Here is a 72,089-nt window from a genome sequence, read left to right as displayed (position 1 = left end):
TACCCAGTCACATTACCCCCCCACCAAGCCACGCCCACAGAACCGATAGTAACAAATTTTAGATTTCACCACTGGGTTGTCAATGTGTTTCTAAGTGCAATTTAAAGGTGCTTGTTGTTACTTTTAAAGCTTTTCATGTCATGGGATGGGATTACTGAGGGATCATCTTTTCCTAGTTGTTTCGATCTACCCAATGGCTTCCAACAGGATGGATATGCTCTGAGTCACATTGGACAGAGAATGCTAACTGGTGGGACATAGAAGACATGCCTTTTCTGCCATAGTACCACCCTGTGGAACATTCTCATTCCGGAAATCAAGAGAGCCCCAACCCCTTGGTCTTTCATGAAAGAGACCTGGTTCTGTGCTGAAATCTGGGGCCCTGAGGGTATAAATGGTCCCACCTCATGGTTGCGTTAACAACCAGTAATAGTGATAACTTCCTTGGTTGTGTATGTTAATTTTTGATGATAATTTGTTTTTAATTTATTTTAAGATTATTCAGACCCACTTGCTAATATGGACAGCCATACAAATTGAGAAAACAAACAAACAAATACTGAGTGTGTGTAGGCTTAGGTTTACCTAGTCTTCTGCTTGGGCCTACCAATTCTTGAACAAAAACATTGATCTTTTTGGGACCCCATTTTCAGCCAGCCAGCCAGCCAGCCAGCCAGCCAGTGTCAGTCTCTCTCTCTCTCTCTCTCTCTCTCTCTCTCTCTCTCTCTCCCTATCCCTATCCCTATCCCTATCCCTATCCCTATCCATCTATCCATTATCTATCTATCTATCTATCTATCTATCTATCTATCTATCTCTATTTCTATCCATCCATCATCTATCTATCTATCTATCTATCTCTCTATCTCTCTATCTCTCTATCTCTCTATCTCTCTATCTCTCTATCTCTATTTCTATCTCTATCTCTCTATCTATATCCATCCATCCATCCATCTATTATCTATCTATCTATCTATCTATCTATCTATCTATCTATCTATCTATCTATCTCCATCTCCATCTCCATCTCCATCTCCATCTCCATCTCCATCTCCATCTCCATCCATCCATCTATCATCTATCATCTATCTATCTATCTATCTTGTGTGTGATGCATAGTCTATACCAGTGATGGCTACAACCATAATTCTATGTGCCCCGCCCCCGCACATGCGCCTGCAACCCTCCTATCCCCCTCCGCTCCTGGCTGGGGACAGCAAAAAATATCAATTCCTGTCTAACCGGAAGTTGGCAAATGGGCAGTTTCTGGCCTCCGGAGGGCCTCCGGGGGGTGGTGGTGGGAAAGGCTATTTTTGCCCTCCTAGACAGGCTCTGGAGCCAGGTGAGGAAAAAAAACGGGCCTTCCCCACTACCCCCAGGCCCTCTGGAGGCAGGAAACAGCCTGTTTCCCTACTTCTAGTGGACCCAGAAGGCCCGAAAATCAGGCCGGAGCTGAGTTCACGTGTCCACTGATATGGCTATGCGTGCCACCTGTGGCACGCGTGCCATAGGTTCACCATCACGGCTCTGGGGGAAAGTCATTTCAAATTATCAAACTATTGAACTATTGTTCAAACTATCAGAAAATTTAAATGTTAATGCTTCACGTGATCTTGATACTATCCCTCTGTTGATGAAGCCTGGGACTGCATTGGCTTTTTTGGCAGCTGCAGCACCCTGCTGGCTCGTATTTAAGTGGCTGTCCACTAGGACTCCGAAATCCCTCTCACAGCTGAGCCAGGTTCCACCTATTCTGCACTTGTGCAAAAAGTAAAGTGATTGGTGGAATTTTGCCTCCTCTCCTGCCTGCTTTGAATCTAGAACAGCCCAGGACAATTGGGAAGAGGGAAAAATGGGAGAATAGGTTTCCTTCCCCTTCCCCTATCCTTTTTTTTCTAAGAGACTCCATTCCATTCTCTCTCTCTCACTCATTCTCTCTATCTCCCTCCCTCCCTCCCTCCCTCCCTCCCTCTCTCTCTCTCTCTCTCTCTCTCTCTCTCTCTCTCCCTCCCTCCCTCCCAAGGGAATTACTGAATGTGAATGTCCAAAAGCTAACTCATGACACTTGGCCTGAGTTCAGCTCTTGACACATAACTCAGAGTTCACATATGGAACAACACCCTCCCAACACTGGAGGAGGGGAGTGAGGAAGGAATGAAGTGAAGCACAACTGCAGATCATCAGTCTGGCTTAACCTTGTCAAGGAGCAATGAAACAGGAAATGCCTTGTGACACTGACTGGCAGATACACAAATGGATGAAGGAAACATGCTGCAGAGAGAAGATCCCAGACAATCAGCTGGAACACAGGAAGAAGGTTCAGGCAATAACCTGTCATAACAGAGATTAGAGGAAACGGAGAAATGTTGGTAGACATCTCTGAAGAAGGAGCTGTTCCAGATACATTAAAAAAAAAAAAACTGCAAGAGTATTTGTACAAAGGGTATGGCAAAGATCAAATAATATCACAGAGAGGTAACATAAAAAGGGTTCCATTGATGTCATAATCGAAACATGAATAGAGCTGTAGGACAAAAACAGATGCAGAGCAGACAGCAAAGGAGAAAGCAGCTTCATTCTGTTTCTTATGCAGAAGTTCAGCCAGGATAAGGTTTACACATACTTGTAGTTTTATGTTTTTGTTGGCATAATTCTGGCACCTTGGCTAAAACAGCCACTTCGCCCTAAGAAAAACAGCAGTAGGAAAAAGATGCTGGAAGTGCCATTGGAAGCTAAAACATATGAAGAGCAGGTACATCTAGTTTAATGATAAGAAGGATTAGGGGTGACACGATAGCAGTATTTCAATATCTCAAGGGCTGCCACAAAGAAGAAGTGGGGTCAACCTATTCTCCAAACCACCTGAGGGTAGGACAAGAAGCAATGGATGGAAACTAATCAAGAAGAGAACCAACCTAGAACTAAGGAGAAATTTCCTGGCAATTAGAACAATTAATCAATGGAACGACTTGCCTCCAGAAATTGTGGATGCTCCATACACTGGAGGTTTTTTAAAAAGAGACTGGACGGCCATTTGTCTGAAATGGTTTCCTGCCTGAGCAGGAGGTTGGATTAGAAGATTTCCAAGGTCCACATTATTCTGTTATTTATTTTGTTGATCTGTTTTCAATAGAACACTGTCACGACCTTCGCTTATTACGCTGGTCTGTAAGTCTTAAAAGTGCTGCAGATATGAACGAGCCTCTGCAAAGCTGGCCAGCAGGCAAGACATTTTTATGGTGCAATACTCTTCTTCCATTTATCCTGACTAGGTGGCTCAGTGGCTAAGACACTGAGCTAATCGACAAAGGTTGGCAGTTCGGCGGTTCAAATCCCTAGTACAGGTCTCCTGCGTGAGCAGGGGGTTGGACAAGATTACCTCCAAGGTCCTTTCCAACTCTGTTATTCTATTCTATTCTATTCTATTCTATTCTATTCTATTCTATTCTATTCTATTCTATTCTATTCTATTCTATATAAATAAGGGATGGATGGGCAGGTGAGTTGAGTGGAGAGAAAAAGAAGAAGAGAAACAGGGGTTGGTACTTAAATTAAATGGAGCAAATCATACCCCAGCCAATTTGTATTATGGTTATGCTGTTCAGCAGTGTACAATACTAGGATAAAGGAAGTCAGAGGAGCATTCCGATTTTAATGCTCTTCTTCCCTCTCTAAGAACAAATCAAACGAACAGTCCTAAAGCCCCAGGAACACAGCTAAAGCTATGACTGAAAGAAAATGCACGTGAAGGGAAATAAAACTCAGGAAGTTAGGTGTGGTGGAATGTGTTCTAATGAACAAAAGACCTATTGTTCTTGCAAAACAAGCCTACCTTGGTATAGGAGAGAATTTTTTTTTTTTAAAAGTGACAGTTTTTAACCTAATCAAGGTCAAGCATGTTGAGGAAAAATAAATACATGAAGTAAGGCAAGAAAGCTCTTCTTAACAGGACACAAAGCTTGGGAACACTTTGTCAGGATGTGTTTTATGCTTCTGATTTGCAGATGTGACAGGAAATCTGGTACAAGGCAGCCCTCAGCCATTGAGGGTCTATGACAATTCGCCGCAGTTAGCTTGCCATGACCAACCTGCCACAGTAGGGGTGAAATTCACTTACCTTCCCTACCAATTTGCAAATGGGCGCGTGCCACATGCACGCTCACTTTGCTTGTGCACGCCGTCGTCCACTCATGTGCAAAGCCTTCTGCACATTTGCATAGGCTTAAAATGTTGCAAAACGTTTTTTGCAAAATATTGCTTAACGCATTGTAAGCCGCCCTGAGTCTCCGGAGAAGGGCGGCATATAAATCAAATTTAAAAAAAAAAAAAAGCAACGTCATGACATCCGCGTGGCTGGGCAGAGCCTCCCACAACCGCCGCTACCAATTCGCCCGAGCCGGATAGAACCAGCTGAATTTCACCCCTGGGCCACAGCCAATTCGCCATGGCCAACTCGCCACAGCCAACTCGCTGCAGGATAACTCACCACAGCCAACTCGCTGAGGGACAAGAGTCACAAGTAATATCAAAGAAATGGTGGAATAGAATCATTTTAAAAAGGATGCAAAAGGAGGGACAGAATGAAATGTAAATGGCAAAAATTAAAATATTTTGTATTTGTTTTCAGTAATTCAATAGAATTTTTAAATTGTCCTGCAACGAGTTGTCTTGCAGCGAGTTGGCCATGGCGAGTTTATTCACTGCAAGTTGGCTATGGCGAGTTGGCTGTGGAAAGTAGGCCACAGTGAGATTGCTGCAGCAAGTTTGCTGTGGCAAGTTGTCCCATTCCTGTCATTGAAGCACATTGGGTGACTTTGGGCCAATTCCTTTCTCTCTACCCAATTTCACCCAAATCACAAGGTTAAACATGCCATCTAGACTAGCACCGGGCTGCAGCATGCCAGAAATCGAACAAGCGAAGACCCATCTGTGGGATGCAGGCAGCACACAAAATCACACACCCCCTATAGTCTGTGGAAAAACCTCTCTCCACAGAACTGGTCCCTATTGCCCAAAAAGTTGGGGACCGCTGACCTAGATCTCCTGTTGCCCTAGAGATAAGCTAGCCATACCCTTACTCGGATTCGAACTTGGGCTGCCTGCATATTAGGTAGTTGTATTAACCTCTGAGCCTCAAGTTCTCCTCCCTTTATCAGCTTGAGCCAGGGGAGAGATTAAGTGTTAACCCTCAAGCAGTCGCATTCACGACAAACCATTTTGTCCACTGCCTAATATGCAGGCAGCCAAAATTCGAATCCAAGTAAGGGTATGGCTAGCTGATGAGAGCTAAATAGCTTGAAATAGATCTATACTAGTCTCCCTTTATTTCTTTATCAGCAAATATAAATTTGATATAAAATGGTTTGTCATGAATGTGATTGCTTGAGGGCTCCTGGATTGGAGCTGAAAGACGAAAGGGAAGCAGTATGCTCCCTCCCATATTGGGGTAGACCAGGTGCTTCAACAGAAAAACACTTTATGTATGTATGTATCTATGTATCTATGTATGTGTACATCTATATATCTATATGTATATGTATATGTATTATAATTGTATTGCATTGTATTATCAATACACCCCTCAGCCAGTGGCCTTCCGTCCATCTGTCCATCCAGTGGTGGGATTCAAATAATTTAACAACCGGTTCTCTGCCCTAATGATTTCTTCCAACAACCAGTTCACCAAACTGCTCAGAAAGTTAACAACCGGTTCTCCCGAAGTGGTGTGAACTGGCTGAATCCCACCACTGCGTCTATCCGTGTGTGTGTGTTTGTGTGTAAGCTCCATGGAGTATCTTTGGACCACTCACTCTTTCTCAGGCCCTCTTTCCTCAAATCATTATTGCTGTAGAGAGAGAAAAAAAATGAGGGAAGTGTTATGTATACTTCCTTGAGTTCTTACACATAAGGAAAATAATGGATAATAATATAAAAACATGTAGATTAACCCATGTTGTTCTTTATTCAGATGACTCTCAGGGTCCTTAATATAGATATGGCTTATGGTAGTGTTTCCCAACTTTGGGCCTTCAGAGGCTGAGGTGTTTAATTGCCTGAATTGAAATCCCAAAGACTTCTAAAGCATCACCTTGTCAGAGAGTTTTTCCTCATTGTACCTAAGCTCAGCGAAACATGTCCTGGCATTATCTATTTTCTGTCATATCTCCATAACATTCACTTCATCTCTTCACCTACCTAAGAGATAGATGTAAGAAGTCCTTAGCAATACCTCTACCAGCTGTTAAGGGGTGTTCTTAATATGGAAAATAATTGGAAAATGGGATAGTGGATAAAGGTGCATGTGTCCATTTTTTTAAAAAAAAAAAGAGAGAAAATGGGGCCATGAAAAAATGTAGAAAGAAGCAATTTAGCTCCAGAAGGTCAGGATGGGATCTAGTAGAGATCAACGTGGAACAGAAATTAGACTGTCAAGAATGTTTTTTTTATGCTGAAGTTCCAGTTGTGCACAATCTCTCCTCTTGTAAATTATTACCGACCACCGTCAGGAAACAAAAAAGAGTGTTGCAACACATGCAGTTCATGTGTTCAACCTCAGAGAGGTTGGGAAAACACAAAAGACACAGGACAAGTTCGACATACTTTTCCGGAGAATGAAACTTTTCTTTGAAGTATTCCAAATCATTTCTCATTTATGAACAGTGCAAATGAAGATTTACGAGCCGGGCAATTTACAGCCTCGGATTGAACAGAGTAATTATACCCTGTTAGCAATCGGGCCTTGGGGGTGGGGGGAACGAGGCAGTGGGAGGCACGCTACAATTCCTTTCTGCAGGACTGGGCAGGCGTAGTCAATTGAAAATCTGGCCACTGTCCATGTTTGCCTTCAAATGTATTTTGCCAGCAGCCATGCTATCCTTCCACCTAACTTTTGTCTAGAAATTAGACATTATTACAATTGGATGGTAGGAGGGGCCACTCCTTGTTACTCCTTGAAAGAGGCCCTCAAGCATTTGGTTTTATAATCTTTGGCGGAGTCTGTCAAAATCTCCCCTTCCCATTTTTTTCAGATATATAACTTACAGAAAGCTGGAAGTTGGTACAGTGAGCAGTTAGCATATTTTTGTTGTTATTGCCATAAACCAAGGTGACCAGAAGATGGCATCAAAGAGTTGTTATTTTTTTAAAAAAAATCCTTTGACTCCCTGCTGCCATCTAGAGACTTGTTCCTAATTTTGCAGCTCAGATCTGGTAACCCTATTTATATATTTGGTTTTTATTATTGATTACTAGCCGGCCAGTTGAAGATTCTGAATAAACTGTATTTCAGCTGCATGATAAATTTATATTCACTGGGTTTTTATTGCCAGCTGCCTCCTCTGAATGATTTCTGAGTGAAATCATTAAAAAAAATGATTTGGGAAAATCATTTGGGGAAATTCCTTCTAGTCCATGGAAAAATATTATTAGCTTTGTTCAACTTTGCTCAGAATTCCTCAGATATTTCAGCGGTAGAGAAAAATCCAGTATGTTAAAGAGCTGTGATAACAACTATTGGAGATAACAGCTTGGCTCTGAATTATAAACTTGATTTAGATGAACTTGATTCTTAGTAAGTGCTTCCATTCAGGTTTTTTTGGCAGACTGATGGAAATAGCTTTGCCACTGCTTGTTCTGTTTTTGCTTTTGTTTTAGCTTAACTTCCCCTTCTTTAATTTAAGAAAGTTAAGAGACGGAAAGCTTTTTTTTTTTTTCTCCCAACCACTCTTTTACAGCTTCTTCTGTCCTGGCAATGCTTATCTGGATCCTCCTGAGAAATGTCACGATGCGAACTGGTAGTAAAGGTAAGTAGAACCCACCCCTGCCTTCCATCCATCCGAGGAAGGTAAAATGAGGACCCAGATTGTTGGGGGCAATATGCTGACTCTGTAAACCACTTAGAGAGGGCTGTAAAAGTACTAGGAAGTGCTATATAAGTCTAGTTGCTATTGCTATTAAACTATTATTGTGGCCCGTTTTGGCTGGCAGAGTGCTGCAGGAGGCAGTCCAGGCTGAAAACGGGCCACGTCCCCTGTGCCCCATTTTGGCCGGCAAAGTGCTGCAGGAGGTGTCCATTCCATCTCCCCACCTGACCCATGGAGGAGAACTACAGTGCTGATCTGGCCTTCAAAGAAATCCAGTTTGACACCCTTGTTATAGGGCGTCTGGATGTATCCTTCAGATACATGTCCAAGCTGGTTCATCTTACAGGTTTCCATCTTTTCCCTACTTTGGAATTGTTCATACATGCTTATGAACCTGTGTGGTTAAAAACGTATTTCGGAAACGTTGACAGCTTGCAAACAACTAAGACAGCTGTACTTTGTAATTACTATTAGGTTGTTGATATTAATTTAGTACCCGCACTAGTGCTACCATCTCTAGCATGATATAATTGCTCTTATGTTAGAATAGCAGTCTTTATGTCATGAAGCAGCTCTTTGTGGCCTTTTATTGGCACAATTTCATCCTAAAGGTAATGAAATGTTGTTCCTAATGAACGTGAAAGAGTTTTGTTCTGGCAGGTTGAGGTTTCTATTCTGCCAGCTTAAAATTGCAGGTTGAAGGGAAGCTTCGTTTGTTGAAATCAAGCTTTCAGAGAACTTGATAAGAACAATAATTCACCGCTGGATCGGGCAATTTGTGGTTGTGAACCCAGAGATACAGCCAAAAAAATAAATAAATTAACAAGGAATGTTCAAGACCAAAAAAGAAATATCTAAGTATCAGTGGAGTTCAAAATAAATTTATTTAGGGTTGTTTTACAAAGGGTGCCAGCCTCTCTCAGATCTCAAGATATCCTTAGATCTCAATCAAAGGTGAGGTTAACAGAAAACCAGGAAGCACTGGGAACTGCAGATGGTACAGTTCTTTAGAACTGCAGGGAAATCTGCTGCATTTCAACTTTTGGAAAATCCCCCGTGTGCTTGTGTTGCAACTTGTGTGCGCTTAAAGCATGTTTCTAGGTGTTATGCATGTAAATGTGACAGAAAAATATAGGTAGCAAACATAAAATACCAACTGATTGAAATATGACTTCCTTCAAAGAAAGCATGAAAGTAAGATTGGATCTAATTGATTTTAGAGGGATGTGGTCCTCAGTGGCTAAGACGCTGAGCTTGTTGATCAAAAGGTCGGCAATTCAGCGGTTCGAATCCCTAGTGCCACATAACGGGGTGAGCTCCCGTTATTTGTCCCAGCTTCTGCCAACCTAGCAGTTCGAAAGCATGTAAAAAATGCAAGTAGAAAAATAGGGACCACCTTTGGTGGGAAGGTAACAGCGTTCCATGCACTTTTGGCATTTAGTCGTGCCGGCCACATGACCACAGAGACGTCTTCGGACAGCGCTGGCTCTTCGGCTTTAAAACGGAGATGAGCACCGCCCTTTAGAGTCGGGAACGACTAGCACATATGTGCGAGGGGAACCTTTACCTTTACCTTTTAGTCCTCATTATTGTTATACCCCAGTGCAAATTTGCTGTAGAATAAGGCAGTGTTTTTGAACCTTGTCAAGTTGAAAATGGGTGGACTTTAATTCCCAGAATTCTAGAAGTTGAAGTCCATCCACCTTAAACTTGATGAGGTTCAGAAATACTGGGATAAGCTACATTGAACTTATCAGAAGTTATTTCTGAATATATATATTCAGAATACACACACACACACACACACACACACACACATCTATCTATCTATCTATCTATCTATCTATCTATCTATCTATCTATCTATCTATCTATCTATCCTTAAAAGACTTCCATACAGAGAATAGGGAACCATATAGCTGCTTTTTCTTTCTCAGGACTTGCAGAAACAGATCAAAATGTGTGTGTGTTTTATGCATAGTCTATACGGATTGTAGAATTCAACTTATTTTGGCAAGTATTTAGCAAGGTCAGAAACTATAAAATTCTATTTGTCATACCTCAGGAAATATGGAAATAGAGAATGTTAAAAGTCAGGTTGCGTTGGGTGGAATTTCCCCTGCTTGCATTAATGGATGATTTATTCCCAGTGCAAATAGCAGCATGAAAGGAATGAGTTTCTCCAGGACTCTAGTAAAGAACACAAGATTAAACTTTAGTTCCTTCCATGCTGCAGCAGTCCTCATAATTATTAACTCATTCTCAAGCTTTTATTTATATGGTTAAAACTGTGTGTATTAAATTTGGTTAACGCCATGTTTGATTTGGTTGACAGTGGCACCAAGGTAAGAGATGGAGCATAAGAAGAGCTACAAGCAGAACTGAGAGTTTCTTTCTAAATGTTGTCAATTCACCTCATTCTTGATCTGTAACTCTGCTGCCATTAGTATCGGTGGCCTGGTTATGTGGTGGTTTTGAGATAAATAAATAGACACAAATAAATCACAACTTCAGTAGATTTCCTCTGGCAAGGTTGAAATTAATGCTTCAGACAATATATCAGGGAAGAAAGTTTTCATTTAAAGAAAGGATAAGTCTGTTGCCAAAACTTCCTTGCAATGTAGGAATTGGAGAAATAAGACAGAATTATAATTGATAAAATATTATTTCATTAAGGTTGCAAGCCCAAAAGGATTTGCCTTCTTTAATGTTCTTTGTTTAGAAATAATCAGCATTTATATTACTTTTACTTGATAAAATATTCTTAAATTTGCAAACCCAAAGTTAAGTGATTTGTCTTCTGCAATTACATTTGCTGTTTCCTTGTTTAGAAATAACCAATGTTTATATTACACTTTTCTGAAGAGCTCAAGTAATCTGAGGTTGCATCAACAGTGAAATGGGCGGCATATAGATTTAATAAATATTACAGGAATCCACTCCACAATATGCCATCTTGCTGCAGGAGCAAGTAACCAACAATTTCATGGTTAATTTTCAGAAAAACCTTCACAGGTGGGTACAGATTTTGAGATACTGAACTTCAAGCATTTGCTGTCACTGGGTGTTTGGGTGTTCACTCAACATACATAACAGATAAGAAAAGCCTTTTAGATTGCATAGAAATCATTCAAGCCTCATCCTGGAGCTAGTTCTCGTAGTGGTTTGACACACCGAGATAATAACATTGTATTACTCATGATCCTGATTAGTCACCAACAATTAGAGTTCAAGGAATGTTGCTTCATAAACCCTATCCTTGAGCCAAACCCTTTTCTGCTTCAATTTGCCCAGTTCCGTTTTAGAAGCATTTGAATTGAAAGAAACATGGAATATAAAGCTTATTTTCATTGTTTAATAAAGGACTAGGGGTGACATGATAGCAGTGTTCTGATATCTCAGGGGTTGCCACAAAGAAGAGAGAGTCAAGCTATTCTCCAAAGCACCTGAGGGTGGATGGATGGATGGATGGATGGATTCATAGATGGGTTGATGGATGGATGGATATCCATGCTATTTCTCATATTGTTTTTTTCTCATACTAACACCTTGCTTCTCCACTGTTATTATCTACCCAGAGACATTAATAGCATCATGAACCGTGGTTAGAATGCAGTACTGCAGGCTAACTCACTGCTCACTCCAGGAGTTCGATTCTGACTGCTCACGGTTGACTCAGCCTTCCATCCTTCTGAGGTTGGTAAAATGAGGACCCAGATTGTTGGGGGCAAGAGGCTGATTCAGCGAACCGCTTAGAGAGGGCTGTAAAGCACTATGAAGCAGTGCATAAGTCTAAGTGCTATTGCTATTGCTTTGCATTAGTCTGAATGTTCTTCAAGGCTTCTTTTCATTTTATCATCTCCAAAGAATGACAATAGGGACCGCTTTTCTACGGAGCTTTGCCAAATCATCTCTTTGCCAGCCGCTGAGGAAACTGAAGGATTTCACCACTGAAAACGATAAATCACATGTTTGCATGCTGATGATGCAGCTAATTCTGTCTCTCGCTCAGATCAACATTGAAGGCAGATTAATAATAGACCGACTTTTATATTTTAAATATCTCAGCCCAATATAGTAGTGGTTTGTTGAATGATTAGTCTATGATAGTGTTTTTAATGCAGTCACAATAGAAGTTAGAAATCGAATCTGCTTAATTTGTGAGTTTTCAATTCCATTCAGTTTTGTTTCCATTCTACTCGATCCAATCATGGTGAGATTTTTAAGGTACATAATGCACAGTCATGTCCTGATTTTTCTTAGTAAATAGGCTTTTTGGAACAGAATGTTTGTTTGTTTGCATATTTGCCTCTAGAAAGGTGTAGAAATACAAACAGTTCAATTAAACTCCTTTTGCATCAAGCACATTTCTGCCTGTGACAGGTTGTGACACAGCATGGATGTGAGCATGGATGATAAGATCTGGATCGTAATAAATGGGAAATGGAAGATGATTCTTTTTCTTTTAAAAAAATGTTGCTTCCTTCTTATGCTCCAATACAGTATTTTTTGGGGGGAGATAGGAACAAGTGCAGTCAAAAGTTATTTCCATCAGTGTAGCGTGCATGATAAAAACTAAAATCACCTTCACCCTATGTTAAAGTCCTAATCAAACCCAGACAGCTTTGAGACACAATAATACGGTTAATATAACTGTGTGGTTTATCCCAGAATGTAGTTAAATTAAATGCACATATGGAACTGGTATGAACAGAAGGGGAAAATGTTATTTTCACCATTAAATGGTTGCAAATGACACCCACTCAACCACATGCCGCATTACGCTAATTAATATAACTGAAGCAACGGCTGACATATTGGAATAGAAATGTGGATTTTTGAGGCATCTGTTTTGACATTCATATACTTTTTGAGGGCTGAGAATACATCATTGACACACACATTAACGGTTGCTTGAGGAAATATATCTCACTCTCCTACTGCATCCAGTTAAAAATTACTGCAGAAAATCAATGAGAAGCAAATAAGTAAATATAATCTGGTTTTTCTGTGGGCAGAGAACAAAATATAGCTTGTTTAAAGTTCAAAATTGGGAGAGAGCAAGTTGTTAAAATTAAATATTCTTCTGGCTCACAGCTTAGAAAGTCAATAAGTTCCCAAGAGGTTACTTGGGCCTAGCTTGCCGAGATAGGGTTTAGACCGTTAAACAGTTATTAAGCACAGATATATAATATTGAAATCAGGAGTTTGCTTTAATACTAAATCCAAAAGTTTCCTTCCTTCCTTCCTTCCTTCCTTCCTTCCTTCCTTCCTTCCTTCCTTCCTTCCTTCCTCCCTCCCTCCCTCCCTCCCTTCCTTCCGGTTGTGGGTGCTATAACACTGGAGGTTTTCAAAAAGAGATTGGACCATTTGTTTGAAATGGTATAGAATTTCTTGCTTGAGCTGCAGTTGGAATAAAAGACTTCCAATGTTCCTTCCAACTCTGTTATTCTGTTTTCCTTCCTTCCTTCCTTCCTTCCTTCCTTCCTTCCTTCCTTCCTTCCTTCCTTCCTTCTTGCAATATTAATAGCAATAGCACTTAGCACTTATATACCGCATCACAGTGCTTTTATTGCCCTCTCTAAGCGGTTTACATAGTCAGCCTATTGCCCACAACAATCTGGGTCCTCATTTTACCCACCTCTGAAGGATGGAAGGCTGAGTCAACCTTGAGCCAGTGAGATTTAAACTGCCGAACTGCAGCTAGCAGTCAGCTGAAGTAGCCTGAAGTGCTGCACTCTAACCACTGCACCGCCTCGCCTCCATTGCCCAGTATTAACCAGTGTTAAGACTATGCTATTTCTGCCTTAGTCATGTTCCTTCCATCCAGAGACATAGAAGTAGATATATTATAAAAGGGAAATAAAAGTTCATATTTACAGTTACCAATTAGGACGGCTATTTCACTAATAGGTCATTCATTAAACGCTTAGATAGCTTAGATATGAAGACTTGCTCTTTATAGATAAGTTGACTAAAACTCATTATCCAATAGATTGTTACCTGGAACAAGAAACAGAAAACAATTGGTCATTGTTTGGATTGTGTAAATAAATCTGTGTGTCCCCCCCCACCCCAAATATCTCGTAACACCACCACCACTACCCTTGCCTGGGCTTTTCAGATAGGGGTAGCTAGATCAGGCAAGACACACCCTGATCGACAACCAGGAAATAATTAGAAACAGAAATAAATCACTTCCAACCGAGCATTGAGGCACATTCGGGTTCTTTTGGAATACACAGAAGCCCAATGAATTTAAAGTTATCAGCAAAACTTTACTGGTTACAAGTTACATTTGCTCTTTCTCATACACAAGCACAAACTTTTCATCTACCTTCCCAAAGAGAATCTTTTTTGACAAGATTCCCGACTTTCGTCCTCTCTACTTATGTCCCTGCATCATCTTTTATCTCCCTTCACCGTCTTCACTGTTTGAAACGTAGGTGGACCTGGAAACTGAAGATACCTGGTAGAGAGAGTGCTCTTATATATGGCAAGGGATGGGCAACAACTATGGCTGGCTGGCCCAGGAATTCTGGAAATTTATTTATTTATTTATTTATTTATTTATTTATTTATTTATTTATTTATTTATTTATTATATTTCTATACCGCCTTTCTCCCGTAGGACTCAAGGCGGTGTACAGTCAAGAAAAATATAGATACACAAACATCATAAAATTGCTAATTAAAATTATTATTATAACATAGTTTGGCCCAAGTTGAAGTCCAGAGGTCTTAAAAGGTAGGAAAGGAGCCATGATTGCTCATCCGTGCTATACAGCGATTCTCTGGATAAACTCTGAAGTTATTTTTCTGATCATCATCCCCATTATCATTTCTACAAAGAAGTGTGAATGAATTGTTTTGGACTGACTGGAAGAAGACAAAGTATGAAAGTCTCCAACGTGACTTCCTAGGGACTTCGCCATTCCAATAACGGCCCGGTTATTAATGAAACAGTCATCTTAGTGGAGGAAGAATTTATTAGGAAATTCGATTTATTGCTTTTGACTTATCCTGCTTATGTGGCTTTTAAGTTATGGCTCATTTTTTCTGCAGCTTGATTAGAATTGAACCAATTGTGATTTATGAAAACCACAGTGAAGCTATTGTTAAAGAGTAAAAGAACCCAAGTGACATTTTCGTCTTTGTTCTGTAAGTATTTGCTTGCCCATTCTTGTGAAGGGACACCGCCAGGGGATAATGATTTTCAAACCTATTGCAACCTATGTTTTGCCAGCTGATCTAGGTTGGAAGACTGAAATTTTACAGCCAAACTTTTAGCAGTGGTAAGCAAATATAGAGGAGCATGCAGACATGCTCTTTGAAAGATTTCAATGATGCTTGAAGCAAATGACTGCTTAGCCTGGCTAGAGTGAGAAATTTAAGATTGTGCTGCCTGGATTTCCTTTAGTATAAAAGGAGAGTGAGTGAATCTCTGGGAAGCTTTCAAGATTGCTGTTACAGTGACTGATCTCCAGTAGATCAAGCAGTATCTGTTTTCTGACCTGGTCTACTTAAAAGATTGAACATGAAGGAGATGATAAAAACAAACTTCTGGAAAATATTTTTCTAACTAACCTAATCTCAGACAGACAAAGAAGGAGCTGCTGGTGGAGAAGCAGGGAAGAAAGGGAGCAACAGAATATATGATTGCTTACACAAAAACATCAAGATTTGCCACCTTTACCTTCTCTGTATAGAGAAGAGGGACCAATCTTACATGGAAAATGGAACCTATATTTGCAGTTATCACTAATAGGTACAAAAATGATATAGACATGTTCACACTGATAAGATTAAAATTACAACTTGTTCCACTTCACAGCAACATACTGGGAGTGGAAAATCTACTCATTTCCTCTTCTTTGCAGTTTTACTTGTTGTCATCGAGAAAAGACCCAGACTTCTCAGAAAAAGCTTGCCTCTGGAGCCAAAATACATAGATAGACCTAAGCACTGAACGTAAATTAGCGTGAGGCTACTGAAAGTTGTTTTAGATTTTCCTTAGCTGTTTATTTTCACTAATTTTTCAAGATTGTTATAGTCTAAACTTCATTACAAAGCTGTACCTCCTGACATGAATGGCACATTAGGATTTATATTTTTTTGTAGTTAGGGACGTGGTGGCTCAGTGGCCAAGACGCTGAGCTTGTCGATTGAAAGGTTGGCAGTTCAGCGGTTCGAATCCCTAGTGCCGCATAATGGGGTGAGCTCTCATTACTTGTACAGCTTCTGCCAACCTAGCAGTTCGAAAGCACGTAAAAAATGCAAGTAGAAAAATAGGGACCATCTTTGGTGGGAAGGTAACAGCGTTCCGTGTGCCTTTGGCGTTTTGTCATGCCGACCACATGACCATGGAGACGTCTTCAGACAAGGCTGGCTCTTTGGCTTTGAAACAGAGATGAGCACCACCCCCTAGCGTCGGGAACGACTAGCACATATGTGCGAGGGGAACCTTTACCTTTACCTATTTTGTAGCTATACATTTTATACCTGAAAGTAGTCATGTGCCCTTAATTCTACTTATTCCATCAATATTCTGCTCTAAAAGCCACTTTTAAATTTTTTCCTTTAGTAATAATCATTATTACATTTCATTTCTACCACTGCGTGCTCCAGACCCAGAAGGAAAATAAAGAGAAACAAATGAAGCAGCCTGAAGAGAAGAGGAAAAAATGCACTTCAAAAATCAAGAAACTGAAAATTCTGTGTCATTTCTGGGAAACTGTGATTGTTATTTTTTAAAGTTTTCAGAAACATACAAAAAAGCACAAATATGTAGAAATTATAATTTATATGTAGTTACATGTCCACAATCCTCAATTTAAGTAAGATCAATACAAAGGTGAAGACAGAATTAAATGTTTATTGTAACAGCATAATCTGTAAGTAAAAACATAACTTTTTGCATTATGGCCAGAACAATTTTATATAGCCAGAAGTCTTCAAAAGTTTGTAATGTCTGATGTCAACATGGTTAACTTTCTTCCCCAACTGTTTGCAAGTTAACTATGGTACCAATTTGGTTTTTCCATTTGACTGGACTGAACTGAAACAAAACTCAATTTTAATTTGCAAACAACAATTTTACAAGTGGGCTATTTAAAATGGGTGTTGCTTCAAACTCCAATACAGATGAGAAGTTTGAATGAAGAACTCAGGTTTATGCATCAAGCCTGCAGTTATGATAAAGCATCTAAAAGGCATTTTGGTCCATCCAAATGGATGAAAGTCATGAAAACTAAAGAAAGATCAGGTTTAAATATTTGTGTATTGTCACTATCCTATAAAATGCATTTTAAATTTAATCCAGTTTGTAGAATTTAGTTTAAATAAGTATGTTAAAATCTATCCTTAAAATATCCTAAAACCAAGTCCATTGCCTTTTATTAACATTCATGAGACATAATGGCTGGAAATAATATCCAATCATTATAAATTTGACATATATCATGCATTCTTGTGACAAATTATTTATATGTTTTTTCTTGCAAAGAAAACATACAGCTTTAGCCTTACCAATTTATGTTTTCTTAATAGTTTTCTTTGCTTTCTGAGGAATTGAATATATTTCTCTTAAAATAAATTCATTCCCAGACTGTGGGTCCAGAAATCCAACATTATTACAGTACTGCATGATTCATAAACTTTTTTTAAAAAAAGTAGCTAAAGCTATTTTACAAAAAAAAAAAAATCCATCTCAGGGATGCAAAGTTGATATGAATGTAAATTTGCATTTTTAATTGCCTAAAGGAAGGCACAAAATTGCCTCTTCTCACTGTTCACATTCCAGTTGTGGTTTTTCTTACTCCTTTTTCTCCTGCTGTACATGTAAATCTAAAAGTTTAACACAAAATTATGTATTTTTCTCTGCATCTAGGCAATGATTGTACTCTTCTTTCATATAATACCTGCATCTTTTGCTAACTAGGGTGTATACATAATTTAATTTGAAATCATAGTATGGAAGATAACATTAATTATTCTTTGCCAATGCATTGCTCCAATAACTGCTTCAAACTGAAGCAAAATTATACATATGAAATTACAAAAAAAAAAAAAAAAAGAAGTCCAAAAGAGAAAGTGTTCAGCTAATTCATCATTTTGTTTACAAAAGAGGTGTAGAAAGGTTTTTTAATGTAAAAACTGGAAGCCTTTATTTAAAAAATCCAAATCAAATAAAATAAAAATTAGAAAACAAATTATGCAGAGGAGGGAATGGGAAGGAAGAACAAATACCAAAGAATTCAAGGAAAAATACACAGGAACTCTTTAAAAAAAAAGAAAAAAAATTGTATTCATTCAAACCAGGAATGGGCATTTGTTCTCCAAGTCTTAGCATTTTTTAAAAAAGAAATAATGCTTAAATAATAAAGACTATAAATCGCCAACCTTATGCACACAATGGATACAAGTTGATACACAACTCAGGGAGGCAACATGTATTTCCCCTAAATGTTATATGAAAATGTAAGAGTGCAAGAATTCAAATTAAGAAATAAAGGCATTTTCCCATTCTCAAAAATACAGAGTGATTGGCAGGAAACAGAGATGAGGCTTATTACAACCATATGAGAATATAACAGAGTATTCAGTCCCAGAGATGCTTAAGGAAGGCATAAATACATTTATTCCTGCTGCCTAGATATATATATCTGTTAACTCAAGATAAACATCACTGTTGTATATGAATATCGCAAGCACTAAATTGCTTACGCTTCTGCAATCAGAAAAAGAAAAGGAAAAAAGGAAAAGCACCTATTGAGAATTAACCTAAACTCGGCTTTGTTGGCATGAAAAACATATTTTAAAAAGCCTGGCTTATTATTGAAATCCCTTGTGTGAAGGTCTTCTCTTAGCCTAACAACGTAAAAAGTGATGTTCCACATTGAAAAACCACACCGTCTTTTCAACTGGGTAGTGTTTCTTTGCAGATCTTCTTTATTGTGAATCTTCCCTTTGCCAAAAGAAGACGGGCTGGAATGCAGAGAGAACATACATTCCTAGTCTTCAATTGCACATTATGACCGTAGGCAGAGGGGAAGGAATAGTGAGGCAAGAGATACGCTTAACAAGAAAAAGGCAGAATCAGGTTAGCAACTTCCTTATGCTAAACCTTAATGAGATGATAAATGCAGGAATGAATTTATATTTTCTTTCTCCCCGCTCCTCCTCCCCCCCCCGCCCCCCACGGAAATGGGATCCAAATTCATCCTCCAGTCATGCACTTAGAACATGCCCTTGTTCAGATCCATATTCATTCTTTCGGTATTATAGATGTATGCTTAAAGCTTTCTTGTGGGGGGCTTATGCTAATCAAATCATCCGGCTGAATTAGCCATGTGCAGTTCAATTGATGAGATTTTAATTTGCATACTTCTTCTCTCCCCACCCCCCACCCCAAATATCTGTAACCTGAACAGCTACTAGTCCGGTGAGGCTAAAAGCCCATGTTTCTCTGTCAAAACAAAATTGCATAAATAATGTGGGAAGAGCTGAAGAACAGAACTCCTTCTCAAATTGACAACTAATCAGATACACTCTCCTCTTGTGATTCTATTTGTATTTCTTCTCTGGCTTCCTGCAATTATGTAAGATGGTAGCAGGATAGCAGCAATCTCTCTTATTCCCTTAAGCTAAGAATCAAACCGAATGTATGAAGCTGCACGATATCTGCAGCTTAACACTTTCTTCATGAAATCAGCTCCCACCGGATTTCAAAATGGCAGTGATTTAAAAACTCCATTATACTTTACGCCATTATATTGCCAACATCTATGAAGAGGCTAATTTTACACAATTAAACCACGATAAAAAAAAAAAAAAGTTGTACTGGGACAACCTGGTTCAGCCCTCAATAAAAAGCTTTTCAACACATATTTATAGAGCTACAAATTGTATGATTAAAAATGTTCTAATGTGCATAATCGGATGAATGTCATATACATCCCAGCAGAGTCCCGAGCAGTTGGTACAAGTTGCCTGCATCTCCCCCACCCCCCCAAAAAAAACATTAGACCAACAAATGGATAGTACATAATACTGTGAAGAACGTTACCCCTTAAAAATATTCCAGATTCAAACATGATTTAGTTAAGTCTTACTGTATTCAGCTGCTTAGCAGACTATATGCATGGATTTTATTTTTTTTTTAAAGTTCTTGCTGATTAGCACATATATATATTGTATATGTATATATGTGCAAGACAAAAGGCAATGCTTAATATAAATATTGACTAGAATGAACAGAACTGGCACTTAAGCATGAACCATTCCGTCATTCACTAAGCGGCAAAAAGAATCCTGCTTCAGATACAGTAGTCATCGTTCCCTATTCGTCGGAAGGTAACTGTTGGGTTGGAAGTTCACATTGATAAAGAGGAATGCCTGGTTGCTGCAATCTGTGAATGAAAAAAGCAAGAGTTACATTTCAGTTTACGCGAACTGCACTCCATTCATCTTGCCATCCTTTGCAATGGAAGATGCTACTTCATTACTCAAACGGTCAAGTACGTACAAAGAAATCAAGACCACTTCACTAAGTCTACAAGCCATGTGTTTTTCATCCTTTACTTCTGTGAGTGTCAAAATATATATTTTTTTAAAAAAAAATCTCTTTTGGAAATATCAACCCTGTTAAATGCTTGATTAGTTAGTACCATGGTAAGAGTTTTCAACAGCAGTTCAGCTGGAATATCCATCTATCAGGCATACCGAATTTTGCAGACTTTTCCACAAGTGCCACAAATGCTAAGTGTTCTCTCTTTAGGCATTTAGAATTATATGCGTGCTTTTAAAGTGTTGCAGTATATTTTAAATAAATGCAATACATTTATATTGCAATTTACATTTTGCTTTATACCATGAAGTACTTCGAAGGCTGTTGTCACAGGGCTGGCTATTACAATAATTTTTTTAAAAAAGTTCACTAGAGTTAATTAATGTGAAGCCATAATAAATGCGCAGGCTACAACTTTTATCACCAGTCTTCTTAGCTAATAACTGATAGGAAAATAAATTAATTTTAAATATTGTTAACTGTTACACATGGGAAATGTGTCCATGGTTGTTCTCTGTCCCATCTCATATTAATAATTGCAGCCATTTGAAGATTTTCTGTGACCTTAACTAACTGCTCCTTATATCGTTACAACTTCCAGCTGAATTATAATCTTTGAGCATGTCTGTGGTATGCCTACCTCAGCCTTTCATTCATTCCCTCTTATAATCAAAGTTTTCCATAAAATCTTTAGTTTAATCTTCTCAATCTCCAATTGTAACTAAAGCTTAAGGATGCGTAGAAGCATTTGTAGCTTTCTTTTCTCACCTTCATTTCGCCTCTCACTCCTTCTATTATAGGATTTAAACTCCTTGGGGGAATTCATTTAAGTTGCTTATTTAATTTGTTAAGACAGCATACATTTAAATGTCACCTAAGTTATGATCACATCTGGGCAGAAACAAAAGAATTCAGGATAATGACTATTTTGATGTGAAATAAAAAACAGTGAGCCACAGTCACTGTGAGAACTAATAACAAACTGAGAATAATGGCTTCAAATCTCACTTTGATACACAATTTTTAGTTGACATTTATTAAACCTGCCTTCAACTTACAATGCACATATCACAGATTTGAAATAAGTGAATAATAATACTGGATTTCTATTACTGTATATGTGACCTTGAATGTCAAGTGTTCTGAAATCTGTAAGAATATGTACAGATTTATAATGAATATATTCAACTCTTAAAATTATCCATCAATTAAAACTCATCATCTTCTTTGAGATTTGATAGTAAGAAATATACTTTAAACTTTTCAGATATGAAAAGGGTGTTTTAAGAGTCTGTTCTTAACCTCACTATGAAAATATGAAAGAGATTGTATGCAGGAGGATAAATTTGTCAGTGAATCCAACAGAAAAACCACAAATTATACATAATACCAACTTGATTGTCCACTATAACTTTTGCCATAATAAAACATTAAACTGATATAACAGTTGATCAGAACATGCCAAAGAAATCAAAACTTAGCACTACTTGTGATGAATATTTGTAGAGGAATTCTGGGGGAAGGATGGGGAAGTTAGGAGCCCTGGTAGCGCAGCCCTGGTAACGCAGTCTAAAGCACTGTTATTAACATCAGCTGCCTGCAATTACTGCAAGTTCAAATCTTACCAGGCTCAAGGTTGACTCAGCCTTCCATCCTTTCTAAGGTAGGTAGAATGAGGACCCAGTTTGTGGGGGCAATAAGATGACTATTTATAAATATACAAAAGTATGAAGGCTATTGCTTAACACATTGTAAGCCGCCCTGAGTCTTCGGAGAAGGGCGGCATATAAATCAAATTAAAAAAAAAAAGTTATTGACAAATTAGGCTTGAAAATCAAGCATAAGATTTTTTTTAAAGTTTAAGGATTCCCAATCTTTATAAGACAATGTTCATATTTTCTGTTGTTCAGCAGGAAAACATTTCTTTCCATCTACTGTTAGGTAATGGTTTTCCTTCACATGCAATTTAAGTACCGTATTTTTCAGAGTATAAGATGCACCTGAGTATAAGACACACCTACCTTTTTTGGTGAGGAAGAAAAAGAAATCTGGCTTCTGCACAATTTTGCCTCATTGCAGCAAACAAGAAACAGCCTGCTTTACTTTCATTTTCGTTTTCAGCATAGCTTGATTAGCACAAGGAAAAAAAATCTGCTCCCAGCAATTAACCTCTTTGCAGCAAGCAGCAGAGCCCTGCGCAAAACAGCCGAGAGCAAATCAGCTGAGAGTCGGGAGGCCGATCCAATCAACTTGTGCTAATTAGGCTGTGCTGAAGCTGAAAGGAGCTGTTTTTTCTTGCTGTTTGCTTGCAAGGAGGTAAATTGCTGGGAGGCAGAGGCCAAAGAGTGGGGGTCAGTGGGTGGGCGGGGCTACATTAGGTGTATACGACGCACCTAAATTTTCATCCCCTTTTAGGGTGAAAAAGGTGCGTCTTAAATTCCGAAAAATACGGTATTTACTTATAAAGGGAATAACATGGCTTACCTCTAATACAAGAAGAAAAATCTTGTTCTATGAGCTGCCGCCATACTCTCAGACATATTTCTAACTTTCAGGTAATTAACAAAACCTCGGAAAAATAGAAGGAGGCCTAAAAACAGAAACAGAATATGACATATTTAAAAACATTAAATATCCTGGCACCTGCAACGCACTACTGGCTTATATTTAAGTGTGATCTACTACAGGGGTGTCAAACTCAATTTCATTGAGGGCCACATCAGCATTGTGGATGACTTCAGGGAGCCAGGGTGGGCGTGGCCATGGTGGGTGTGGGCGTGGCAACTCCCACTGCTGCTGTGCTCGCTCTCCTTGGCCAGGTTGCTCATGGTGTGCGCGGGAGGGCAAAGTGTGTGGGTCAGAGGGAGGCCTACTCCATCTCCTTATGAGGAGACCCAGCTTTGTAACCAAAGCATCCTCAGCGATAGGATGGGAGACTACCAGGAGAGGTCAGGAGGAGGGGACCAAAGGCAGCAGGGCTGCTGGTGGCCAAGTGCTAAGGCAGGATTTAACTCAGACCCTCACTCTCTCTTATTATAATCTCCTTCCTTCCTTCCTTCCTTCCTTCCTTCCTTCCTTCCTTCCTTCCTTCCTCCCTCCCTCCCTTTTTCTTCTTTTTCCTTCCCTCTTCATTCTCCTTTCTTACTTCTTACTTCCCCTCTTTCCTTCTTTTTCCTTCCTTGCTCTCTTCCCCTCTTTCCTTCTTTTTCTTTGTCTTTCCTGTCCCTTCTTGGATGGTCAAATGCAAAAGGAGAAACATTCCTCGCCTTGTGATCAAATGCCACTTTTGCTAGTAGTTTGTAGCTACTTATAAGACAGAACAGCGAGGCTTTGCGCTGGCTGGCCAGGCAGGAAACAGGTCAGGCGGTGCTGGCTGGCTGGTTGGGGAGGGGGCAATCATGGCTGCTTAGGTGGCTGCCGCCATCAGCAGCTTGAATGCCCCGACTGAAGCTGGAGTTTGCCGCACTGGGGGAGAAATGAGAGGCCCTGCTGTTCCGCAAAGCCCACCGCTGCTTGAGTGGGGAGGATGGGGAGAAAAATGGCTGCTCAGGTGGCTCCTGCCAGCAGCTTGAATGCCCCAACTGAAGCAGGGATCGCGTGCTCTCTCTCTCTCATACACACACACACACACAGAGTTTGGAGAGCCCCCCTCCTCTCTTTCTCTCTCCCTATCTTCAGTGCCTTCAGTGCCTGGCTGGTGGGGCACTCAGGTAAGCCGGTGCAGGGTGTGGGGGGCAGCTCTGCACTCCCCGTTTTGCTTTGTACTTCACCACCCCCCACCGCCTCGCTTTGTGGCCATCGCACCAGTGCGTTGCTCAGTCTCCTGCTAGGTTACGGTGGCGAGCAAGGAGAAGTGGTGAAGAACAAAGCAAGGCTGGGGGGTAGAGTACGAAGCAAGGCAGGGTGTGCAGAGCTGCCCTCCCCCGCCCCGGATTACCTGAGGGCCCTTCAGCCAGGCCAAACTCTCACCCCCGCCACCCAGGGCAGCCACATCCTTCACTAACATTTCCAGCTCCTTTCGCCACCGCCATGTGACATGCAGAGCAACTAAAGTAGTCTGTGGGACTTCAGTAAAAAAAATAGTTCAGACCTTCCAACTTCTCATAAAAAAAAAAAAAGATCTTGCGAGGTTGGAAGGTCTGAACTTTTTTTTTTTATTGTAGTCCCACAGACTATTTTAGTTGCTCTGCACGTGGTGACAGAGAACTGGGCCTGTGCGCACATGCACATGCCGGGATGGTGTGGGCCGGGCCGAAGTGACGCGCCCTTACAGTTTCCAGGATGGCCACGCAGACTGGATTCAGCCTCATCGCGGGCCGGATCTGGCCTGCGGGCCTTGAGTTTAACGTCCCTGATCTACTACAACATCTAGATCCCTCTTGCAGTTGCTAATATTGAATACCACCTATTCTATACCTTTGCGTTTGGTGTATTTTTTGTTTGTTTATTTGTTTTTTGCCTATGTGTATTACCTTTTCTCACTGTATTTTATTTTACAATGAAAGATTTAATTTCAGTAGCAATTGCAGTATGGAAATCAAGTCACTAAAAAGTCATAACTTTAGAATACTCAAGTATCTTACTACGCTACGAAAATTCTGCTTATGGCATTGGTCTGTAACAGACCAGTTAGATCCATTCTTGATCTATGCACACCAGATAAATGCACACTCAAGGACGCATGCACCCATTCATGATATATTCACTCTCTCTTAAATTTGCCTTTGGATCTTATAGAGAGTTAAAACCAGGAAATTGAGCCTTTCGATCAGCACTTACCAAGTACAAGAAATATCCACCAAAGCCAGTACTGTCCATTGAAATAGCCAGTGAAGTAATCTGAGAACTGATAAGAAAAAAAAAAAAGCAAGATATAAATTATCACTGTTATATATGAAAGATTACTGATGCAACAAAGATGTATTTTGGATATACAGAAATGCTAAAAGGAAGTACAGTTAATGAATTTAGGAAAATAAACAAATGTTCTAATACTATTATTAGAACAGTAAAGAAAACACTAGACATTTTGCTATGTGTAGTTGCAAACAAAGAAATCTAAGCAATTTGTGTAGAAAATATTAAACATGAGTCTCTTTACCACTATAAGTTCACCACTATTGTTCTACTGGTACATTAGTACCTGTCATCCAAAACAATATAATAATCTTTTAATATTAAAACCAAAAATCCCCAAGATGCTCATTTGAGTACAATGTAAGGCAAGTATTAGAAGTATGTTGAAAACCCTGTAACAATTTTTAACTGCTCTCCAGATGTACTTTAAATGGTTGTTTTAAACTTTGAAAGTCATAAATAGCTTGGAATTTGGCTATCCAGATGTCTACCTATTTGGATATGATTCTGTTTAGAGATTAAGGGCCACAGATATGGCTTCATAAAAGTGTCCTTCCTTTCTGTGGTCTGCTTCCTTCACAACATAAGAGAGGGCAATCTCTTATGTTGTGAACAGTTAAGGAAAGCTTTGGTTCACTTTCTTTTTGAGTATAAGCAAGGAGTAATGATATTCTTCAGCCAAGCTTTTTTTAAAAGTCGAATTAATTAAAGACTTTTTTTGCAAAAGGAATTTAAAAATCAGATAAAAATTGTTACTTCTGTACTTTTGAGGTGGTATTGTGAGTTGGAAACAAATGTATTTTGTATTTTCTAGCAAGGCCCAATTAGTCTGGCATTTTTAGTCAAAGATTAGGAAAATAGGGGGAAAAAATCATAGAACAGTCTTCAACAATGGAGTCTGTGGTTGAGTCACTGTTTATTTTCCTAACGCTTATAAATCAATTCAGGGTAAGGAACTGATTAATTTCCTCTTATTAGCCAATAACGCTGTTATTCCAAAATGCTGGAAAACAGAAGTATTTCTTTCTTTAAATCAATTAATGTTAACATTTTTTTCAGTAAATGGAAAACACTTTCGGATGAATGTCAATGCAATAAAGAACTTTGAGATTCATTCAAATATACTTACAATGCCTTAGCTAAATGAAAAAATTGTAATATATTTGCATTTGCATTTTTCCTTAAAATGTATACAAGTACAAATATGTACCCACATTTTCAAGTTTCTTTTCCTTTTTATTTGCTTAAAAATTATGGGTTTATCTTTTGTTTACACTCCCATCTTTTTTGTTGTTTGCTTAGTAAACAACCATAAGTATGGTTTTTAACCAATGCCTTTGTGTTAACAAATGCAGTTAGATTTTAGGAAAACTGACAAATATTCATGTTTAAAGGACTAGCCAGAATCACTAACTAATATAAAATATTTCAAATGGAAGTGGCATTCTCTAAACCCTGGTTTTAGATTGTCTTTATTGACTTATGGTACAGTATATGCAAAACCAACTTAAAACATGCTCCAATAAAAAGAACTCTGCACTTATTTTAATAGACCAAAGGCCATGTGCTATTCTGACTTTTACTTATTTATTTATAAAATTTATTGGCCATCCATCTTAGCATAGGGTTCTGGGCAGCTTACAGTTACCCCTTCTTCTTTGTGGCAGCCCCTCAAATATTGGAACACCATTATCATGTAACCCCTGGTCCTTCTTTTTACTAGACTAGACATACTCAATTCCTGCAAATATTCTTCATGTGTTTTAGTCTCCTGGCCCCTATTCATCTTTGTTGCTCTTCTCTGAACTCTGGGAGACCAGCAGATATGAACTCTGGCAGAAAAATCAATGAATTTCTTGGATCAATGGAAATAAGCCTACATATATTTATTTATTTGTATCCCAACTTTATTGGTTTTGCAAATTACTCAAGGCAGCAAACATATTTACCTTCCTCCTTCTATTTCCCCCACAACAACCCTGTTAGGTAAGTTGAGCTAAGAGTGAGTGACTTGCCCAAAGTCACCCAGCTGGCGTTCATGGCTAAGGCAGGACTAGAATTCACGATCTCCCAGATTCTAGCCTGATGCCTTAACCACTACACCAAACTGGCTCTCATTTAAAATATAACTCAAACTAAATAATGCATAACAAGCCAAATCATATTCATATTTCAGTAAGGAAAAAAAGGCTTTCAGTGGTAAATAAACGTAAAAGCAGGAATTCTAAAAGCAAAAGTCCCAATAACTTTAAATTTAAAGTTTAAATTTCATTGCAATATACAATAGAATTTAAAGTTTCTATATGTTGACTTTTTACTAGCAGAGAATAATTAATCAACCTTATAACAGACTAAGGAATATATAATTAATTGCATTTAATTTAATATGGTTCCATACTGAAACCAAAAAGCAGAATCCCCAAATAAAAAAAAACCTCACCCGGACAATAAGAATCCATTTGATCAAAGACAATCCAAATCCACAGATTGCACCATATCTTCCTGCTATGGTGTTAGTTATACAGAATGATAAGCAAAATCCAATCCAGTTGAAAATGAATGCCACTAAAAAAAAACAGAGAGAGACAAAATTTTGTTAAAACTTGAATTAAACGGGAAAGCATTTGAGAATTTAAATATTTTTCAAATGGAAGGCAATTATTAACAGTTAAACTGTTTGGGATTGATATCAAGTGATGGAAAGACAAATTATTAACCCCTCTAGATCTTGCCAGCGGAAAGCCAGCGTGAAATCACAAAAATGATTTTTAAAAATGGTCCTTTGGTGATTCGTGTATGAGATATTATATTTCAGATATGAAATTCGTAAGAAAGATCTAGGTGAGAACTGCAAGACTGAAGCTTCTTAATGAAGTGTATCCTGGTGAGAGAGTGGAATCCATGGATTAGGCCATGGAAACCTGGCCAAGAAGCCATGATTTGATTGCAATCAGATTTCTGGCTTCAATGGCTGGTGAAATATCACGAGAGGATGAGTTATGTTTGGATCCTGCCTGATGCCACAGTATCATAGAAATATACTGTGGAAATCAGTGGAAAATATTGGTTTCTATCAACCTCCTCCCATGTGAAAGATGGAGGTTAAAAGATGCACTTTTTCCTTTTTGAGGTGAATGGCATCTCTGTTCAGCCTTTCTGAGTTTTACTACTGCTGAGAAGAAAAAATCAGATCTCTATTGCTTACACCAACATTGGAACATCTGTCGCTATGGCTTAACAATCACATTGTCTTCTAATGTATTAGTGTTTACCAAAATCTACAGAATTGAAAAACGTATCTCAAGGATTGTCTATATCACGTTTACTTTTGTGTTAAGAAAAATGTTTGATATCCTCCTTTTGGTATTAGGCAGGTAGTGGCTGGAGAACTCTATAATGTAGGCAGTTCTCTTGGTTAGGAGAACCATCTACTGCCTTAATATCAGCATTTCAATCTGTACTTTTAGGCCTGTCTTGAGAGACTTTGTAGTTGCCATGTTTTATAATTGGTGTTAATTTTTAAAATATGCTTTTAGCATGTCACTATGGGAATTTGCATTAAAATAAGAACATCTTTTTAAAAAAAACAAAACAAAACATGTCCCTCATTGTTTTGTATGCATAAATTATGGGGAACAATTCAATTGCTGTATCTTCATTCCCGGTAGAACATTGTTCAAAAACAATTTAAGAAAAAGACTCAAAAAGGTTATCTTAAATATTTCAGAGAGCATATTTTATGCATTGCATTATGCAAATTTTATATAAACCAGACCTTTTAAGAGTTCATTTTTATCTTGTTAATCTATTTATAAGGTTTACTATTTGTCCAGGATACGTATCCAGTCAATTGCCATTTATAGGAATATTAATCATCAAGAATATAATTTTCTTCCCATATTACTTTATCTTACCTATGATAAAAATGCTACAAGTCTTAGAACTTTAAAGTTGTAATGAACACATTTGTCACAAGGTGGCAGTCGCATATCACAAATGGATTGCAACCAGTTTCATTACACATTATATTTTCAAAGGCATGCATATAGAAATAAATGTTTTCTCTCCATCACCAAGAGATAACGTACTCTTAAAAGGAACTTAAGTGACAAACATATACAGTTATTCAGTACATTGTATTCAATTATTCTGCAATGAGGAAAAACTTAATTGAAATTATTAACTGCAAATATACATTTTCAGCATTTGCAGGAAAGACAATCCCATTTTCTCCAACCCATTGCTACATCCTACCAGCACTTCTGCCTTCCTCTCAGTAGTGCATATACATCAGGGATGTCAATCTCAAGATCCGTGGGCCAGATTCAGCCCACGGGGTGCTTAGATCTGGCCCGCGGGGCCACCCTGGAAACTGTGAAGGATCGGCCCGTGTTGCCTCTGCTAGCGAAACGGGTGCTCGGGAGGGTCGCACGCTCCATTTTAGCTGGCAGAAGGTTGCAGGAGGCTGTCCCAGCCAAAAACAGAGCTAGGGAGCTTGTTTGCACTGGCAGAATGCTTGGGCCACCACAGGCGCCCCCAACATGAATGATGTCAAGCTGTCCATGCCCACCCAGGTCCCCCTGAGGTCAAACATAACCCTGATGCGGCCCTCAAGGAAATTGAGTTTGACACCCCTGATATACATGTATGAGAGAAATATTCTCCTTTAAACGAAAGTAACTTAAAACAATAATAGAAAAATTACTGACTGAAAAAAGCCAACATAAAAATGCCATCATTCCCCACACGGAGTTGGTCTGCATCACTGAAGTCATCTCTCGGGGGATATTCTTCTTCCTTTAAGAGGACAAGAAACACATTTTAACACAATGATAATAAGTAAGATTTTGTAAATCACAACTTTTTGTAGGAATCTATGTATAAAATCAAGGATACATTACCGAAGGGAAGTACTTCAGTTATCCGGTTACATCAGACATAAATTGCCATGACCCTTCATTAAAATCAGATCAACAATACATCTTCAAAATGTATCTTATGTTGCATTTATTACTAGCAGCCATACGCCCTAGTTTTTAAGTTAGATTTTAAAGTAAAAATGGTAGATAGAAACAGACGGCAGAAAGAGACTGAGTAGTCCATCGAGTCTGCCTTTTGAGGTTTTTTTCTTTCTAATTTATGTATTTTTAATTATTTATTTGTATTTATTTGTATTTTCTTTTTATAATGAGATGGCCTTTAGATGGCCTTTTTCTACCTCTCTGTGACTAATCTAAAATTAGCTAGCAGGTGGAATTCACTTGCTTGCCTGTTAGAACATTTTACTTTATTTTGGCAGAACCTGGCTATAATACAGGATCAGGCCTGAGTACTGTAGTCATTGAATTGGAGGCTGGTAAAAATACCAGTTTTCCAGGTTTTAAAAAACTTCGGAAAAAGGCATTTACAAACTATTTTTGTGCTGTTGCCATGACCAGAAGTCTCCAGGAGTGGAACTCAAAGGAATTTTATTTTATTAGATTATCTATCTATCTATCTATCTATCTATCTATCTATCTATCTATCTCAGGCTTAGCTAAAGATCATTTCTATGGCACACAGCACTTATTACCAATTATTGTGCTAGCCACAGTTGTAATAGACAACAGCCCTTGAAGCACTGCAAAATAAGAAATATGGAGGGTAAATGCATGTTATTTTATTATTCGATTCTAATCCCAGCTTTGACACAGAAAAACTCTTCAAGTGACCTCAATGATCCTCATAAGGAGTGCTAATGACCAGATGACTGCAAGGAATATAAATCCTTCCATTCTCCACCATTCAGTCAGAACTGAAGAAGCTTCCTGGACGAGAAGCGAAACCTCTGCAAGGAAAAACAAAGTCCAGTTGCCTTTTGAAAAAAAAGCACTTTTGGGACTATGTGTTTGATAGAGTCTCTTAGTAGCTAAGAAACATTCTATAACATTTTAACATTCTATTTCCAGAATGTTGTGTGATTCGCTGCAAGTGAGTATCTTTCATTAAGTATATAGTTTGTTTTCTTGGGATACTCTGCTCAGAAACATTATGTTGTAGGAAATAAAAGATTCTCAAGATTTCCTCTTCCAATGGTAAGCCAGCCACTAGACTTTTAAAAACAACACTCTCTAACTGTTCTCATTTTGTGTCTTGAAACCTTTTCTTTTTTTATATGTGAAAGCAAGAAGGAATGACTAATCCATAGTATAATCATGAGTTTCATGTACTCCATTCAAAAAAGGCAAGTATATTTTTATACGGTGCAACATCTGGCTATTTTTTTATTTTATTTTGCCCTAATGTATGTCCATTGGCAGAGTATTTCACTAGACACATTCAATTAACATTTTCTCATAATGTCTAATGGAAAGCAAGTAAGAATGTAAGAATATCTATGCTTTCTATTCAGAAGGAAAGTTTTTATTTCTTAATACTTGATGTGTATATATTGGCCAAACAATGCATCCAAAGGGAGAAGGATACAAAGGAAAAGACACTAGGCTGACAAGATTATTGATTACTGAAAATATATTTATAAGGCAAACCAATAATGAACTAATCATGAAACCCAAATGTTTTTATCCACATGTTGACCACAGTGGGGCCATGCAAATGATCCATATGGGAAGGATGTGACACTTCAGAATTTCATAACTTTGATAAATTACAAAATACAGTAAGTATACAACTGATACTTCACTAACATTTTACATCCCCCAGTTTTGAGACATGCAATGCACGACCATCCAAACATGCAACAACAATAGTAAAAACTATCACAACATTCAATCCACAAAGAACTGAAAGCATTCTAAAATTAATGCTTTGCTGATATTCAAACACCAGAGGGTGCTAACGTCCTAAAAAATGTTACATGAAGTTGTCTAGGCAGGCAGGCCCCCCCCACCCGCTGTTATAAATTGTCTAAAGCAGTTTATTTGCATGCAATTTCAAAGAACTAAATTTGCAGCACAACACGTTGCAAGTCTTCCCAAAATAATCTCTGTTTTTCATACAAATATGCAGATGAATGCTCAGCAGAATTATGCAAGCTAATTTAGAAAGCATGCACTTTATCCTTTGAAACAAGGTAAGCTGCTATGCTATTTTAAGTGTTTGTTTTTTTAAAAAATCCACTCAGTATATGTCTCTTTTTAAACTGGGAATTATTCTTAAACACTAGGTTTATTTCTTTAAAAAGACTTTCCAGAAACTGAAGTAGTATCCTTTAAAGCATATTAAATTCATGCATCACTTTCTACACTCCAAAAATATTTGAAATAAACAAAATCTTTATTTAGAGATTTCAACTTGCTACTTCATCATTAAAACTTATTTGCCAAAATAAGCAAATAAACAGGCTATTTCCCTTTTAAATTGCTATAACCTTAGAATCCCTGAAATTATATTTGAATAGGGTAAACATAAAGAGGATCACAAAATCTGGATTAGAGTACTATAACTCTAAATCGAGATAGTCAAAATTATATGCCAACAAATGTTAATTCTTTTATAGAAATAGAATGATTTTGCTAGTTTTTAATTAATTATTTTTAACAGTAGTCTAGAAGGAGTTAAAGCACTGAATTCTCTAATTATTGAAAATCGTATCAAGTCACATCTTGATACATAACCCTTTAAATCTGCTGATCCTAATTACATGAGAAATGTATGAAGAGTGCAAGATATTATTATAACCACATGAGAGAATGAGAAACACATATCTGAACTTTACATTCAGATATCCTAGGGTATATTCCAGTGGTGAAATCTGAACCAGTTTACTACCGGTTCGCTGGCTGTGCATGCGCCAAACCCGAATAGGTGGTAAAAAAATGCTAAAAAAGTAAAAAAAAAAGAAAGTTCTGACAATTACGCGTCGCTCATTGGAATTATTATTATTATTTTTACATTTTTTACTACCAGTTCGGCGAACCAGTAGCCTTTTTTACTACCTGTTTGGCGAACCACTAGCCTTTTTTACTACCGGTTTGACCGAACCGGTAGCATTTCACCCCTGATATATTCATTTATGACGGTGATTAAATAACCAGTCATCAACATGAAACCTATCAATAGTTTAACTATTTTAACTATGTTAAATTTACACAGTCGCAGAACCTGAGGGAAAATTTTTATAAAATGTTTTATAGATGGCATTTAGATCCCAAAAAGTTGTCATGTATGTACCCTAATGTTCAGCCAAAATGTTGGAGATGCGAATGTTTGGATGCTACGTATTATCATGTTTGGTGGACCTGTAGGAAAGTTAAGGCTTTTTGGATAAAAATTTGGTGGGTCATGCAGAATGTTTTGAAGAAAAAAATTCAATTTTCTCCACAATTGTTTTTATTGGGTATAGTTAAGGGTTTTACACGGGGTGAAATAAAACTAATATTGTATATGATAACAGCAGCAAGATTGCTGATAGGTAAATATTGGAAGAATGAAGCTTTGCCTACTATCGAGGAATGGACTTTGAAGATGGCTAGTTTTGCAGAGATGGCGAAGATTTCAGTGTATTTAAAAGATGGTTCACAAGAGACTTATGAATGGGAATGGAAAAGGTGGATAGAATATGTTCAGAACAAATACCAAACTAGAAAGTATCAAATAGCTTTTATTTGAAAATAATGTATTAGAAATATTTTAATGTAAAGAGATAAAGAGGAAAAATTATATAGGGGGAGGGATGGGTTCAGGTTTATATATTAGTGTTATTAGTTATGAGTATGTAATAGGGAAGTCTGGGGGGGGAGGGTTAGGGAGGGTTAGGGAGGATGGGAAGTTTGGGGAGGGAGGTGGGGGGATGAAAAAAGGGGTGAAAATGTAATTGTAAAACTTTTGCAATAAAAAAAAAATAGTTTAACTATTTTATTATGTAATTTAATAATAATTTTATCCTTGAATATTCCAGTGAGCAGACACACAAATATTAAATACATTAAGCGAACATATTTCAGAATAGTAGAATCTGATCCCTTATTCTGGTAAACAACTAAGTTAGTCACACAAACAACAACAACAAAATAGATTTAAGATTTAAGGAGTGTAATTCATTCTTGAACTTGTCTCCCACTAGAAAATTAATTGCATTGGAAACCTTGTTTGCTTTTAGAAATAGCCTCCTCCCCCCCCAATTTCATCCAAATCTCAGTTGCTCCCTGTACTGGAAACAGCATCTAAACTCTAAAACTTAAAAGCTCTCTAATCTGTATTAGGAGCTACATAAATGAATACTAGGACTATTTAGTTCTTTCAATTATATCTCCAAGAGGCAGCTCAAGCATCATGCAACATCTGTGGGAAACTTCTTAAAAGCACCTGGGTCCTTTCCAAGAATCACTGAGTACAGGTAACTGACCTACAACAGTTTGTTTAGTGAACTGTTCAAAGTTACAACAGTGATTTATTATCGTTTTTCACACTTAGAACCGTTGCAGCATCCCCGTGGTCACCCACATCAAACTACAAGTGTTTGGCAATTGGCATATATTTATGACGGTTGCGGTGTGCCCAGGTCACCTCATCACTTTTTCTGACAAGCAAAGTCAAGGGGGAAGCCCAAGTCACTTAAGAACTGTGGCACTAACTTAATGACTGCAGAGATTCACTTAACAAGGGTAGCCAGAAAAATTGTACAAATGGGGCAAAACTCACTTAACAACTGTCTCGCTTAGCGACAGACTGCTCAACTGTAGTCGTAAGCCAAGGACTACCTATAATTACTGAGGGCAACTCTGTAATTCTGAAAGAAGGTATATAGCTGCTTTACAATGTTGGCGCATGAGTGCTCCGAAGTATTTTTGGGAGGATCAAATTCAAAGCAAAGTGTATATCATAAATACATGAGTGCCCTGGAGCAGTCTGGAGTGTGGATGACCTCCACTCCCTCATTCATGGTGTCTGGCCTTTTAAGCAAAATGCCTCTATAATTATTCTCCGTAATTATAAGAACTAAATATCCTTACAGAAAATTCTAAAAATGGAGATGGACATTCTGAAGCCAGAGACTTTTCTTCTGGGTTTAATGAAAAAAGACTTAGAAAAAAAAAATGGAACTTTGGTCTTATATATGTTGACGCCAACAAGACTACTGTATGCCCAAAAGTGGAAGGACACTTCAATTCCTACCATGGACAATGGGCTACAGAAGTTAATGGAACTGGCAGAGATGGCTAAATTGAATGTTTTGATTAAAGAAAAAAATATATCAGTAAGTTCTTTTGTGATTCTGGCCTTTTGTGCTTGAGGATTCTGGCCTTTTGTGCTTGACATGGGGGGAAAAAGGAAACTTTGATTTTGGGTTTTATGAATTAAGACTGATTTGTTGTTACAGAAATGTCTAGTTTATATTATTATGGAAAAGTAAAAAATTCAGGTTCGATGTTTTATTCTACTGCAACAGAGGGAGTCGGAAGTCAACGCCTTTTCTTCTTTTTTTCTTTTCTTCCTCCCCTCCTCACTTCTATTTCCCTTTTGCCTTCCCATTGTATCCTCTTATTTGCTTTCATATTTTTGTATTTTATTCTATAATCTAATAAAAATGTTTTTTTTTAAAAAAAGAGTTAAATATCCTTATGAACAAAAATCAACCCATGCATAATGTGTTGAAATATGCCCTACCCTGCTCTGTGCAGCCCACCTCTAAATAAATCCATGTAGGACTGCCCTTTGATATTTATTTATTTTCCATTTTATTGATTTATTCAATTTGTACAGCCGCCCATCTCAAACCAGCGAGTCTGGGTGGCGAACAATCATAAAAACAATTAAAACAGTCAAAAAACACAATACAAAAAAAGAAACCAAATGCAAATAGCAGCCAAGAGATATTATAATCCATTAGTGCCTTGTATTCATTTTACTGGGACTATAATCTTACTGCATGCAAGAGGACACTTCCAAACAGAAATGAACAGAACTGCAACATAAATCACTTTCTTTTATGAAAGTATTCATTTTATGAAAAGTATTTATTTGAGAGGGTAATTTTATTTAGAAAAGGAAAAGATTTTTTTTTTTAAAAAAAAATGACTGTTTGCCATAAATAAACTTCACTGCAAAATCTAAACTTCACAGAATGGAACCATACCTCTGGTGGACTCAGGAATATTTCATCAAACAGACTCCTAGACTCCCTAAAATGGCCGTGCTAAGCATGTAAAGAAAATAAGACAGAAGAACTAAACGTGTGTTAAATCATTCTGTACAAGTCAAAATGTTAAAACTCTTATCTCTGCAAATTAATTTTTAAATAAAATTTAAGATACAATGAAGTTAAACCGAGGACACCGAAACCCAGTAATTCAAAGTTTGGGGGGGGAAATTAACGGTAAATTATTCCTATTAAACACATAAAGTGAATTTTGCTCAACCATTTGTCGCTGATTCATTGCAATTTTTTTATATATATAAGAGGATTACATGAAATATAATCTAATAACATTACATGAAGTATATTTAAAAAACTGCTTACTGCTCTCCATACAAGATTATACTGTATTATTACATGCTTTCTGGGATTGCGTGAACAGTATACAATATACAATATCATAAAAATATTACTGTTAACATAATATGCACAGTATTTACAAATTAGAACCTGCAACTTGCATCACAGATTAAATAAAGGGGGCTACCCTGTGTAAATTCTATTACTTGTCTAGGAAGCTGAGCCCCGATGTAGCATAACTATGTGGCACTTTAACTTGTGACATTGTCAGATTAAATACAACCCATTAGTATCTACAGAAATCTATCAGGAATTGGGGAAAAGAAGCTGCCGTTGCTGCTTGTCAAAGTCTGAAAAAAGCCACTGCACCGACTGAGTTTCTAAATACAGGTAGTCCCCGATTTACAACAGTCCATTTAGTGACCGTTCAAAGTTACAACAGCACTGAAAAAAAGGGACTTATGATTGTTTTTGACACTTCGGACCATTGAAACAGCCTCTCAGTCACGTGATCAAAATTCAGATGCTTGGCAACTGGCTTGTACTTATGACAGTTGCAGTTTCCTGGGGTCATGCGATCCTCTTTTGAGACCTTCTGACAAGCAAAATGAATAGGGAAGCCCAGACTCACTTAACAACTGTGTTCCTGACCTAACAACTTCAGTGATTCACTTAACCACTGTGGTGAGAAAGGTCGTAAAAAGGGGCAAAACTCACTGAGTAACAGTCTCGCTTAGCAACAGTTTTTGGGCTCAATTGGGGGACGTAAACCGAGGACTACCTGTAGGCTGCACTTGCTTGGGTAGTTACCGTTACAGGCAAGTGCCCCTTGTGCCCCTTTCAGCGATTAAGTTTTGAAGTGATTAAAAAGACCTCCATGCTTAAATAAGAAATATGTATCCTTTAAAAAAAAAACTCTAAGCAAACGTACAGTAGAACTAGGAAAAACACTTAATACGGTGCATACAAAACACAGACTTATGCGGTGTAGGTTCCAAAGTACGCGATTACATAGCACAAACTGCCTACTCACTCTTTGCGCTGCTGCTTCTGCTGCCACAGCTGCCATTGCTGCAGCTTTGGCCTTCTCCGCCTCATCGTAAGTGGGAAGAGAGGTAGCTACGCTGTAGGGAGGCGGCACTGGGTAAAAGTCGTTGGGCGATTCCACTTCTGTAAAAGAACAAGAGACTCTTCTGGGTGGGGAAATAAACAAGCAGGGGCTAAATCCAGATAAGAGAAAGCTGCTGTTAGTTCAACACGGAACTCTGCCAGTGTCAGGGTTGCAAGTAACACATCCAACGGAATCGAAACTCCAAGGCAGGCAGGTATAGGTTTATTAGGCATGTCATATTGGCACATCTGGGGAAATCCGACTCTAAAATCCGCTCGGGTTTCCCCCTAGTTAAAAGTAAAGTTTTCTTTCCCCTGCCCATGTAAGTCATATCACATGATCCAATTAGGTCACAGTCCAAGGGTCACTTGGTCTCAGATCCCACCTCCTCGCACCTGGTGGGAAAGTCCTTGGTTCTCAGAAGAAAGAATTTTATATTGGCTACAATCCCCCAGCTATCTTTTCCTCCCACATCCCGTTCCCACAGCTCAACTCATCTCCGCTATGGCAATCCTGTACTGTGATCCGCCTGTGCCCTGCGGAGCTGGCAACGGAATCGGACAGTGAAGAGGTTGGGGAGGAACATGAGCCAGTCCTAGAGTCTAGGGAAGGCTCGGACGAGGGCTCTGCGCCACAGGCAGAGAAAGGGCCATCTGGGAGTTATGTGCAGACTCTGGAGCCTCCAGAGTCGGACCTCAGCAAGGCAGAGGAACAGGGGGAGCCTGTTCCCAGTGCGCGCATGTGCAGAGCTGCCAGAAGGCAAGAACAATTAAAACAAAAGGGATGACTCGGGAGTAGGGCTTGGAGATGATTGGCCCCTCCCATAAGACTTAAAAGAGAAGCAAAGGCACGTGGGCCTTTGCAAGAAGCAACGTTGTTAATTCAGTTCAGTTTAAAGCCTGAAGCTCTGTTTGATTCTGGACTCAGTATGGCTTTGCCAATTAGATCTTTGGCAGCGTGTCAAGGGAGATAAAGGTGGGTGATTATCAGCCTTATCCCGAAGGACTCTTTACAACTATTTGGGACTCATCTGCGAATGAGCAGAATTCACAGCTGTTGCAATAAAAGAGGTTTTTGGGACTACTCGTGTGTTTTACTGATTCAGGAAGCCTAGGTCAGAACAACCTGAAGGTGCCAGGGTGAAAATGGCTCTAGGCCTAACAGCCAGTCCTTGTCTCTAGAGGAAGCTTGGGTGGGTGGACAGGGTGTTGTTGTGGTGAGGGGTGTTTGGAGTGAGTACCATGCTTGATTTGTTTTGTAGCTGTTGGCATATAACTGCACCTGCTTCTCTTTCTCAATCCTGGTTGTGTTTCCTGTTTTGTTAATCGCTCCTTTTGTTGTTTGATGTTGCTGGTCATTGACCGAATAAATAAATAAATTTCAAATTCAAATTTCAATTACTTAAGAGGAAGCAGGCCTACGACCTGGGGTTGTCCTGGATTAACAACTAGCTCTCGGTGTACAATTAGAGGCTATGCCTAAAGGAATATTACAGTCCTACCTGGGAAGGCCAGGAAGATTTTGTGACAGTAACTCATACTTTCCTCATAACCAGCTGTAGTACTGTAAGGTGCTTCACATTCCCTTTATAGGCCAGTTTGAAACAAATGTTGATTTAAAGTAGAGTGGCCCACATGTTACCTGGCACTAAATGCTATAGGCACAATACATCTATGCCACGGGTGTGAAACTCACCGCATCACGTTGATGTCACATGACGAATCACAATGTTTTTTTGCCTTTGTGGAACTGTGCATGGTAAGTGTGGCCTGTGCATGACGCATCCAGCCCGTGGGCTGCCAGTTTGATATCCCTGATCTATGCTGCATGCCTTGCAGTGGGAGACAATAGATTTCTGTGTGCAGTTTGAAGTCCTATGTAGCAGAGTGTGGAGATACCTTCAGAATTATCTCCTTCAGCTAGAATCAACCAATCCAATATGACTATCTGGAAAACATTGTATGTAATTCTCCAGTGCTATAAAACTTTAAATGGGGGAGGGGGACAGAGAGAGGAGACATTATCATGCTGCCCATATTATGGAACAACTGAGTTTGCTCCGGTGCTGTTGGGTTTTCTGGATGCAGGTCAAAATGGGTTTCACCTGGAGAGTTTAACTACATTCACAGGAATGTTTCATATTGTTGCATTAGATTTTCCTACCCTACAAGAAACTCATGTCCTTTTTAAAAATGGTATGTACATATACACACCACTGAAAAGCAAGAAAACATACTTCCTTTCTATGCAATTATTCTTATATAAAATTAAATAGCAATAGCACTTAGACTTATATACTGCTTCACAGTGCTTTATAGCCCTCTCTAAGCGGTTTACAAAGTCAGCCTATTGCCCTCAACAATCTGGGTCCTCATTTTACCGACCCCGGAAAGATGGAAGGCGAAGTCAACCTTGAGTCAGTGAGATTCGAACTGCCAATTTGCAGGCAGCCGGCAGTCAACAGAAGTAGCCTGCAGTACTGCATTCTAACCACTGCACCACCGCGGCTCTATTGATTTAAACCAATTAAATCCAAGATGCTTTTTTAAAAAAATTGTATGGTTATCCTATTGGGAGTATAATCCACATTTAATCAACATCAATTAAACAAAACACGCTAATCTCATCATGCATAGAGAGGAAGCACGTTCAGACAAATTAATTGCATGGACATCCAATTTAGCCTGTTTGCGGTGATATGTGAAACAAAATCACTTGACTTCTGCATGAAAGAACTGAGCAAAGCATCTTTAAGCAGGTCAGCAGAAGCAGGCACAGGAGTGCTGGTGGCACTATTTCAGCATTGCTAAAAATACCTGGGGTGGTTATATAATCATGAAAAAGGCAGTACCTGTTGGTGCAGCTGCTTCTGTAGCGATGCTACAATAAGGTGGAGGGGAAGTATCCACTTCAGGTAAAGGTGCCTCTGTTTGACAAGCTGGTGCAGTTTCCGTAGAGGTGGACGGTTGTTCAATTGTAGATTCGGCAGGGTCATCTTCATTGTGAAGCTTTAAAGAAAAATAAACAGATTTAAATATTATGCATTCCAATATGACATTTGACTAGTAGATAATGTCTACTTAAATTATTGTGCTATACGTAAACAAGAGAGTAATACTTGAAGCATTCAGACACTTATGGTTGAACAAGGGTTATGGGGTGTTTCTTCCTCTTGACTTCTGTGGTGCTTTCATCTTGACTATGATGGACATCAAAAGCATTATGAGTGACAGGTTTTTTTCCCCAGCTCTTCTATATACATCTATATCAGGGGTGAAATGCTCCCTGATCAGACCAGATCACCTGATCCGGTAGCGATTTTACCCTGTGGTTCGGCGATCCGGTAGCAATCGCCACTCGGGTGTCATTACTTCCTGGTTTTAACCAGGTGCGTGTGCTTCCGAACCGGTAAAGAAGGTAAATAGATTTCACCCCTGATCTATATACTATATATGTTGTATGTTTTCTCCCTGATATTAATAGAGGTTTCAGCAATTGTATACTGGGATATTCCACAATGAAATGAAGAAAGTATTTCAAAAATGATTTCTCTATTTAGCATCTAACTCTCTTCTTGCAACTGAGTTTTGAATCTGATTACAGCACACTGGTAAAACATGATTCCCCTTGAAAATACTACTGCTCAAATACTCCCTTCCGGTAATTATGGCAGCAGTGCTATGAAAAAGAACAGCAGGGTAAAATTGCCTGAAAAACAACTCCTGGTGCTATCAAAGCAGTGCAAAATAATAATAATAATGTCACACCAACCTGATGATTTTAACCATCAATTTTAACTTGGTAGCACAAGGAAACAACAGCCAATGACTTAATAGCTAACCATCAATGCCCCAATCAACCCCATAAGAAACCACACCCAACCAGGCACCACATAAATACGATGCATAGAACAACCCAAAGTATACGTTCGGTAGAGAAAAGTTCTCTGAAGATGGGTTCCAACACGAGTCCGAAACAGGGGTGGGTTTCACTTACCTTTGCTACTGGTTCGCTCGTGCCACTTCTGCACATGCGCAGAAGTTTCTGCACATGCGCAGAGCGTATTTGATGATGTCTGGGCGAGTGGGCAGAGCCTCCCGCCGCCACTGCTACCAGTTCGCCTGAACCGGGGCGAACCAATAGCAACCCACCACTAGTCCGAAAGCTCAAAAGACTAAACCTCTGTTTCCAGTGAGTGACCCAGACTGGATCCTTTAACCATTCTTTTACTTCAGAGTTGCCTAAGATATCAGTCAGAAAGATTCAAAGTAAAAAGAGATGAGAAAATTTAAAAAAAAAAAAAAAAAACCACCTACTTCATTATCTGTACCCTAACATCTCACCTGTGCCCTAACAACCATAAGTAATCTAGAATAGATAACAGTCTAAGTTGTCAGAGGTTTTTTTTAAAAAAAGAACTTCATCGTCTGATCTAGAGCCCCAAGATGCAATTACTACATAAAGACATAACACAAAGTAGGCAATATAGAATTTCAACACGTAAACAAGATTTTTGTTTGTCTGAATGCTCCCTCATCGCTCACACACAAGTGTGTGTTCATGAAAAGAATGGTATTGCAATCAACACTATGATAGTATCTAGAATAATGAGAAACTCGGTATTTTTAAAAACAGCAATTACACTTGCCATCTGGAGAACTCTGCAGTCTTGTAGCTTAAATGTCCTTTATCCCTAGAACAGTAAAATAGAATTTTCTTTTCTGTGTTCCACTTTTCAGCTAGACATAAAATCCAACTTTATCTCTATTTGGTTTTCTACCCTCAAGGCTAAATATAACTGGATATCTTAATCTCTCTTCATAGGATTTAATGTCTAGTCTCATTTCACTGGTCAGCAATAATTTTGTATCAGGGATTACAATAGGTGTTCTAAGTAGGTTTTTTTCATGTGAAATTTAAGAATGAAAACAGATCTATTTCTATCAGAATTAGTTTTTCTTATGACTCCACCTTTGTTATTCTGTTCAATTAGTGATATTATAGTTGTATATTTAATGTTAGTACCGTAATTGTAACAATCGCTGAGCTAAATCTAGTTTATTATTGCTCTCTGGCATAGATAATATCAAGACAAAGATAAAAGGCATGACAGCAAGAACAGAATAGCCCCTCTACACGTTGAGTCATGTTTGAACACGTCTACACATGAGCCCAGTCTCTTCTGGACAGCAGTTGTTGGTCAGTCTGGTGTCAGAGCTCACAACTGATTATAAAAGTATCATGCATACCATGGCCATAAAATTCTGGAAATAATCCTGACACGTTCTGTTACTCGCATGGTGAGTTGACATTTAAAATCTCAGAAACAATATTTCATCCCAATTGTCAAAAAACACTATGACATTTTCCTGGGTTGTGAAGTGAATGAACAAGGCAAGAAAATGAGGACCTCATATTTGCTGTATGACATTGTGCTGGACTTCCAACAGGATGCTTACAGGGTTTGCACCAGGGTGGATTTGATTTAAATCGAGTTGATTTAAATCACAATTTAAATCATGATTTAAATCACTAGTAAAAAGGCTTGATTTAAATCAACTCGATTTAAATCATAATTTTTGAAGAGCAACTGTCATCTCTGCTACTCCTTTGACCCACTGTTGACTCACCGATAGTCCCAGTGTTGCAGAATATACAGCCTCATGCTACATAACTAAGCTCCATTTCATGCTGAATAAATTAAATTATTTATGTATCTCCAATAGAAAACTATCTAACGATAGATTTTTACCCCAAAAGCTTTTTATTAAAATAAATTCGATAAAAATAAAAAAAAATCCGATTTAAATAAAAAAAAATCCTATTTAAATTAAAAAAATCTGATTTTTTTGATTTTTTTAAAAAAATCATTGATTTTTATCCACCCTGGTTTACACGCACTCTTTGGTGTTTGCCATCCTTGTTGTTTGGAGGGAGCCAAAAGACCATTCATCAGATGGTTATTGTTCCTGCCTAACAAGCACAATGATCATGAGTTTAACGATTTTTTTCTTCCAAGATGATGAAGTGGTGTTTTGTAAAGATGTTAGCTCGATGAAGCATTAAATGAAGCTGAAAAGCATTAAATGACGCTGGATGGAAATCATTCAAAAACGTCTGCAAAAATTCTTTCCAGAAAATCAGAAAGAAGAAAAGTATTGCAAAATAACGAGTGATCTCCTAAAGCTTTACCGACCTACATGTTACTCTTGTGCCCTCACTGGGATTTTCACCCTGAAAGCTTGGTGCAGTCAGACAGTGAGCAATTTCACCAGGACATTGCATTGCAGGTGGAGTCCTAGGATATTGGCTGGCTACTGCTGGGCCCTTAGGAAAGATGTTCCTGAAATCAAGCAATGCTTCTATTTAGGTAACACTGGTGCGCTTTAATTAACTTGAAAATATAGGCTATTGTCAAGTCAAGCTGTGTGTCATGGAATAATCTTGTTTGATGAATAAGTTACGGGAATATATTTAAATTCTGCCTAAAAAATTATAAGTAATTTTGTTTATCTGACTTTTTTTTGGGGGGGGGGGGAGGGGAGATTCCTCATGTTTCCATTCTTGCTAAATTTTACATAACCAGTAGAATAGAATAGAGCTGAAAGGGACATCGCAGGTCTTCTAGTCCATCTCCCTATACCATTTCAGACAAGTAGCTGTCCAGTCTCTTCTTAACCCCCCCCCCCATGATGGAGCACCCACGATTTCTGAAGGCAATTATCATGCTTCTTCCTAGCACAATGAGCTGAAATTATGCAAGCACACAAGAATCCAGGAACTTCTTGCAAGCAATTCATTGCAGAGAAAAGGCCACAATTAAAATATATATATCAGCAACTGCTGAGAACTATTTATTTATAACATTTCTTTGTTTATTTTACATATTTGCATTTCTTGCATAATGCTGGCCCCATCTACTCTATGCAAAGGACTAAAAGTTATTTTCCTTTGGATAGAGACACATTTTCTCTACCTTCCTGGTTTTGGTAACAGCCACGAAACTTTAACCCAATATTGCTGCTAGTTCTACTTTATCAAGTGAGACTTTCCTAATGGTACATATTAATTTAAGACCGGACGTCGCTCTTGCTTCTGCTTTAATTCTGTGGGGAAAAAAAGCTGACAGCCAGATAAGAATTTATGGAAGAGATCAGATTTGGCAGATTTTGGATAATTAAAACATCACAACACTACCATTTATTATCCATTTGAACCATATGCAAGCTTGTTTTAGAAAGCTTAATTTTTATCTTTTCAAAGTTGGGTGACTGATGGTAGAACTATGGAAAGGATTCAAAAGAGGTACTTTATGCTGCATTGCTTAGAACAGGGATGTCAAACTCAAGGCCTTGATAGTACAGAGCCTTGATAGTACAGGGGTTTAATGCACCCTGTTATTAACACAGCTGCCTGAAATTTCTGCTGGTTCGAATCTCTCCAAGGCTCAAGGTTGACTCAGCCTTCCATCCTTTCTAAGGTAAGTGAAATGAGGACCCAGTTTGTGGGGGCAATAAGCTGACTTTGTATAAAATATACAAAAGAATGAAGGCTATTGCTTAACGCATTGTAAGCCGCCCTGAGTCTCCGGAGAAGGGCGGCATATAAATCAAATTAAAAAAAAAAAAAAGGCATGCAGGCCAAATCCAGCCCACAAGGTGATTAGATTCGGTCCACGGGGCCATCCTGGAAACAGAGAAGGATTGGTCCACAGTGACTCGTCCCAGCCCAGGCCGACCGGGCGCTAATCTGCAACCTGGTGGCGGCCATCCAGCCAGACCACAGCCAAGCTTAGATCCACAGCGTTGCCTTGGCCCTGCTCCCTGGGCATGCGCCAAGCACCCTCACCCTGTCCCGTGTCACCTTACTCACCTCATCCTGTGGGACAAGCCTCCTGCCCACTGCCCCACTCACCAGAAACCCCTGGATTTCCTCCCCAACACTGACCAGCCCACATGAGCAACGTCAAGTTGGCCACGTCCAGTTGGCCATGACCACCCTGGCCACCCACACCGCCCCCCCCCCCCGAGGACAACCACAATGCTGATGCGGCCCGCAATGATATCAAGTTTGACACCCCTGGCTTAAAAGGTTCCGCTGTTTCCAAAAATATGCCTAATTTTGCTTTGTACTTTATATTTTATATAAAATGTTCAAATCACAGATCACTGATTCTGCACATTTGCCTATATAAATTAGGATAATCTGCAGTGTACTATTTCTACAGTCACATCCAGGCATCCTGAAACTCAGTCTGAAGGGGAATGAGGGTGAAGATCCTAGAGAGAGGTTTTAGTAGACTGGTTATATGTCAGTGATGGATATCCAATGAATATGAATTTTAAGCCAATTTTCTTTATGATTTTTCATCAAATGCTTTGCTACGCATAGCTACATCTACTCTCAAAAAATGTTCTTTTAGTGTAAACATCTGAGGACCTTACTACTGACCTTTCAACAGAATAACAGAGTTGGAAGGGACCTTGGAGGTCTTCTAGTCCAACCCCTCCTGCTCAAGCGGGAGACCCTATACCATTCCAGATAAAAAGATTGAATGTAAAGCTTTTAGGTACTATAAAATAAATGCTGAACAAAAATGATTCCCTCAAAAGCAAGCTGGCAATCAGTGCAGCTCATGAAGCAGAGGTTTTACATGGGCATTTTGAAGAATGCTCATGACTTCTCATGCCGCTGCATTTTGATCCAGCTGAAGCTTCCAGGTGGCATTCAAGGGCAACCCCTTGTAGCATGCACTGCGATAATCAAGCCATGAGGTGACCAGGGCATGAGGGATTGCCTGAAGGGACAGTGGATCTAGAAAAGTAAACAGATAACTCTAGTGAAACTTTAATTTTTATTTACCATATTGTTTATCTACCCGGGTTTCCCCGAAAATAAGACCCTGTCTTATATTTTTTTTCCATCAAAAAGAGGCACCAGGTCTTACTTTCAGGGGGGTGTCTTCCACTGACTCACCTCACTTGCATGTGTCGCCTCCTTTTCACTGTCAGAGGCCTTCAGCAACTTCTTCTGCGGCTGGCAAGTCTTTCCTGAAGGCCTCTGCAGCTGATAACAGAGCTCTGGATCGATCTGGAGCTCTGTTATCGGCTGCAGAGGCCTTCAGGAAAGACTTGCCGGCTGCAGAAGAAATGGGCCGGCAAGGCAGGTGTCGGGGTGTGCTAGGCCTGGCTGCAACTGTAAGTAGTAGGGCAGCTCCACCCCCCCCATCCCCACCCTAGCTAAATTTTTATCCGTGCACCCTGGTGTGTGTGTGTGGGGGGGGTCTTAATTAGGGCTTATTTTGGGAGGTAGGACTTATACTGGGTGCAAAATCAAGCCAGGTAGGTCGTATTTTCGGTGAAACATGGTAACTATATTAGACTGAAACTAGACACAAATATATAAAACTCATAAGCCCTGATAATAATTAGACAGTCACCAATTCTCTCCACTCACAAAAATTAGGTTAGTGCCCACAGTTGCACGATTAAATAGAAACACGTATTTTAACACTTCCCCAAAAAAAGTCTCATGACAGGCAAGAAGAAACCTACAAGGGTTTCTGAGGTGATTAAGAGAGAATAGAAACTTGACTCTAAAGCTTGCTAAGATATATTTGCTTGTGAAAAATCTAATTAGATATACGTAAAGCAAATTTAATTAAGTACAAAACAGATTTCACATGGCAGCAAGAGATAATAGGGCAAGGATTAAACAGCTAGGCTACAGGGTGGGCAAGCTTTTTTTGGCATCTGGGGACCACGTCAAATATATTTGGAAAGCAAAATGAGCAGGTTGAGTATACAAAACGGGCAGGGCAATGTAACACACGTCACAGGAGACTTATGGTTTTTACCATTCAAATGATCATGTTACAGAACTAAGGAGCTGTTTTTGAGTTCACATATTTGCCTCCTCTTTTCCTATGAAGTCCTCACAACACATGAGATCAGATTCTGGTAATAGATCTGGGGAAACCTCAAAACACATAGAATGAAAACAAACAAGATAGAAATAGATGGCAAAGTACAGGTTGTGGAATTTTTACCAATCACTTTTACCAGTAGTACCATGGAACAGGTCCACATTTCCCTCTGTGCAATAAAATAATGCATTATGTCTTGTTTGTGTGTGCATTTGCGCACCAGAATAGCCCGATATTCTGGGTAATTTGACTAGGAGAGAGAAAGGAGGAGAACTTAAGAAAGAGTAGTCAGCACCATGATGAACTGCGGCTCAATTACTTCTACCTTGTTTCCCCTACCAGCTGTCAAACTGATTCAGACCACTTATAAACTCTACTTTTTTTCCTTTTGTAAAATTGTCTCTCCCCACAAAATTGTGTCCATTCCATTGTTTTCACATGGCAAGGGCAGACAGACAGATGGATTCTCAAACCTCTTGAAAAATATTATTTCCAACATTCTACTGGGGGATGGGTAACCCCTTCTACTTCATTAATCTCTACGTCACAAGCAAATGCAAAACACCTCAAACTCGGACCTTCTGTTAAGGTTACAGGTTACCAACTATGGCAACTTGCAATGAATATGTACTTTTTAAGAAGAATAAACGCAACAAAGGAAACAATAATATTTAAATAAGAGTTCTTTGCCATTAAACGCAATTGAATAAGACTAACTTATTAGTCGCCGGGGCGGGGGTGGTGGGAGATGGGGGGTGGGTGATTTTGTTATATTATACTATATTAATATAGTTGATTCTTTTTGTTAGTTTTTATTGTTTTAAATGTTAACAGCTAACAGTAACAGAGTTGGAAGGGACCTTGGAGGTCATCTAGTCCAACCCCCTGCTCACGCAGGAGACCTGTACTAGGGATTCGAACTGCCGAACTGCCAACCTTTCTGATCGACAAGCTCAAAGTCTTAGCCACTGAGCCACCTAGTCTGGTGTGGTTTTATATTTTCTGTAAGCCGCCTTGAGTCACCATGGGCGAATAGGCGGCAATATAAATTCAATAAATGAATAAATAAATTTGCAGCAAAAGTTGATCAGTAAGAGACGGGGTAGAGATTATAAAATTCAAAGTAATGAACTGATGCAAGTTGCCAGGGTCAGCAATCTTTCCAAAGGATTGCAATTAAAAAGATTTAAGAAACAGAGAAGGATTTCACGTTCCCGAGTCAGAGATTCTCAAACCATCGTTTGGGATCCTTGAAAAGTTATTCTGAATTGTCCTCAGGAAACACTGCAGAGCAGAAGTCAAAGAGTTACTGTATCAGCCCTGAATTTGATTTCCCCCTTCCAACGTCAGAAATCAAAAAACTATTTTGACCAGAATCATTTTCTCAAGCTTGTTAATAAGGAAGGCCCAAGATGATTTTTCATGACGCCTGGTTTTGCAACAACTAAAACACAAGAATATTATGAACTGGACTTCCAAGTCCAGACAGAAAAACCTAAACCCTGCTGCATTTGTGTTCATCTTTGAGAGTACCACACCTTTCACCCCTGCTGAATAAAACAGAATCTGCTTGTAGTGGAATGGCTAAGTCCATATATTGAACAGTAGGTGGGGTGGGGTGGGGTGCGGGGGGGAGGTCTCAAACCTCCTTTCCTCAAAATCATCTGGGTTTCCTATCCCCGCCTGCCTTCAGTGTTGGGAACAGCAATTTGGAAATCCCTGTTGCCACCAGCTATCTTCCTTACTCTGAAATTTCCCCAAATTCCAAAGTGTTTGAGAGATCAGGATTCTTGTACCTTGAGATTCCTTTCTGAAAATTAAAACTGGGGGGAAAGGGGGATATTTCTATAATTCAGCTTCCAAGCAGGATAGGATGTGCCAAGAGGATTCAACTCTGTTTTGGGAGATAAACGGCTATCTCATGAAAGAGTAAATCGCGCTTTAACAAAAAAATAAAAATAAAAATGAAATATAAACTCTTCTTTAACAGAGGGATAGAATCAAGATCACGTGAAGTGTTAATATAGGTAGTCCTCGAATTACAACAGTTCGTTTAGTGACCAAAGTTATGACAGCACTGAAAAAAGTGACTTTTGACAGTTTTTCACAGCTACAATCTTTGCAGCATTCCCATGATCACGTGATCAAAACTCGGATGCTTGGCAACTGGTTCATATTTATGACCAATGCTGTGTCCCAAGGTCATGTGATCTCCTTCTGTGACTTTCTGACAAGCAAAGTCAAAGGGGAAAACCAGATTCATGTAACAATCGGGCTACTAACTTATCAACTGCAGCGATTCACTTACCAGCTGTGGCAAGAAAGGTCATAAAATGGGACAAAGCTCATTTAACAAATGTCTCACTTAACAACCGAAATTTTGGGCTCCACTGTGGTCGTAAATCAAGGACTACCTGTATCATTTTATAATGCCTTGGTAAGGCCATACTTGGAATACTGCATCCAGTTTTGGTCGCCATGATGTAAAAAAGATGTTGAGACTCTAGAAAGAGCACAGAAAAGAGCAACAAAGATGATTAAGGGACTGGAGGCTAAAACATATAAAGAATGGTTGCTGGAATTGGGTATGTCTAGTTTAATGAAAAGAAGGACTAGGGGAGACATGATAGCAGTCTTCCAATATCTCAGAGATTGCCACAAAGAAGAGGGAGCCAAGCTATTCTCCAAAGCACCTGAGGGCAAGTCAAGAAGAAATGGGTGGAAATTAATTGAGGAGAAAAGAAACCTAGCACTAAGGAGAAATGTCCCGACAGTGAGGACAATTAACCTTGCCTTCAGAAGTTGTGTGTGTCTACCATGGACCACTTTGTCCTTTAAACTGAACACATTTTTTTCAATAAAGTCGCAACTAATTATCTATTTGATGTTAGTGAAAATTAATTTAATTTCAGTTAATCTGGCTCTGCCTCATTATGTTTATATTCACAAGATTATTTTGCCTCCAGAAGTTGTGAATGCTCCAACACTGAAAGTTTTTAAAAAGATATTGGACAACCATTTGTCTGAAATGGTATAAGGTTTCCTGAGCAGTGGGATAGCAATTTTCCTGAGTAGGGGGTTTCCTAGGCAGGGAATTGGATTAGAAGACTGCCATGGTCCCTTACTCTGTTATTCTTTAACTTCATAGAGTGAAATGCAAACTAAATTAGTACAGGTAAACGAATGCTCTTCCAATCAGGCTGCAATTTAAAAGAGAATCTTTTCCTTCAAAAGGACCCAATTATTTTTCTATGTGTGCATGCCAAAGTCCTTTTTTTCTCTTCTGAAGTTATGAATTATAGTTGAAATGAGGACAAGTGTATTCTGGGTCAGAGCCTGCAGCTTGTGCTACAGCATCATAACCTTCCATAAACTCAAATACTTAATGATTTATATTTTACAATGAGTCATCTACTAAGTAACATTGAATTTTTAAAAAACCAAATTAGTCTTCCATAAATGAAAAGGGAAATCTTCTGAAGAACTTCTGTTATCATTCCCTTCAGTTACATTAGTATTAGCTTTTCAGTGAAAGACCTACAGTAGAAAGCTGCTTGGATTATTCTAAAACTGAAGAAGCTTTATAATATAAACACTATTTAGATTATATTGTTGACAAAGTTTACCATGTCTGTTTTTCAAATTTGGAATATTTTAATTTGCTTTGCATTAGTTTATTTTTGAATATTACTTGGAACCTGCATTTGATAGTGATGGGAGAATGGACTATCCAGATGACTTTTTGGCAGGGTGTATAAAAATCAATGATTTTTTTTAAAAAAATCAAAAAAATCAGATTTTTTTGATTTAAATCAAATTTATTTTAATAAAAAACTTTTGGGGTAAAAATCTATCGTAAGATAGTTTTCTATTTAAGATACATAAATAATTTAGTTTATTCAGCATGAAATGGAGCTTAGTTATGTAGCAGGAGGCTGTATATTCTGCAACACTGGGACTATCGGTGAGTCAACAGTGGGTCAAAGGAGTAGCAGAGATGACAGTTGCTCTTTAAAAATTATGATTTAAATCGAGTTGATTTAAATCAAGCCTTTTTACTAGTGATTTAAATCATGATTTAAATTGTGATTTAAATCAACTCGATTTAAATCAAAACCACCCTGCTTTTTGGTATTTTTTTAAAACTCATGTTACACCAAACTTGTCTCTGTAGTGGCTTCTAATTTACTTCGATATACATTTTAATATGCTGATTCTACCCTGTATAGCAAAGATAAATTACTACAATTTCTCTAGAGTCATTTACAACTCCCAACATCCTCACCAATGGCCAGAGATCCTGAAGGTATAACTTTGTAATTCTTTGTGTCTCATATGGGTTTTTAAGTTATTTTTATTTAATTGCTTCTATCTTCTTCCATTGCTGATTTTGCTAAACTTTTTGTTTTTTAAACACCTTTAGTTTAACACTTTGCATTTTTACATTTAATGTCACTTGGCAATTGAATTCTGCGCAAAATCTGACTCAGAAGTAGTTGTTAAGTAAAAACAAGACACACTGCTTGAATAATTAACCAATTATCTCAAACTCCCCTTACTTTGTCCAACTATATTGTACAGTGTAACTAGCTGTCTCAAACTCTCCTTACTTTGTGGAACAATATTCTTCGCTGTATCTAAAATGTTATAATAAAAGGACAAGTCAAACAAAGATTGCTTTCTACACCATTTGACAATTCTTTTGCTGTAGCCATAGAAACCGATCAAAGCTTTAAAAATGTAGCTGATAGGATGGAAATGCAGAGCAGAGCATTTGTGTTATGGAATATGCACCTGGAGAAGGAGGGGAGGGATCTCAGCAGGGACACTGTGATTTTGCAAGGAGGAGGCAGCACATTCCAGAGAAAAGTTCAAATTAAGGGTCTGTGCAATCTTGAACTGGATAAGGGAGGGCAAGAGCTTCTGGGTAACCATACCCTATAATCTCTCAGAGTATATATCTATCAGGTTGTAAGATTATAGCTTTCCTATAGTAAGATTTTGTACATGAGATGTAAGCAAATGAAGAACTGGACTTGACTGGATTGCACTGTGTCATCTTTGAGCTGACAATTGTCTTCCTTCCCATAGCAATGTTAATCGGGGTGGATAAAAATTGATTTTGTTTTTTTAAAAAATGGATTTTTTAAAAAAATTAAATCGGATTTTTTTTTAATTTAAATCAGATTCTTTTTCATCAAATTTATTTTAACAAAATGCTTTTGGAGTATAAATCTATCTAAAGATAGTTTTCTATTTAAGATACATTAATAATTTAGTTTATTCAGCATGAAATGGAGCTTAGTTATGTAGCAGGAGGCTATATATTCTGCAATTTTGGGACTGTTGGTGAGTCAACAGCAGGTCAGAGGAGCCGCCACTGCGGGACAGAGATGACAGTTGCTCTTTAAAAATTATGATTTAAATCGAGTTGATTTAAGTCAAGCCTTTTTACTAGTAATTTAAATCACGATTTAAATCGTGGTTTAAATCAACTTGATTTAAATCAAATCCACCCTGATGTTAATATTTAAGATTAAACAAACATTAAGTAAAGCAGACCTAAGGAAGTCTGGTCACTGATAGTACATTTAAAAACAGTTCACCCAATTACAATATATCTAATTAGTACATAAATAAGCATGAATGAAGTAAAACTTAATTTAAACAAAATTGATATGAAGAGTACCGAACTGGATCTGCTAGGAACAAATTTAGGTGGACAAGAAGAAACCGCATCAATCTAAATCTCTAATGCTAAAATGGAACTATCCAACTATAAAAGAACACAAGGGAACAGAGTTATAATACTAAAAATCCATAAATTTGTACTTGATTAAAATTCAATAAACAGGATTAAATCTATTGGAAATAAGGGGTGTCCATTAAGATAAGATAAATTGTCACTTTTTTACTGCGAGCACACTAGCCCACATTAAAAATGAAACTCTATTGCAGTGATGGCTAACCTTTTTGACATCGCGTGCCAGAAACGGGGGAGGGGGGGTCACACGCACGCGTGCCCAGACCCATAATTCTATGCACCCCACCCCACGCATGCATGCATGACCTTCCCCCCCCCCCCCGCTCCTGGCACGCAATGGCACGGTGGGCCTGGTAGGCCCGTTTTTCTCTCTCCCCAGGCTCCAGAGCCTTTCTAGGAGCTCAGGGAGGGTGAAAACGGCCTTCCCCACCCCCCTGGAAGCCGGAAATGGCCCATTTGCCAACTTCTGGTGAGATTGGAAGGCCTGTTTTTCCCCAGGCTCCAGAACCTTTCTAAGAGCTTGGGGAGGCAAAAAGAGCCTCTCACCTCCCAGAGGATCGATCCAGAGCTCTGTTTTCCGCTGCAGAGTCCTTCAGCAAAGCCTTGCTGGCTGAATAAGTTCCTGAAGGTCTCTGACAGTGAAAAGGAAGCTGGGGGCAACAAGTGAGGTGAGTCAGTGGACATCCCCCTCCCCCCCAAAAAAATAAGACCTGGTGGCTTTTTTAGTGGCAAAAAAATATAAGACAGGGTTTTATTTTTGGGGAAACACAGTAGTCCTCGACGTACAACAGTTCATTTAGTGATAATTCAAAAGTTACAACAGCATTGAAAAAAGTGACTTCGATTTTCACACTGAATGACCATTGCAGCATCCCCGTGGTCACATGATCAAAATTCAGATGCGTGGCAATTGACTCCTATTTATGACGGTTGCAGTTTCCCAGGGTCATGTCATCACCTTTTCCAACCTTCTGACAAGCAAAGTCATTGTGGAAGCCAAATTCACTTAACAACGGTGTTACTAACTTAACAACTGGAGTGATTCACTTAACAACTGTGGCAAGAAACGTTGTCAAATGAGGAAAAGCTCACTTAACAAATGTTCCACTTAGCAACAGAAATTTTGGGCTCAATTGTGGTCGTTGGTTGAGGACATTGAGACTCTAGAAAAAGACATTGAGACTCTAGAAAGAGGCCAGAAGAGCAACAAGGATTGCAAGGGGCTGGAGGCTAAGGCATATGTGATGAATGGTTGCAGGAACTGGGTATGCCTAGTCTAATGAAGAGAAGGAACAGGGGTGACATGATAGCACTCTTCCAATATTTGAAGGGCTGCCACAGACAGAAAGGGATCAGCCTGTTCTCTAAAGCATGTGAGGGCAGAATAAGATGTAATGGGTGGAAAATTATTAGAGAGACTCAACTTGGAATTAAGGAGAAATTTCCTGATAGTGAGAACAATTAATCAATGGAATGGCTTGCCTCCGGAAGCTGGGGAAGATCCATCACTGGAGGTTTTTAAAGAGATTGGACAACCCATTTGTCCAAAATGGTATAGGGCCGTGATGGGGAACTTATGGCATGCGTAGAGCCCCCTCTATGGACATGCGTGCTGTCGCCAGCTGATCTTCAGGTTTCCAGCACCCTGGCACATGTACACACACATTCCGGTTTGGGCACTCAGTGCCGAAAAGGTTCGCCATCACTGGTATAGAGTCTCCTGCTTGAATAGAAGGTTGGACTAGAAGATCTTCAAAGCAGTGGTGAAATCTAAAATTTGTTACTACTGGTTCTGTGGGCGTGGCTTGGTGGGGGAATAATGTGACTGGGTGGGCGTGGCCATTTTTTTTTTTTACTTTTAAAACCATTTTTTCTACAATCTCTTCGGCGAAGAGATTGTAAAAAAATGCTTTCAAAAGGCTCTGACGATCCCAGCTGAGTTGCCTGATCGGCAGAGGCTTTTTCAAAAAGCCTCTGCCGATCAGGCGACTCAGCTTAGATCGTCAGAGGCATTTAAAAGGAAAAAAGGGTTTTTTTCTTTTAAATGCCTCTGATGATCCAAGCTGAGTCGCCTGATCGGCAGAGACTTTTTTAAAAACTCAGCTTGGATCGTCAGAGGCATTTAAAAGAAAAAAAGGTTTTTTTTTCTTTTTTCTTTTTTTTTTTTAAAATAGTTTTTATTGAATATAAATATTAAAAAAGACATACGTAACATATACACAACGAACATTTATACAACATATACACAAAAAGAATATAATTTCTTCTTAAGCATTTTTTCAGAGTGACGTTCTACAATTCTACTTATAATATATTCCTTCACCTTTCTGTAATCTAATAATATTTTTATTACATATATATGTATCAATCGGTAATATATCCCCTATATTTTTTGTATATTTCTAATTTTTAACCAATTATACCAACTATTCCATATTTTATAATAGTCTGATTCTTCTTTTTCTTGTAATTCTTTGGTTAACCTATCCATTTCAGCGCATTCTAAAATTTTCCCTATTACTTCTGTTTCACTTGGTATTTTTTCTTGTTTCCAATTTCTTGCGTAGATTATTCTTGCAGCAGTTAATATGTGAATTGTAAGATATTTAATATCCTTAGGGTATGATTTGTTAAATATTCCTAATAAAAATGTTTCTGGTTCTTTTTCAATCTGTGTTTTTGTTATTTGTTCCAACCATTTTTTGATGTTAGACCAAAATTTCTTTGCTGCCGGGCATGTCCACCATAAATGATAGAAAGTCCCTTGTGCCTTTTTGCACTTCCAACAAATTGGGCTATTTTTAGGTTGTATTTTTGCCAATCTGGTTGGAGACATATGCCACCGATAAAACATTTTCAGTTGGTTTTCCTTGTACGCCGTTGCTTTCGTTAACTTTAGGTTTTCCTGCCAGAACTTTTCCCATTTTTCCAAAGGTATTGTGTGTTTGATATTTTGAGCCCACTTAATCATCGTTTCTTTGACTGTCTCTTCTTCCAATTTATAGCGTAGGAGAAATTTATAAATTCTACTAATTAATTTATTTTCTGAATCTAATATAATTTTATCTATTTCTTGTTTTTGATTGTAAATTTCATATGTTTTTATATGCTCTCTATATTTAGATTGTATTTGAGCGTAAGTCCACCAGTCTATTCCTCTGTGTAAATCTGTCTCCAATTGTTGTTTTGTCTTTAGTTTGCCTTGATAGTCAATTATATCTTTATATCTAATTATTTTTGTCTTATCTGTTAAATTTGGGTGTCTAATTGATTCCGCCGGTGCTAGCCAATTTGGTATCTTCATATAATGTTGTTTTTTAATTTTAAGCCAAATTTGTAATAGTGAGTTCCTTATTGTATGTGTTTTAAAATATGAATGTGTTTTGTATTTCTCATCCCACATAAAGGAGTGCCAGCCAGTTTGAAGTTCGTGTCCCTCAATTGTTAAAGTTCTAGAGTCCTTTAATTCTATCCAATCTTTGACCCACGATAGTACTGCTGCTTGGTAGTATATCTCCCAGTCAGGGAGTGCAGCTCCTCCTCTATCTTTTGTATCCTGAAGCAGTTTAAATTTTATTCGTGGCCTTTTCCCTTGCCAAATAAATTTAGATGTTATTTTATTCAGCTTTTCAAAAAACGGTTTATCTATTTTAATTGGGGTGACCTGAAACAAATATAGAAATTTAGGTAATATAATCATTTTGATAGCCGAAATTCTTCCTAGGAATGAAATGTGTAAATTTTCCCATTTTTCTAAATCTTTCTTTGTTTGTTCTAGTAATTTATCATAATTGTTTTCTTTAATTGCTGATGTTCTTATGGATAAGCAGATTCCTAGATATTTTATTTTTGTTGTTGTTTGAATTTGTATATTATCTATCAAATCTTTTGTTTGGATTTCCGTAAGGTTTTTAACAATTAGCTTCGATTTATTTTTATTAATTTTTAGTCCAGCCACTTCTCCAAATTCTTCTAGTTTTTGAAACAAATTAGGTATAGATTCCATAGGATTTTCTGTCAAAAACACTAAGTCATCAGCAAAGGCTTGAACTTTGTATTCTTCTCTATTAATCCTTAAACCTTCAATTCCTTGATCTTCTCTAATTTTTTTCAACAGGGTTTCCAATGATAGAATATATAGTAAGGGGGAAAGTGGACAGCCTTGTCTAACTCCTTTTGTTATATTAAATTTGTCTGTTATATCATCATTCATAATTATCCTTGCTGGTTGCTTGGTATAGATTTCTGCTATAATTTTCCCAAATTTTTCCCCAATTTGCATATTTTGTAGTTGTTCAATCATAAATTTCCAATTTTGGTTATCGAAGGCCTTTTGGGCGTCAAGAAAAACCAACACTGCCTGCTTCTTCGGGTGTGATTCATAGTATTCTAAAGCATTAAGTATTATTCTCATGTTGTTCTTTATTTGGCGTCCCGGAAGAAATCCATTTTGGTCTGGGTGTATATATGTATTTAATACTAATTTAATTCTTTCTGCCAAGATTGCTGCAAATATTTTGTAATCGGCATTCAATAATGAAATAGGTCTATAGTTTTGTATTAACTGGAGATCTGTGTCTTCTTTTGGAATGATTGTTATTATGGCTTCTGTCCATGAATTTGGTATCTTGGCTTTCTCCATAGCTTCATTATATAATCGCAACATATTCTCTCCCAATACTTCTTGCATTGTTTTATATATTTCTACCGGTAGCCCGTCAGGACCCGGCGTTTTATTGTTTTTTTGCTTTTTCAGTACTTCATCTAGTTCTAATTTGGTTATTGGCCTATTGAGAGTAATTCTTTGTTCTTCTGTGATTTTTGGCATTCCTGATTTCTCTATGTACTGTTTTATTTTATCTTCCTCTATTTTCCCCTGATTATATAGATTCGCATAAAATTTCTTAATAATATCTTTTTTGGCCTCTTTACTATGTTGAATTTCTCCTTTATCATCTTTCAATTGGTATATCATTCTTTTTTTCTGTTCTTTTTTCAGTTTATAGGCTAGCCATCTGCCCGTTTTATTTGCGTGCTCAAAATAGTTTTGTTTCGCCATTTTTATTTTTTGGGCTAGTTCTATTTGGTTTATCAAATTCAATTTATGCTTAATCATTTCCCATTCTTCTCTTATTGTTTTGTTCTGGGGCTTTTCCTGGAGTTTTTGTTCTATTTGTTCTATTTGTTCTATTTGTTTTAGGTCTTTCTCTAATTTATCTAATTTATCTTCTCTTTATTCTTTTTCCTCGTATATGCTATTACTAGGCCCCTTATATATGCTTTTAAAGTATCCCATGTGTTTTGTAAAGAGGTTTCCTCTATTTTATTTATCTGAAAGAATATTTTTACTTCCTTTTCTAACATCAAATTAAATTCTTTTTCTTTACATAATCTTTGGTTCATTGTCCATCTCTTACGTCTTCTTTCCCCTTTCCAGTTTATGAATAGTGGATTGTGGTCTGCCCATTGGTTTGTGCCTATCTCAATTTTTTCTACTTCTGTTTTGATACTTGGGGTCATCCATGCCATGTCCAATCTTGACCAGGAGTTATGCGGATGGGAGTAAAAGGTGTATTGGGCCTCTTCTTCATGTGTTTCCCTCCATACGTCTACCAAGTTTAGTTCTTCAGCCATAGTAAAGAATTCTTTTGGAAGTATTTCTTTTTTCTTTTGTTTTTTTTTCCCAGTTTTGTAGTCTTTCTTTGCATTTACTATTGCATTATAATCCCCTATTACACAAATATCATCATATTCTAATTCTGCTAATTTTATATGTAGGTCTTTAAAAAAAACCTGTAGTTTTTGGTTAGGTGCATAAATCCCTACAATTAACATTTTCCTTTTTCCTATTTCTAATTCAACCATCACCACTCTACCTTGCTCATCGGTATAAACTAGTTTAGATTGTATTTTTTCTTTTACGTAAATCACTACTCCTTTTTTCTTTTTTGGGGCCAGAGATAAATATAATTTTCCTAATTTGGGGTTTTCTAGGATTTTTTGATAATCTTTTTGAATGTGTACTTCTTGCAGACATATTACATCTGCTTCTAATTTTCGTAATTTTGTGAAAATTTGATTCCTTTTCTTTGGGGCATTTAAGCCATTAATGTTTACCGAAAAGAGTTTGATCTGTTCATCCATTGCCTATTATATCTGTTTTTTGGTGTTTCTTGTTTCCATCCGTTCTCTAGGTTTTGCACCTTCTCTCTGTTCTCTCTCTTTTTCTTGCCTCTGTCTTATTTCTTTTTCTTCCTTTGTTTCTGTTGGTTCTTCTTCTTGACTTTTACTATCTGTTTCCTCCTTACTTTCCTGTTCTACTTCTAGTCTAAAATGTGTGTTATGAAATTCTCTTGCCTTTTCTAGAGTATCTATTTTATATCTTTTGTCTTCCCATGTAATTAAGATCCCCTCTTAGGTTTTTTTTTCTTTTAAATGCCTCTGACAATCCAAACTGAGCCTCGCAATCATCAGAGGCTTTTTTTTTTACTTTTAAAAGCATTTTTTCCACTGAAGAGTTTGTAGAAAAAATGCTTTTAACAGTAAAAAAAAGCCTCTGATGATTGTGAGGCTCAGCTGGGCATGGGGGGGCAGGGATTTTTGCTACCGGTTCTCCGAACCACCCGCCTCCATTGCTACCAGATCGGGCGATCCGGTCCGAACCGGAAGCATTTCACCCCTGCTCCAAAGGTCCCTACTGATCCCGGTTTTCTATTTTCTAATCAGTCAGCGCACTTCCAGGCACATACTTTGAAAGTTAGTGAAGTGCTGTAATCAAAAAATGCAGATTAAATTTAGAAAATTAAAGAAATCAGGAGAGCCAGCATGGTATCAAAATGGCAAAGATGAAAAGATTCAAGTGATTTTCAGAATAGATTATCATCACAGGGAGAGAAAGAGCAAGGATGAAAGCCTTAAGCAACACTGACATGAGATAAGCAGACACATGACTCCACTAATCAAGCAAAAAAGGGCCAGAAGAGATCTTATTCACAGGTATTTTCAAATGCAGGAATATAACCAGATGAGGAAAATGAAAAAAAAATTAAATAAGGTCAGAACAATGTCACAATTCACAGTTAGATAGAATCAGAACAGTTATCATAGATGACACCTATATTCACATCAGAGGATTGGTGCTGAAGATAACAGAATTCTCAGAGAGACTGCAAAATTTACTTGTTTGAAAACAGAAAGATCAATAACTACATTTATTAGTGACTGGAAACTCTTAATGAACTTTTTGATGGGAAAAAAAGAGAAAAATGAAATTGTGATTTATCAATTTTGAAGATTAGAAAGGGTTGCTTATGGAAACTCTTAATAAACTTTTTTGCTGAAAAATAAAAGAGAAAAATGAACTTGTGATTTATTGGTTTGAAGATGAGAAAGGGTTGCTTACGGAAAATGTCGTGTAAGTAGAGAGAAATGCCAAACGACCAGGCAGAAAGTTGTTAACTGAAAAAGACTTAGAAGAGCTAGTAAAAAGGAAAGGGAAAGAAAAAAGCCAGGACAATGGTAAATACCAAAATAGCTGTCAACCTGCAAGCTTAGTGAAGCTGGAGCGGACAATGAAGTGAAAGTGGTAAACAGTGATATAATGCAAGAAGATAACAGGCTAGAGAAGGCTTAATACTTTGCAACACTGAGATAAATAGAAGTCATTTAGTTAGCCAGTTGGATGGGATCAAAAAAATTACTGGAAGACCTTGGATAGATACAAGTTATTACTGTACTAAGTAAGGGCAGGTCAAAATGATAAGCATTTGCACGCTGGCCTGGCTTCCTCCTCACCCTAATAGCTAAAATCTCATAAAATGAGATGGAACACCATGATAAAAAAAATGGAACACCATAATATCGTAAGACCTTGTACAAGAACATCATTTTTTTAGATTCTAGCCATTTTTAATGTTTATGTAAACGGGGCTCTAATCACTAACCATAATAAAGGCTGCCTTGTAGACACTAAAACAATGTGATATCAACATCCTGGCTCCAGTTGGTATAATGTTGTTAAATGATACATAAACTATAAGTTACAAATCCAATCTGCCTGGTACAAACAGTCTTAAGTCAAAATTAAACAAATTACTTAACTGTTACAGGAAACCAGCTGCTAATCACGTTGCTTTCCTATCACAACAGTGCACAGCAATAAGAAATAGAAATTTGGGGTAAAGGTTTTACAAAGGTTTTACAAAAGCAGTAAGACTAAATTTGTTGGTAGCACAATATTGACTGATCCTTCACAAATATCTTCTATCCAATACAAGTTGGAAGCAGTGGAAGTCTTATTCATATTCACTCAAAGCCCTTTGGTACGGTATTGCCCTCAATTTGAAATTTGTGAGAGAGGAATGAGTCAAATCGTTTTCCTCTGCCTCTCTAATGGTGCATACACCTGACAATAGAATAGAATAGAATAGAATAGAATAGAATAGAATAGAATAGAATAGAATAGAATAGAATAGAATAGAATAGAATAGAATAGAATAGGTTCTTTATTGTATTCTTTATTACTTTCACTACACAATCATAACTTCTGAAAGTTTTTCCATTAAGAATGTCATATATCTGAAATGTTCATCTGGTTACTTAAAAACAGGAAGTAGTATTTAAATGTTAAACTGTTTGGAATTTTATTTTTTTACCTCAAAGTAAAGCTGCAGGCTTTAAACATGAATGAAGGCAAAGTTAGGACTTAAACAGCTTTATTAAGTAAGTCCAACCAGTGCTGTGCATAAGCTGATCCTACAAGATTTTGTTGAAAATTTTAAATTTGAAAAATGGGATATTAGCTGATACAATTTCATCCTCCAAACTATGGAGAGCCATGATTTTTAAAACACAGCATTTTCTCTCTTTATCAATGACCTTTTCTATGCACTGTGCATCATTCATAGGATTTTAAACCATCAGCATATTACCAACCTCTTTATTTTCAGTGAATTACAAAGCCAAAATAAGCAACTGAAATGCAAATATGACACATAAAATCAGACATGAAGAAACATTCAAATTTCCCTTTCTCTATTTCCTATTGAAATCAGCATTATAAATCCTTTCAAGGAGGTAGATTTAGGTCCCTATGGAAGCACTACAAGGTCCTGGCTGAATCAGGAAATTACCACCTAGGTTTTCCCAGGAAAAACAAGTATTATCTATTCAAAGCAGCAGTTCATTGGGCAGGAAATTATGTATTTCAACAAGCACTGAAATGATTCTGTTTATAAAAGAGAAATATTTGAGAGTGGTTCAACTTACAAATCTATATAAACAGAGGATCTGCCTTAAGCACGTTACATTATACACATGTGCTATTTAATACGTATAAACAAATATATTTATATTTCATATATTCTGAAACGTATCTATATCATATACTTTCATTTTCCCAGATTGTATATTTGTTACATATGTGAAAGTTTAAAAGAATGAAAATTATGAGGAAAGCATCAGCAGGCACTTACATGGTATCTGTTCTATGCTTTAAAGAACATTTACAGCTAAGCATGATAGACTATCAAGATCATTGGATTCAAATTATGTCCTAAAAATAATTCAGTTTGATTCTGGTTTAGGAAAATAAGTGAATTATGGTTTAACATAATAAAACTCCTATGATTGGACAGCAAACCATACTTAACATACTAACATAGCCACAAAGTGAGGCAGCAAATACATATTGCCAAGAATTAAAGAGGACCTCACAATTTATCATTTCAAAGAGTGAGACTAATAAAACATTAGGTTAAGTTGTTTAGGAAAGAGAGAAACTCAAACCCACAACCCATACAATTTTTACACTAAGCATTTATGCCAGTTTACAGATTTTTCTTTAAATATGTGTAGAAAAAAAAACTTTTGTCCCTTAAGAAGTTGAACCAGAATCTTATATATTTATGGACATTCTTCTCCACTATAGAATATGTCTTCAAATATGAAAATATAGAAATCCTGACTAGTATTGGGCTACCTGGATCCTTTTAAGAGGACATAAATACAACTGAGGTGTTGTTTTACCAAATAATATGAATTTAGGATACTCTAGAACAACAGTAGGGGATATTCCTTGAAACAGAGAAGGCTCAAGTTGTAGATGGTTAATGTATAAGAAACACTACCCAATATATTGTTGAAATCAATAGTATTAACCAAACTTTGAAATTAAAATAAGCCTTCTTCTACTTTTCTCATAAAGCTATTTAGGTGTGATTCTATCAAAATAAAAATATTGACATTGGTCCATCTCAGAGAGTGACTTATTGGATTCTCTCTTTTTCCTTCAACTCACAGGTTGTTCTGGCACTATCTTGTTTTCTTAATCAGCAACAGAAATGCTACATAAAACTGACACAATTCATCAAGTGGTAATCATACAAAGATAACCCGGCCCAGCTGATAATAGGTCTGCTTGCGTGGCATGGTTTTTTTTTAAATTTGTATGAGAATGACCTATCCGTTAGCGACACCAAGTAGACTTGCACAATAACTCCTCAGGCTGAAAACCCAGATAGTTAATACCGATAGTCCTTGACTTACAACAGTTCATTTAGTGACCGTTCGAAGTTACAACAGCACTGGAAAAAAGTGACTCGTGACCAGTTTTCACACTTATTGCAGCCTCCCCATGGTCACATGATTAAAATTTGGATACTTGGCAACTGATTCATATTTATGACGGTTGCACTGTCCCGCGGTCACGCAATCCCCTTTTGCGACCTTCTGACAAGCAAAGTCAAGTGGGACACCAGATTCACTTAACAACCGTGTTATCAGCTTCAGAATTACCGTGGTTCGCTTAACAACGGCAGCAAGAAGGTTCGTCGAATGGGGCAAGAGTTATTTGACCAATGTCTCGTTTAGCAGCATAAAATATCGAAGTGCAATCTGTCCATCTGATCAGAATCTGTAGGCCCATGGTCACGTGGTCAAAATTCAAACACTTGGCAACTGATTCATATTTACGACAACTGCTGTCTCTCGCGGTCATGTGATCGCCTGTTGGGTCATCTTTTCAGAGATATTTCCTTACCAGATTCCTCCAAATCTTCCTGCTAGCTTCGCACAGGACTGGATACAACTAAACACGTCAGACAAACTAAAGCAGAGCTTCTGAAATATCAGCTTCACTGAAAAAGTTCATACAAATTCAGGGAAATATTCAGACATGTAGCCGCACTGAAATTATCCCATGTTGAAAGGAGCAGTCAAATATCAGGAGCTGAGCACAGGAAATGTTTTATGACATTTTGTATTCTGTCATAATACATAATGAAAAGGTTGAAAAAGTTTTGCCCTAGGAGGTACAAAAGTTAAGTTTGCCCAAATTTTGCATCCAATTGCATCCACGAGGTCCACGAGGAAGCCAGATTCACTTAACGACCGGATTATTAATTTAACAACTGCAGTGATGGTCGAGCGGGGCACTTTTCTGAAATCAGATCACTTGACATGGAATGACCCAAAGGTCGTAAAATGGGATCAAACTCATTTAACCACTGTTTTGCTTAGCCACAGAAATTTTGGGGTTCCGTTGTGGTCATAAGTCGAGGACCACCCACAGAAGGTTCACCCAGGTTCAGTGAGAATGCAAACTGGTCAGGTCAATAAAGAAGAATATTTGTAGTCCAGAATTGACACGAAAGGGGTCCTTGGTGCTCTCTGAGCTTGGTTGTTTTCTTGCGTAAATTTCATTACCCAAACTAGGTAAAAAACTATAACTAGCACTGTTGATGTTACCTATTTGGGTAATTAAATGTCTGCAAAAAAACAACCAAGGTCAAAGAGCCCCAAAGGCAACCTCAGATCAGGTATAGGTTGTTCCTGTCTTACAACAGTTCATTTAGTGACTGTTCAAAGTTACAACAACAAAAAATGTAACTTATGACCATTTTTCGCAGTGACGACCTTTGTAGCCTCTCCATTTTGATCGCGCAATCAAAATTCCGACGCTTGGCAACTGCTTCATATTTGCAACCGTTTACTGCGTCCCGAGCTCACGCGATCCTCTTTGATCCGACCTTCTGGCAAGCAAAGTCAATACGCGAAGCCAGATTCACTTAACAACCGGGTTTACTAACTTTAAAGACCGCAGTGATTCCCTTAACAACCGTGGCAAGAAAAGTCATCAAACGGGGCCAAAGTCACTTAAGAAAGGTCTCTCCCTTAACAAGATTAAAATGTTGGGCTCCATTGTGGTCGCAGGGTCGAGGACTACCTGTAAAAGTCCTGGAGGAGATTCACTTTCGTCCACCTCACCTCCTTCAGCGAAAATCGCTCATGAAAAAGACTGTGGTGTAATTAAGGCAGGGAAAAACAAAACATGGGTGTAATAGAGAGGCAGGATGGATGGGTGAGGGGGATTTTACAGCCTGGCCACAGCTTTGGAGGCTGGGAAGGAAGGGAGGGAGGGAGAGGAGGAGGAGGGAAGGAAGGGAAGAAGGAAGGAAGGGGAAGAGAGAAAGAAGGGAGGGATGGAGGGAGGAAGAAGGGAGGGAGGAGGGAGGGAAGAAGGAAGGGGAAGGGAGGAAAGAAGGAAGGAGGGAGGGAGGAAGAAGGGAGGGAGGGAGGAGGGAAGGAGGGAAGAGAGAAGGAGGGAGGGAGGAGGCAAGGAAGGGAAGAAGGAAGGAAGGGGAAAGGAGGAAAGAAGGGAGGAGGGAGGAAGAGAGGAGGAAGAGAGGGAGGAGGGAGGAGAGAGGGAGGAAGGGAGGAAAGAAGAAAGGGAGGGAGGGAGGAGAAAAGGAGGGAGGATGGGAGGGGAAGGGAGGAAAGAAGGAGGGAGGGAAGGAAGGAGGGAGGGAGGGAGGGAAGAAAGGAAGGAAGGAGGGGTGAGGAGGGAAGGAAGAGAAGAAGGTGGGAAGGAAGAAAGGTGGGAAGGAAGGAAGGAGGGAATGAGGGAAGCAAGGGAGGAAGGAAGGAGGGAGGGAAGCAAGGGAGGAAGAAGGAGGGGTGAGGAGGGAAGGAAGAAAAGAAGGACGGAAGAAAGGAAGGAGGGAAGGAGAAGAAAGGGAGGAAAGAAGGAAGAAGCGCTCCTCGCGGCTCTTTTTTCCCCCCTTCCAAGGGTCCTCCGGGGACGCTCGGTCGGCAGGCCTCGGCCTCACCAGGCCGGCTCCACCCGCCGTCTAACAACACCGCCACCCCCACCCGGAGGGAGTCGCTCACCACTTGGTACCGACTGACGGGCTGCTGCTGCTGCTGCTGCTCCATGATGGCGGCCGTGCCGCGGTGGGGGGGTTGGGGAGGCGCGTCGGGCCTAGTCGCCTCAGCGCTCTCCTCCTTTCAGCTCCGGGCCTGCTTCTTCTTCTTCCTCCTCCTCCTCCTCCTCCTCTAATTCTTCTTCTTTTTCTTCGCTCCTCCCGGTTCCGTCTTCCTCCGGCTCTGCTTTGCTCCGGCGGTGCGGCTGGCTCCTCCCCTGACGACCGCCTCCTTCCTCCCTCCTCCGCCGCCGCTGCCGCCTCCTCTTTCTCGGGCAGCCGGGCACTCGCTTTCTCGGCTGCTCGCCTCAGGAGAAGACCGGGAGTGAAGCGCGCCTGAGGCGAGAAATGGCTGAGGAGGAGGAGGAGGACGGTTCAATGGGGTTGAGACGCCTCCAGGTTCTCGGCGGACCAAAGGAAAGCTGACCGTCTTTTCAGAAAAGACTGGACTGACATTAGTCAGAAATGGTGTTAGGGGCTCCTGCTAGGGCATGGGGGTTGGACTAGATGACCTACAAGGTCCCTTCCGATTCTTCTGTTACTCTATTCTCTTCCCTCTTCCTTTACAGCCCACATAACTACGTGGGGTTGGGCTACATGACCTACAAGATCTCTTCCAGTTCTTCTGTTACTCTATTCTCTTCCTCTTCCTTTACAGCCCACGCAACTACATGGGGTTGGGCTAGATGACCTACAAGGTCCCTTCCAACTCTTCTGTTATTCTGTTCTCCTCCTCTTCCTTTACAGCCCTGGTCGCATTCCACGACACTACGGGGAGTCCTCCATTTACAACCCCCCTGGAGTCCAACGTTTCTGTTGCTCAGCAAGACATAGGTTGAGTGACCTTTACGATCTTTCTTGCCGCAGTTGTTAAGTGAGTCCCTGCAGCCGATGAGTCAGTAACTCGGTTGTTAAAGTGAATTTAGCTTCCCCGTAGACTTTGCTCGTGAGACGGTCGCAAAAGGAGATTGCGGGACCTTGGGACATGGCTACGGTCATAAATACAGGTAGTATTTATAGGTAATTATAGATAATCCTTGATTTACGACCACAAGTAAGGACAAAATGGTTGTTGTTAAGCAAGGCAGTTAAGTGAGTTTTGCTCCATTTTACGACCACCATTTTAAGTGAATCTGGCTTCCCCATTGACTTTGCTCATCAGAAGGTCACAAAAGGAAATCACGTGAACCAAGGACATTGCAACATTGCAAACATCCCAAATACAGGTAGTCCTCAACTTACAACAGTTCATTTAGTGACCGTTCAAAGTGACAATGGCAATTAAAAATAGTGACTGATGACTATTTTTCATATGTATGACCATTGCAGCATCTCAATGGTCACATTGATGTACATTCAGATGCTTGACAACTGACTCATATTTATGATGGTTGCAGGGTTCAGGAGAAATTTTGTGGCCTTTTGACAAAGTCAGTGGAGAACCCAGATTCATTTAACAACCTTGTTACTAATTTAACAACTGCAACAATTCACTTAACAAATGTAGCAAGAAAAGTCGTAAAATGGGACCAGTTCCCTTAACAAATTTTTCACTTGATTAACAACATAAATTTTGGGCTCAATTGTGGTTGTAAGTTGAGGACTATCCATATGAAGCCATTGCCAAGCGTCTGAATTTTGATCACGCGAACATGGGGAGGCTGCTTTCAAAAGTCGTAACTGTGAAAAACGGTCCATAGTCAGAATGTTCAGTGCCATTGTAACTTTGAACGGTCACTAAACCGACTGTTGTAAGTCAAGGACTACCTGTATTTCTCCCGCGGCAATCCCGAGGAAGAGAGAAGCACAGAGAGGGCGACTCCATTTCCAGGCTCTGGAATATGGATGTGGTTTGAATGCTGCCCTAAATAGGTCTCTGTATGTAGCAATGAGGGATCCTTGGTGCTCTCTGAACTTAGTTGTTTTCTTGCAGACGTTTCAATGCATGAGTCAAAAAGAGGGCTGTAAAAATATCTACAGACCTCTCACATCCTGGACATAAATTGTTTCAACTTCTACCCTCAAAAAGACGCTATAGAGCACTGCACACCAGAACAACTAGACACAAGGAGTTTTGCCCCGAATGCCATCACTCTGCTAAACAAATAATTCCCACAACACTGTCAAATAATTTACTAAGACTGTATTACTATTATTCTTCTCTTCCTTACTAGTAATCTATCTCTTCCTACTTATGGCTATAACCATGTTGCTTGTATCTTTCAATTATATTGTTTTTATTTTTTTCCTAGTATGATTTGATAGCTTATTAGTAACCTTGACTATCACTAAGTGTTGTAACTTTTTATTCTTAATGAATGTATTTTATTCTCCTTATGTACACTGAGAGCATATACATCTAAGACAAATTCCTTGTGTGTCCAATCACACTTGGCCAATAAAGAATTCTGTTCTGTTCTGTTCTGTTCTGTTCTGTTCTGTTCTCCAAACTAGGTAACATCAGCCACAGGAGTGGGATTTGCTCTCAGTTTATATTCAAGTGGCATGCCCTTATTTATTTATTTGTTTATTTGTTTCTTTTCTTCTTTTTTTTTGTTAAAATTTATTTGCTGCCCATCTTGCCACAAGGTGAGTCTGGGAGGCTTACAACATTAACATTAACATAAATGGCTATCACATAATCGCGGGATACACCTGTCATGTGAATGGGTTGCCAAGGACCCAGATTGCAATCATGACCGCCATGTCTTGCAAGTTCAGGTACTGATCTTAAGTCCCTTTGTTCGGCGCCTGTGTAATTTCTCATGGTCACTGAATGAATGGTCATTAAGTGAGATCTACTTATAGTGGCAATCAATCGTAGCAGTATTTTCTGAATACCTTATTCCTAAATAGCCTTGATTTCTTCTACAGACAAATTATATTGCTCCGTTAATGGTCACTTGAATTATAATCTTTATGCTCTCTGATTTCCCTAGTCAATCTTCAGAATCCTCCCTTATATTTATTTTCAATCAATGAAATTTTCTCATGAGATGATTTCTTAAGAGTTAATATCAAGATGGAGAGAGAAACAGACAGACAGTGAGACAGCTATAGATATAGATAGATCTATAACATACATATAATAACATTTTTAAAAATCCACAAGATGTATTTCAAGTCTATCTGGCCCCTTATTTTTCGAAAGTCAACATTGTAGTCCCACTATTGCTAATTTCCAAAAGTATTTTTTTTTCTGTTATAATCCTTAAATTTATACGAAGCTTCTTTCACCACAGGTGAAAGAAAACTCTCCCGGCACAGTAAACCTTGCCCTTCAGGAGGATTTTTTTTTTTTACATCCCAAAAAATCAATGGCAAACAATTTCCTAACGTGGTTAAGAGGGGAGGTGGGCGAACCAAGGGTCCAACTGAAGGCGCTGAACCACAGCTTGAACAAGATGCTTATCTGACTGGCTTCCAAAGTTCTAAAACTCACTGGATATTGCTATTTTACGGTCTCTTTTGAGGAGGCTCTATATGGAGCCAACCCTATGAGTCATCCTAGCCCTCTCCTTGATCTGGGGTTGTTGATGAACCCTTCACCGGTTCCTCTTTTTACTGCATCACTTGCCCTAAAGCTCTCTTCGTTCTGCCATTATTTTCCCGGAAGTCCAAAGATGAGTTATTCTTAATGTTGCTATTGTGCTGTGATGTGAATAGTTCACATCACATCACATGCTCTTGCTCTCTCATATCTGTGAGACTAATGGAGCTGATTTTCTTCTCCATCTAACTTCAGCAACTCTTACACTAAGCAACACCCTGTTTATCATAGTTGCAAAGGCCTATGCTCATTACTTTACAGTCTCTTATAAGTAAATGTTTTGAGGTAGGAGGTGATAATTAGGTCACCTGGCAGAGAAAAGGGGATTTTTTTGGCCACCCACTCAGTGTGGGTCAATCCTACACATTTGCTTTGTTCAAAGCCACAAAGCACATTAGAGTCTTTCTTCGAAATATAGCCATGGCCATTACCTCTATTGTTTGTGTCATTTGAGTCATTCTGGAGAACCAGTAGCGGAACTTTTGAGTAGTTCGGAGAACCGGTAAATACCACCTCTGATTGGCCCTGCCTCCATCTGTTCTCTGCCTCCTGAGTCCCAGCTGATTGGAAAGAAATGGGGATTTTGCAGTAACCTTCCCCTGGAGTGGGGAGGGAATGAAGATTTTACAGAATCCTTCCCCTGCCATGTCCACCAAGCCATGCCATGCCATGCCATGCCACCCCACAGAACCGGTAGTAAAAAAAATTTGAATCCCACCACTGATATACATATACTGAACTGATTAAAAGTTTATTATCACAGGAAATGATATAACTCCTTTTAATTAGTTAATGCTGTTCAAAGCTGAAAAAGAGGGGGAGAGCTATTTTTACTATATGGGGTTCTCGATTATGTTTCCAGTTCCTTCATGGTGCAAATGACATTTTCAGCCATATACAGATAGTCCTTGACTTAGGACCATTTGTTTAGTGACCCTTCGAAGTTAGAATGGCACTGGAAAAAGCGACTTATGACTGTTTTTCACGCTTGCGACCGTTGCAGCATCCCCATGGTCACAGGATCAAAATTCAGACTCTTGGCAACTGATTCATATTTACGACGGTTGCAGTGTCTCGGGATCATGCGTTCACTGTTTGTGACCTTCAGACAAGCAAAGTCAATGGGGAAGCCAGATTTACTTAACAACCATGTTACTAAATTAACAACTGCAGTGATTCCCTTAACAGTGGCAAGAAAGGTTGTAAAATGGGACAAAACTCACTTAACAACCGTTTCACTTAGCCACAGAAATTTGGGGCTCAGTTGTCATAAATTGACAAGTTACCTCTACGTCAGATGCCTATGGGGAAAGGTGAGGGACATGTCTTTCATTTAGTTTTGGCTTAGGATGTTGTCCTTAATAAATGATGGTTATCAAATGACAGCTTAGTATGATCCGTCCATCTAATTACAGAAAAGGTTTGCATGCCAAGCCGCATGTTCGCTTTTCTATTTTTGCTGAGCTGGTCAACCTTACCTGTTTTGATTTTTTTTCTTATCCTAAGTCAGTGGAAATAAGAGATACGCAGCTATAGGAATGAATCACATTTTTGCCATTTCTCCTCTTTCTCTTTATGAAGTAGAGCCATTAGTCCAGATCCAGATAACATGCTGGATAATAGTTAACTTAAAACAAATCACGGGTACAAAGTTGAATAACTTTACCTATGTTCTAGGACTGGACTACACTGTATTGCAGTCATCGTGACATAATATATTACGTGAACAGGTCTCTGCTTATAAAAGGAGGAAGAAAACTGTTCTCAGCTAAAAACTTTTATAGTCCTACCTAGAAACGTCAGGGATTAAACCTTG

The 72,089-nt window shown here is 38.6% G+C and overlaps 1 protein-coding gene across 2 annotated transcripts; it reads right to left on the bottom strand.

Annotated features, from left to right (window-relative positions):
• Positions 1 to 19,080: 19,080 nt before the first annotated feature.
• Positions 19,081 to 66,979, bottom strand: NDFIP2 (Nedd4 family interacting protein 2). 2 transcript variants are annotated; one of them, XM_070942822.1, is made up of 9 exons: positions 66,692 to 66,979; positions 40,687 to 40,843; positions 37,758 to 37,894; positions 36,365 to 36,424; positions 29,997 to 30,084; positions 27,728 to 27,852; positions 25,210 to 25,276; positions 22,915 to 23,020; positions 19,081 to 20,272 (listed from the first exon to the last, which is right to left on the bottom strand). In XM_070942822.1, the coding sequence occupies exons 1-8, from the start codon at positions 66,734 to 66,736 to the stop codon at positions 22,917 to 22,919; spliced, it is 783 nt and encodes a 260-aa protein (XP_070798923.1). In that variant the 5' UTR covers positions 66,737 to 66,979; the 3' UTR covers positions 19,081 to 20,272; positions 22,915 to 22,916. The 2 variants fall into 2 exon arrangements, with proteins under 2 accessions (XP_070798923.1, XP_070798925.1); XM_070942824.1 differs by lacking the exon at positions 36,365 to 36,424.
• Between the last annotated feature and the right edge of the window lie 5,110 nt (positions 66,980 to 72,089).

The sequence above is a fragment of the Pituophis catenifer genome, unplaced genomic scaffold (assembly GCF_029215685.1).
Source record: "Pituophis catenifer annectens isolate HBS135680 unplaced genomic scaffold, rPitCat1.0.hap2 SCAF_4, whole genome shotgun sequence".
NCBI classification, from domain to species: Eukaryota; Metazoa; Chordata; class Lepidosauria; order Squamata; family Colubridae; genus Pituophis; species Pituophis catenifer.
The sequence above is the reverse complement of the archived record's forward strand: the minus strand, read 5'-3'. Positions and strand labels throughout refer to the sequence as shown.

Bases quoted from the DNA above. Each gene is read 5' to 3' on its own strand.
- NDFIP2 (XM_070942822.1), bottom strand. From the start codon at position 66,736: ATGGAGCAGCAGCAGCAGCAGCAGCCCGTCAGTCGGTACCAAGTG. The intron at 37,895-40,686 runs GTACTGCCTTTT...GTTCTTTTACAG, and splicing joins AGAAGCAGCTGCACCAACAG to AAGTGGAATCGCCCAACGAC. The intron at 27,853-29,996 runs GTCAGTAATTTT...GTTTTTTTTTAG, and splicing joins TTTTATGTTGGCTTTTTTCA to TGGCATTCATTTTCAACTGG.